At 44.4% G+C, this 68,549-nt stretch overlaps 3 protein-coding genes across 6 annotated transcripts; 1 reads left to right on the top strand and 2 right to left on the bottom strand.

Annotated features, from left to right (window-relative positions):
- Nucleotides 1-1,018: 1,018 nt before the first annotated feature.
- Acyp1 (acylphosphatase 1) lies at nt 1,019-8,668 on the bottom strand. Of its 3 annotated transcripts, none has more exons than XM_052185403.1 (3): nt 8,469-8,668; nt 8,220-8,311; nt 1,019-1,431 (listed from the first exon to the last, which is right to left on the bottom strand). In XM_052185403.1, exons 2-3 carry the CDS (start codon nt 8,301-8,303, stop codon nt 1,216-1,218), a joined length of 300 nt encoding a protein of 99 aa, XP_052041363.1. In that variant the 5' UTR covers nt 8,304-8,311; nt 8,469-8,668; the 3' UTR covers nt 1,019-1,215. The 3 variants fall into 3 exon arrangements, with proteins under 3 accessions (XP_052041363.1, XP_052041365.1, XP_052041362.1); XM_052185405.1 differs by having other exon boundaries at nt 8,477-8,668; XM_052185402.1 differs by having other exon boundaries at nt 8,548-8,666.
- Nucleotides 8,669-15,527: 6,859 nt separating this feature from the next.
- On the top strand, nt 15,528-24,603 carry Zc2hc1c (zinc finger C2HC-type containing 1C). Its single transcript, XM_052185398.1, has 3 exons — nt 15,528-15,653; nt 16,425-17,751; nt 24,079-24,603. Exons 2-3 carry the CDS (start codon nt 16,444-16,446, stop codon nt 24,343-24,345), a joined length of 1,575 nt encoding a protein of 524 aa, XP_052041358.1. The 5' UTR covers nt 15,528-15,653; nt 16,425-16,443; the 3' UTR covers nt 24,346-24,603.
- Nucleotides 24,604-27,177: 2,574 nt separating this feature from the next.
- Nek9 (NIMA related kinase 9) lies at nt 27,178-67,781 on the bottom strand. 2 transcript variants are annotated; one of them, XM_052185396.1, is made up of 22 exons: nt 67,422-67,781; nt 64,741-64,918; nt 62,776-62,831; nt 62,184-62,254; nt 60,894-60,999; nt 58,057-58,188; nt 55,462-55,572; nt 52,864-52,928; nt 49,618-49,668; nt 48,316-48,508; nt 44,014-44,158; nt 43,075-43,275; nt 42,859-42,905; nt 41,591-41,746; nt 40,028-40,136; nt 39,025-39,186; nt 37,384-37,554; nt 36,490-36,549; nt 34,540-34,778; nt 33,580-33,741; nt 31,567-31,776; nt 27,178-29,639 (listed from the first exon to the last, which is right to left on the bottom strand). In XM_052185396.1, exons 1-22 carry the CDS (start codon nt 67,635-67,637, stop codon nt 29,517-29,519), a joined length of 2,964 nt encoding a protein of 987 aa, XP_052041356.1. In that variant the 5' UTR covers nt 67,638-67,781; the 3' UTR covers nt 27,178-29,516. The 2 variants fall into 2 exon arrangements, with proteins under 2 accessions (XP_052041356.1, XP_052041357.1); XM_052185397.1 differs by having other exon boundaries at nt 67,621-67,781.
- Nucleotides 67,782-68,549: the final 768 nt, after the last annotated feature.

Raw genomic sequence — 68,549 nt, 5'->3', positions numbered from 1 at the left:
AGAATTTTTAGGCAATCCTCAGTTTTGTCTTCTGTTTCATTGAAACCTCCTCCCTGAAACTCTTTAAAAAAGATTTATGTATTTTATGTGTATGAGTTTTCGTCTGCACATCGGAAGAGGGCTTCGGATCCCTTGGTCTTAAGAGGCTGTGTAAACCACCCTATGGGTCCTGGGAATTGAACTCAGGATTTCTAGAAAAGCCACCAGTGCTCTTAATTACTGAGCCATCTCCACAGGGTACCCATTCCTCCTCCCTTTAAAGAAACTTATGACAATTTTAAAATATATATTTGTTTAATTACTAACCAAACCAAATCAGACTTGTGGAGCCAATGAAGCAAACTTCTGATTATTGTTAAGTTTGCCAGGGCTCCATGACCAAAGGCCACAGGCTGGGTGGCTTAAGTAGCTGAGGGGTTTTGTTTTGTTTTGTTTGTTTTCTTTCCAGTTCTGGGACAAGTTGAAGATTGAGGCCAGGATTCTTTCTTGGGTGTGGCCGGCTGTCTTCACAAGGCCTTTTTTGCTTACACACTTGTGAGTCAGTTATCCAAAGGGATTGGTCCTCGCTCGCGTTAGGGTTTGGGTATGCAAATGAGGGGAGGTGCAGTCTGGCCCATAACTACTTTATCTGAATTTCTAACCCTTGGAAAAGGAAAGGCATCGTTCAACACAGCATCTAAACAACCGAACCTGCTGGCATTTGCTCTCACTCTACAGGAAGTGTCCCCTGTAACAATGTAAAGAAATGACAAAGTTACTCCTCTTTCAGACCTCTTTAAACTACCTTAAAATCTTCCTTTCACAATAATGAATTCATCTTGTTGCCCAAAAGTTTGCTAATGAAATCCACCTGCCTCTGCCTCCCAAGTGCTGGGATTACAGGCGTGTGCCACCACGCCCGGCTAGATTTCTGAGTTCGAAGCCAGCCTGGTCTACAGAGTGAGTTCCAGGACAGCCAGGACTACACAGAGAAACCCTGTCTTGAAAAGCAAACAAACAAACAAAAACCGTGTAAGCATAAGGTTCTAATGTGTTTTTATTGGTTAGAACTGTATACATTTGTATTTCATCATACATGTAATACATGGTAACTTTTCAAACATGCAACCAAAATAACTTACTAACAAATTCTAATACTGAGCACAGAATAATTCTATTTTTTTTATCGATAAAAAAGGAGTGAGATTATTTTGAAAAAAATTAAAATTTGTGTCATTATTTTACAATTTGGAAGTCTGAATAATCCAAATTTGAGATGACTTTCTCGTTGTTGAAGTTTGCTCTGTCAATGTGTGACTTGGGACTTCCTCTTGTCTCCAGCCACTCCTTCATAAAGCGCACCTTGGAGATGGGGCCTTGCAGTTGCCCTTGCACCGTGCCCCGGTTGGTGTTCTGAACCCAGCCCACCAAACCTAGCTTTTTACCTTCAGCCTAAGGGAAGAAAAGAGAGAGAGAGAGAGAGAGAGAGAGAGAGAGAGAGAGAGAGAGAGAGAGAGGTGCGGTGAGATTGCACAGAACAAAGCAAAGCAGAATCTGTGCCCAGTGTCCTGGCCAGGAGTCAAACCACCAAAACTAATTTGACATTGTCCAGAAAAATCAAAACAGACACCAAAGAGGATCTCATGGCTGATTTTTAGCCACTTGATTCCATTTCCCTTTTTTTATTCTACAAAACTCAGCATTTGAATTCTTTAACATTTTTCAACGCATAGTAATTGCAGTTGAGCCCCCAAAAGATGCCTTCAGGATGATCTCCTAATGCTTAGGGCTTGGCTTGCTCACTTCTTTTCTTTCTTTGAGACAATCTCATTATGCAGCCTTGATCTCCGGCTACCATCCTGCCTCTGCCTTCTGAGTGCTGGGATCACACAGTGTCACACCTTGCCAAGTGAAGGGAGGTGGGAAAGACCCCGAGTTTCAGTTTGGTTTTGCAGTCCTGGGTTTTCACCTAGGGCCCCATACATGTTTCCGAGGCAGGCAACCGATCTAGTTCTAAACTAGACCTGCAACCCTCATTTTCTCTTCTCGTAATCAGCAATCTAGTGAGTGTGTTAAACAGAAAAAGCTTCAAGTTATTTGATCCTCCCCTTTGCCTTTAGCGAGGACCACACCTAAACAAATCCAGATGAAGGGATCCATTGTATCTTTAAAGATCATTACACAGTATTTCACAATTTCCTGGGCAACACAAGCATTGTTTTTACAGTGGAGGAACTCTAACCCAACATGTTTACATTGCACCCGAAGCCCACTTTCTGTCACACTTGGTGGGGAAGGGAAGCAGCTGTGAGGCCTCTGAACACTCAGGAGCTCCACAGCTATCAGGTTTCCCCTTGCCTTTCTGGTTAGATCATGGGCCGTCTGTGGAAGACCCGGGCCGCTCGAGGAGACCAGATTGGCAGCCTGGAGAAATCAGGCCACCTCCCTGCCACAGCTCTTTCAGAACCAAGAGTTAAGAGGCCATGCTGTGTGTGTGTACAGCCTTATAACCCGTAGCCTGTAACCCCTAATATACACGGTCCTAAACAATATCTGGCTCCTCAATGCTCCTTTTCTTGTAGGCTATCCTAAGCTAAATCACTAAAAATAACTTACTGACAAACTCTAATATTGAAAAACATAAAAAGTCAGATATTTCCCTTTGTTTGGGGAATTTCATTGAAGGCTCCATCTCTTGTGGGCATTCCCTCTACCCTTATCATGACTGTAGTAGGTGCCTCTCTTTCCCTTTTCTTTTTTTCTTTTTTTAAGTATTTTTTTTACTATTGTGTTGGTTTGTAAATGCTTGGCCCAAGGGAGTAGCACTATTAGGAGGTGTGGCCTTGTTGGGTGGGTGTGGCCAAGTTGGAGGAAGTATGTCATTGTGGAGGTGGGGCTTTGAGGTAATATGAGCTCAAGCACTGCCCAGTATGAGATACGGTAGTCTCCTACAGTACTCTCAGCTACCTCTCCAGCACCATGTCTGCCTGCATGCTGCCATGCTTCCTGCCATGATGATAATGGACTGACCCTCTGAACCTGTAAGCCAGCCTCAATTAAGTGTTGTTCTTTTTAAGAGTTGCCTTGGTCGTGGTGTCTGTTCACAGCAATGAAACCCTAACTAAGACAACTGTGTATATACAGAGGGGGTGTGCTGTGTGACCATGTGAGTGCTGGTGCCCACAGAGTCCAGAAGAGAGCAATGCCCCCTGTCCTGGAGCTAGAATTAGAGTTGGTTATGAACCATGTGTGTTCTGGGAACTAAACTCGGATCCTTTGGAAAAACAGTATGGCCTGTTGAGCCATCTACCCAGGCCCCTAAGTTAACGTTCTTAATGATGCTCCTCGTTTTTAATTACACTTACACTTATAGGGGTGGGGCGAGCATACCATAGCGGAAAGTATGGTGGTCAGAGGACTGCTTCTTCCTTCTGCCATGAGTGTCCTTGGGATTGACCTCAGTACAGCAGTTGGCGCCACGTGCCTTTACTCACTGAGCCCCACCTCCCCATTCCTCTCCAAGTTTTAAACGAACAACTTTAAGCCCTGCCACGTTGCCTGGTCTGATGTATTAATGCTCTGCTACCTCAAGGCCTGCCCGCAGACCCCATGGTCACAAAGTTCTCCCAATAAAGCTCATCTCTAAAGGAGGATCTCATGCCAGCCACCTTTTCAAACCTTTTCCTAGTGTTTCATTTCTCTCATCTAATAAATAATCGCAGCGCCTTTAAAGCTGAACATGTGAGGGCTGGAGAGATGGCTCAGTGGTTAAGAACACTGGTTATTCTTCCAGAGGTTCTGGATTCAATTTACAGTATCCACATGACAGCTCACAACCATTTGTAATGCCAGTTTCAGGGGATCTGACACCCTCCTACACACATACAGGCAGGCAAAACACCAATAAAAAAAATAAAAAATGAACTAAAAACAATAAAGTTGCACATGCTTATGAAAAGCAACTGCTGTGTGGGGTTTTTTTTTTTCCTTCTCAGCATTCATTATTAAGTTGTAGCAGAAGTAAGCATTTAGGAAAGACTGATGTACTACAGCTAGTTTTATTGCTGCATAAATTATAATTAGGATATTATATCATTGTTGATCAATCATAGAAGCGGTTGGATTACAAAAGAGCATGGGAGCTAACAGGATTGCATGTGCAAATGCCAGCATAAGCCGGCAAGTGTGGGAAATTGCTGGAGTTTGCCAAGGAAAGCATTATGCACGGAAAAAAATAATGTTTTGAGGGGGAACTAGGTGGAGCATCTATCAAAAGAGTTATATTTAAAGCAGACATGCTTGCATAATGAACAAAAATATTTCCATCAAATAATAGTCTCAGGGATGGAATACTAAGGCATGGAGAAAAGCAGGATCTACTACAGCGTGTGTAGAGGAGAATGAGTGCATTCTGAGGAAGGCACCCATCCCACCCAGCCAACTGTGTAACTGTACCCTTGTGCTTCACTTAAGCTGGTGGAGCTGGCAGCGTCCTGCTGTCAAATCACCAAAGATGGTAAGCAGCTATCAGCATGACTGTGCAGTCATGAGCAGGAGGCCCTATCAGTCAAATGAATCTCTTATTTGAAAGGTGATTGACCTGGATTCCTGTGAACAAGACAATCCAAATTCTGACCCATCAGAGGATGGGAATTTTCAACAGGTTTTATTTGTGTGCTAAACTCTACTCTTGTTTTTAAATGATATCATAATACTGCTTCCTGATTCACGTTCAGACCTGAATATCCAAGTGCTGGAGGATTCTGTCCTCTGGGCTTAAAAGCATAGCAGTTGGGATTACTGGTGAAGCCCCTCATATTACACCCAATAGCACTCCATCTTCTGAGGGGGTCACAAAGCAGCTCCTAGGGGCTCTCAGCACAGCTCATTAACTGGCATGAAGGGCAACTACACTCTACCCCTCCCTGACATTATACAGGGCATTAAGGATGGGGGTGGTTAGGAACTGCATGCTGTTGCTGCCTGTAAACTCGCTGGTTTACCAAGCTACCCTTGGGTGGAATCATTTGTTTGGTCTGTTCTTGATACCCCATAGGGTGAACAAACATTATTCATGTCTCCCCAGGAAAAATTAACAGAACAATGAATAAAGTGAAATTCCAATAGGCTTCTTTGAAAGGAAATTCCTATATGCTAATACCATATCACAAACCGGTTTCCATGGCAGGCAAGATGGCACAGCAGGAAGAACTACTTGCCACCAAGCCTGGTGACCTGAGTGTGATCCCCAGGACACACACAGTGGAAGGAGAGAAGTGACCCTACAAGTTGTCCTCTGACATACACATGCATGCACATACATACATACATGAATACATACACACACACACACACATCCAATAAAAACATTTCTGCTTACATATTCCCCCAATATTATATATATATAGTTTTGTTTTTTGTTTTTTGGATTTGGTTCTTTGGAGACAGGGTTTCTCTTTATAGCCCTGGCTGTCCTGGAACCAGGCTGGCCTCGAACTCAGAAATCTGCCTGCCTCTGCCTCCCAGAGTGCTGGGATTACAGGCGTGCATCACCACCGCCAGGCAATATATAATTTTATATATAAATGTCTCCTCTTCATTTTTTCTTTTGAGGTCAGGTCTCACTATTGTACCCAGCCTGGTCTTGAGCTCCTCCGGCCTGCGAGTTTGTGCACCTCCGTGCCAAACCTTCTAAGAAGGATTTAAAGAATCTAATCACCAGTTCTTGTTTTCAACCTAAAAAGAAAGTCTCTCAAATGAACAACTAGAACTGTGCTTTAGTACGCTAGGGAAAGAATTGGCTCACAGGATGGCCTGGCTGGCAGAACCTGCATGGGGCCTGACGGCCTGAGTTCCCAAATCTGTGGAAAGGGAGAACTGAGCATAGAGAAGGTACAGTGAGGGCCGCGTCGCAGGGCTGCTGGGCTGCTAAGGGAGCAAAGCCTGGCGCTGCTCAGGCCTCTGGAGCAGGGGCCACGTGAGCTAAGGAGAGGCGTCTGGCAGGGCCTAGCATGCCTTTTTTTTCTTGTTCCCAAATACTAAACAAACATACTTGCAACCCCTGCACCCCAAAAAACTCCCCAAAGCTTAAGTGATTAAAACATGAAAAACCTTAAGGGAAAAAAACAGGCATGACTCTTCATGACCTTAAATCACTAAAAGTATGAACACTACAAGCTTAGCTCCCACCCTCACCCCCCACCCCCACCCCACTCCCACCCCACCCCCAGGAAAAGCAAAATTAGGAGTTCAAAAGTAAATAAATCCTCCTGCTGGGCATGGTGGCTCATGTCTGTCTGTAAGCCCAGTATTTGGGAGGAATACTATGAGTTTGAAGCCAGCCTGGGCTGTACAGTGAAACTTTTTTAAACAAACAAAATGAAAACCTTTGATGCCTGACGGAACCCTAGCAAGAAAAAGGAACTCTCCAAAATGGAAGAAACGTCGGCATCAGACATTTGCTAAGAGACTAGGATCCAGGCAGAGGTTGGAGAGGCGCTCAGTAGTGAAGAGCACTTGCTCTTGCAGAAGACACGGGTTCATTCTCAGAACCCACATCAAGTGACTCACAACTGCCTGAAACCCCAGCTCCAGGGGACGTTCACCCTCTCCTGGCCTCTGGAGGCACCCACACACACTCTGCCGAATACTCCCACAGTCATACAGATGTATACACACATGCCTTTAAACCCAGCACTCAGGAGAAAGAAGCATGTGGCTAGCTCTTAGGATCCAGGCCAGCCAGGGCTAGAGACCTTACCTCAAACTCAAAAAAAAAAAAAAAAAAAAAAAAAAAAAAAAAAAAAAAGGAGAGGTAAGAGACAAGGTAAGAGGCTTAGTATCTGGATGGAGCAGATAAAGAGGTGTTAATACATATCTAAAAAAAAGAAAAATGACTCACTTTACAGGACAAGGGTTTGAGTAGAAAGTTCTCCAAATATATATATATATATATATATATATCTTTTACATGCCAATAAGTACATAAAGAGAATCATTATTCATAGGCTTTGCAAAGCAAAACCATCCTGAGATTGTACAGTATGTTATTCAGCCTTAAAAAGGAAAGTTCTGCCTCAGGACATGTGGATGAATCCTGAGGACAGGATGCTAGGACGTAAGGCAGTTACAAAAGGACAAATACTTTATGAGTCCTCCCACGAGCTAGCTCGAGTTTATAGAGATCCAGCGAGATGGCCTAGATCCTGCAGCTTAGGGTACCTGCCACCCAGCCTGATGACCTGAGTTTGATCCCTGGAATCTACATGAGAGGAGGCGAGGACTGACTCCCGTAGGTGGTCCTCGGACTTACACTGCATACACGGCCACCAGGGGCTGGTGGAGGGGAAGACAGGAGCTGGTGGCTAGTGGGCAGAGCTTCAGTCTTTTGAGATAAAGAAAAAAGTGTATGTGTGGGCTGTAGGTTCTCCAAATGCTCCTTGATGATAAGAATGTCTGAATGTACTTAAGGTTACTGCATTGTGTGTTTTCAAAGGGTTAAAAGAGTAAGGTTTTCAGTACACATATTCTACCATAATTTTAAGAAAAAACACATTGCTGCAGATAATTTGGAATATTTTCTTCCAAATGGAAGGATGGCTAATGACAATTATCTTTCTGTTTATTTATTTGTACTTTACTTCTACGGAGATTGAAGAGCATTACTTGTAAGACTTGAGTTTTAAATACTTTATCCCTGAACCAAAACAATGAAAATTCCCCAGGAGTTACACTACATCGCATCCATCAGGACGGCAATAATGAGCAGAGAGACAACTCTGCTGAAGGCAGGAGGTAAACTGAGTCTGCCCTTGTGCACTGGAGAGATTAGTGATGGGGAAACAAGAGGCAGAGGCTGCCAAGTTCGTTGTTAGCTGGTAGAGTGTTTGCTGAGCATGAAAATGTCCCTGGGTTTGAGTCCCAAGATAGGAAAAAAAAATTGAGGTGTTGTGAGGAAGTTGAAGGAATACACTTTAGGCATGATGGGCGGTTCCCCAATTTACTCTGTGATCGGTCCACCTAACGTCACCTCTCTATCTTGATTGATGTCAAGTCACTTTTTGTAAAAGTGACTTAGCTTGGCGACAGTACAACAGGGTGCGCTAGCGGTATTTATTTTGCATCAGGAGGTGTCCAGGTGCTCCCTTCCCCCTCTCCCAGCAGCTGCCACTCGTCAGAACCAGGCCGCCTGTCCATCACTTGGTGATGCGCCCCGACACTTAAGCCCATAGGCCACATACCTGAGTGTACTTGCGGAAAAACACCCCTTGAACCTTTCCAAAAATTTCGTAATCCACTGAGACCAAGGTGTCCCCTTCTGCCATGCTCAAACCTGTCAGAGACAGCAAGGTGAGACATCATCCTAAGAAAGGGCTGCACCCATACTCCAGCACCATGGGGGCCTCTCCGGAACCTCAGGGTCCCGCAACTGCAGGGAGTAAGTAGTTGGGTATGTGTAAACTCAAGCCCCTGGGGGGGGGGGGCTTCACCTGCTCACCGCGCTACCCTTGCAGCCCTGAAACCGCCATCCATCCTATCCCCATGCAGCCCGTAATCCCCTCCACTGACACTTGGAAGATGCGAGCGGCGGACACTCGAGTTTCCAGGGCTTCCCCCACTAGCCGCAGAACAGCCCCGAAGTCCTTCAGATCAACCGCCCGCGCCGAGCTAACCGCCGCTTCCGGAAGCTTAGAGCCCGGCTTCTCTAACGCTGCCCTGCACGCCCATCATCGCAATCTAACCAATCAATGGTGGCTCCTCGGCCAAGAGCCCGCCCGAGGGTGGGGCTTCAGGACAAGTGGGTCACGTTTTGGAGAGAGCCTGGGATTGATTTTTTAAGCCAAGAGTCCTCCGGTTTTTACATACAATCACCACTAAGGGTACCTCTCTTGTCATTTCTCCGTGGGTATAGAAAGGCATATACAAAACAATATGTCCACTCATAAACTAAATCCCAACGCCCTCCTGGGTGCCTAGGGCTGTGACTGTATAGTCAGTGACTGTAATAGCAGAATCTGTCCTGCTTTTTTTTTTTTCTTCTTTCAGTTCTCTTCTAATTCTGGGTCATGCATAATTTGGACTTGGTAGCAAGGGACAATAAATGCACACGACATCACAGTGAAGTCATTCTATCTAGGGTTTTGGAAGCTGCTACCCAGAGTCTACCTTACTAAGATTATGCTTAAAATTGATAAATAAGTAATAAAGCATGGGCAAGTCATTCGTGGCTCAGGAATCTCAATAGAATCAATAAAATCTAAGCAAAATAACCACATTGCATGTATTTGCTTTTAGAAAAGGAGAATTACTAAGGGGTTTTTAGGTGAGGATTGCTAAAATAAGATTTGGTTTGTATGCATTGAAATTCAGCTACCCTTAGGATCAAGAATGTGTAGAAAGCAAATTGTGTGTGGCGTTTATTGTTACTTCTTAGATTGCTTGTCTATGTCATATCACCTCATAACTCCGGGCCCCATGTGTTAATATGTCGGGCTGGCAGACTTGGCAAGATGAGAGAGTTTGTGATGGTAGCTATGGAAATCTAGATTACACTAGTTCCCCTGTTGCAAAGTCATAAAGCTCCTTGCTGGGCCGGGCGGGGGCAGGAGCAGGACTAACTGAATGGTGTCCTTGGCAATATTTGAAAACAACACTAAACATTGTGTTTGACTGATGCAATTTCTCTAAAATTCAATTAAAGTAAGTTTCCCTATAGATTCCAAACCCATTGAATGGTGAAATGGATGGAACACCATATGGTGTGCAAGAGGGATGATATGTAATCGTTGCCCTCAAAGAGTTCTTTATCATAGCTGTGCATGCGCAGAGTGGTGATAATGTGCGATGTGAGAGGCAGAGAGATCAAGTCTGACTGGAAGGACTGAGAAAGCTTGTGGAGAAGACAGCATTCTTCCAAAGTTACAGAATCACAACCAGGAAGTGATGGAGCCAGGACTGCGTTTCAGGCAGCCAGTCCAAAGTCCACTCCTAAGAACGCTTTCACTCTCCAGTTTGTGGGCGAGGTAGTACCAACGTAGTACTAATAGGAAAGAAGGCAAAAATAGCTGTGATGAAACTAGGGACTCTTTTTTTTAATTAATTAATTTATTTAATGTATATGAGTACACTGTAACTGTACAGATGGCTCACAGCCATGTGGTTGCTGGGAATTGAATTCAGGACCTCTGCTTGCTCTGGCCCAAAGATTTATTTATATCTAAGTACACTGTAGCTATCTTCAGACACACCAGAAGAGGGCATCAGATCCCATTACAAATGGTTGTGAGCCACCATGTGGTTGCTGGGATTTGAACTCAGGATCTTAGGAAGAGCAGTCAGTGCTCTCAATCACTGAGCCATCTCTCAGGACTGAAACCAGGGACTCTTAAACACCATCTGCACATTAGGACCTTAGGGGAATCTTTTGAATATATGCCCACATTTATTCCCAAGAAACTGCTTCCCACTTACAACTATGGCTGAGAGCTGCTGAGGTTGATCCGATTTATTAAGGGGAGGCAGAACTGTAGAGATATCCTCCATCTAATGTGGGAGATAGAAAATGGTTAAATAACGGATCTCAGTTACGTGAGAAGTCAGTAGGGAAGAGAAGGATTTAGTAGTTAGCTGTTGAAGTTTGATCTGTTGCCATACATTGAAAGGCTTAATACTGGCCCCCAAGGCCTGATTGCCCCCAGGGTTGATGAGATCATCATGTACAAGTGATACTGTGCAACCTCGGTCCTTAATTTAAAACAATTGGTTGATTAAAAATGCCTACAACCTATAGCTGAGCAGAAGAGAGGTGGGCGGAGCTTCAGTTGCTGGGCTTGCAGTCTGAAGGAGGAGAGCAGGAGGAGGAGAGAGGTGAAGAGAGGAGAAGACACCATGGGGTGGATGAATTGTAAGAACGTGGCCATGAGGTTCGGCCAGTCAGAATAAGAGTGGCCCAGGAGGAACAGGACAAGTTGTAACTCAGGGTTATTGACAGGGAAGTAGGCAAAATAACGTTGAGCATTGATATCTGCCCAGCTATAGTGTTTTAAAGGCTAATTATAAATATAAAGGTGTAGGGTTATGGGCCCTACATCTGCTCCACCACAGGACTGGCCGCTGTAGGGAGGCCGCGGAATACCGCTTGGGGATGGGGAAGCACAGTCTGAGGCAGCACTGGCTAGGGGGCTCCCCCGGCCTGCAATGAGGCTGGGCTGTCCTAGGGGCTACCCCCCACCCCCCACCCCCGCCTGCAGTGAGGCGGGGCCGTCTGGTTCTCAGGTTCTTGGCCACCCAGGTGCCTCTAGGAGCCCCAGGAGTGGGGGACCCATGGGCTGGATCTAGCCCAGGGTGGGGGTCAGAGGGAGCTTGGGCTGGTCCCACGGGGGTGTGTGGTAAAGGGGTGATGATGGGGCGGCGTGGGAGCACAGAGAGGCCTTCTATGAGAGATTAGATGGCCTGTAGGCCAAGGCCATCTCCATGGCTCCCCAAGGTAGATCCCAGTGAAAAGAGGCAGTGCATGGCTTTAAGGCAGTTATTGCCATAGTGGAAAGTAGATGAGTGAAACTGTACCCCACTTCTCAGGGTGGGCCTGAGATTAAATACCTTTTGTAGAGAGGAGTGTCTGGGAAGGACAGCTTATTGGCTAAGCCCTTCAGGCCTTTAGGTAGCTCATTAAAATGGAGATTGGTCTTGAGCCATGTCACCGGCATGTCTTCTACAAGTGGAGAGGCTTGGGGTGTTACCTTTACATGCATTGCCCTTATGTGACAAATCTATGGGGGACTGTGGCTAGTGACTGGGGCCTGGGAATCAGGCTAAGTGCCTAAGTGCCTACCATCCCTTCAGAGTCACCAGGGCTTCTAGCCTTAGCTCAACCAGGGACCAGGCTACCCTTCATGGTCCCACATAAAGGTTCTGTGTCTTTTATTTGGGAACTGAATGATCAAAGGTGGGATAGAAAACCCCAATTAATATTAATCACAATAATCATTTTACAATGTATACTTGTATCAAAACATCACACTTTACACTGATGTATATGTGTATGTGTATATATGTATGGGTGTGTGTATATATATGATTTTGTGTATCTTCTTGTGCATGTGTGAATGTGGACACACATGGAGGCCAGAGGACAACCTGGAGTGTCATTCCTCGGGTACAGCCCAGTTTTTCTTTCAGCAGGCTCTCTTGCTGTCCTGGGACAGCTGAGTGGGCTGGGCCGACCGGCCAGGGAGCCCAGGGACTCTCCTGTCCTTCATTATCAGAAGTAGGATTAGAAAGCTGCAAACCCCATCTAGCTGGGCTTTTTAAAATGTGGATTGTGATGACTGATTCAGGTCTTCGTGCTTGCACAACTGAGCTAGTTCCACAGCTCAATATGTACAACTTTAAAAGACAAACTTTGAAAATTTGTGCTTCATTCTTGAGCAGCAGCTATGCTATCAAGCAGAATCTCAGTATCAATTCTGTTCTAGTTTATGTGTTGCCAAAGTTCTATATATACTTTTTTACTTGTGATCTCTCTCTTCCTCATCTGCTTCTCCCCATGTGTATCTGTGTGTGTGTTTGCGTGTAGTGTATGTGTTGTTGTTATTGATTAGTAATGGAATCTAGGCCCTTGTACATTCTAAGTACTACTGATTATTTTTATATATTTGAATACATTGTCACTGTCTTCAGACACACCAGAAGAGGGCAGGGGATCCCATTACAGATACTTGTGAGCCACCATGTGGGTACTGAACTCAGAACCCCTAGAAGAGCAGTCAGTGCTCTTAACCGCTGAGCCATCTCTCCAGAACCCCACTGAGGGTCTACCACTGATTGATAAGCCTAGGTCCTGCTAATATCTCAAGAAAGCCGAGAAAGAAGGTTTAGAATCAACATCTGGACAACAGCAAGAACTGGGAGCAGATGCTGATGCTGAGGAGGGTAAAACCACTCCAACGATGAACACAGGCAGAACAAGGGAGAAATTGTAGGTCATTTGGAAGAGATGGCCAAGGAAGGAGGGAATAGGAGCTTTGAGGCGAGAAGGCATGAACCAGGGAAACAGCAGACAGAATGGCGAGATGATCAATGTCTGTCACACTGAGTTTGGGGCTCCTAAGGAACTGTCATGAGGAGATGCCAGGTGGGTAGGTGGAGAGAGACTATTGCTAAGCAGAGCATATTTTAGGCATGAGCAAACCCCCAAAGATCAGATCTGACACAAGTCATGAGGAAGACTGCCTAGAACTGCATATACATCAAAAATAAGAGTGCTTGGGAGAACATCTGAACTTAGCAGGCCAGCAAGGGGATAAGCATATTCCAGTATACTTACTGTGAAAATGCAGAAACTGTAAATAGACAGAACAAGACAGAAAAAGAAACCAAGAGGCCGCAGGAGTAGTGAGAAGTGAGTCTTAAGGGAGCGAATGATCAATCCTGCAGAGTGAACAGGCTCCAGGAATAGAATCTGGCCCAAGAAGGACACCAGTAGCTGTGTAGTTAGCAAGAGACGGCAAAAGCCAGACCAGAGGGGCCTGGACTAGGGGGAAGGAAAAGGAGAACGGTGTGGAGAGTTTGTTATCGATTGAGGTGTGTGGCATGGTCACATCTCGAATTCCAGCTCTTTGGAGGCAGAGGCAAGTGGATCGCTTTGAGTTCAAGGCTAGTCTGGAACATTTAGCTTGTTCCAGACCAACCAAAGCTACATTTTGAGACCTTGTCTCAAACAATACAAAACAAAACAAAACAAGCCAAGCAAACACACACACACACACACACACACACACAGAGAGAGAGAGAGAGAGAGAGAGAGAGAGAGAGAGAGAGAGAGAGAGATATGGAGAGAGAGAGCTGTTAGCTCTCAATTGCCATGACTTCGGGTCTAGGGGTTCCATTGCCATCTTCTGGCCTTCCCAGGCACTGCACACACAGGGCATATATTCATGTAGATCTCGTGTGTGTGTGTGTGTGTGTGTGTGTGTGTGTGTGTGTGTCTGTCTCTCTCTCTCTGTCTCTGTCTCCCTCACTCTCTCTGTCGCTGTCTCTCTCTGTGTGTCTCTCCCTCTCTCTCTCCCCTTCTCCTTCTCTGTGTGTGTGTCTGTCTGTCTGTCTCTCTCCCCCTTCTATGTATGTGTCTGTCTGTCTTTCTCTGTCTCTGTATCCCCCCTTCTCTCTCTCTCTCTCTCTCTCTCTCTCCTCTCTCTCTCTCTCTGTGTGTGTGTGTGTGTGTGTGTGTGTGTGTGTGGTGTAGGCCTATATCCCAGCCTGGGGAATCTGAGGCAAGAGGATTAAACAGGCAGGAGGACTAACCAGTGCTAACCTTGGGTTAAATACGGAGCCTGTCTCAAAACAAACAGCAAACAAAACAGAAGAGAATCGAATGGGATCCTAACACAGAGGAGACAGATTCGGGGAAGGGAAACTTGTCTTGCACGAGGAAATTTTGTATACTTTAAAATTAGAGATTCAGAAGGAGAGTACTAAAACTAGTTAAAAAGGATGCATAGAGGAAAGCCATCGAAGCTGACTGAGGCAGGGTCCAGGGCTGAGGTTTACCGGTCCAAGCAGTGGGAAACCTGAAATGTGGAGAAGGCAGAAGAGCCGACTGGGAATGAAGAGAACGACTGACTCCCTGCCCTAGGGAGCCCACCGAGGAATTTCTTTGTAGCACATAAAAGCTGACATCTGATCTGTTGTATTAGGGAGACTGCTGTCTACTTTGTTTCCCACGTGCATGAATCTTCTGCTTAGTTACAAGAAAAACTGAGCTGTCTGTTCCAAACAGCTTATCCAGATGAACTGAAGCAAGAAGAAGACAAATAAACTCTCTTCTGTTGTCAAAAAGTTACAAAGGATCATTTAATGTTGAAATCAAGTTATGCTCATTACTGTTGATCTGGTTGTTAACTTTATTATTGTTACATTTGGCTGAGTCATTCCTGGGCCCTAAGTAGTAATGGTCATGTGAGAGTAAAACATTATAATAGCAAAATGATTAGATTGGCCGTAGAAACTACTCTGGGACTATAACACGTAGCGAAATAAAAAAAAAAAAAAAAAGTAACGTTAATAGCAAGCGCCAAAGCATTGCGAGGGAAGACAGCCTGCAGCATGTAGCCTGGACTCCTAGCCCTACCTGGGGCCTGAGCGCAGTAGCCGAGCGCGCCCAGAAGGGTGATCAGCAGGCTCACTCGAGCTAGCCGGACAGACCCCCGAATCCTGGGGCGGGATGACTCCGCAGCCCATCTAGGGGCTTCACCCTTCTCCAGACAAGGGCACACCCTGAGGTCTGGGAGCATCGCTCTCGGAGAAATCCAAGCTCTTCTTTGATGTAGCCCCAGAAAAACCTCTCCAACCCCTCCCCAGGGAATCGCTGAGCTGCGGAGTTGGCTGCACCTGGCGTCTTGTGACCCGCCTGCACCCCCCTCCCTTCCCCTGCCCTCCCCCCTCCGCTCCCCTCCCCCTCAGTCCCGCCCCAGCAGCTTTCGGGCTGCTTGTGAACTGCGCCTGCGCACATCTGGAGCTAAAAGTTCTCAACCAGAGGCGGCGCTCTGGTCTCCAGGCAACGGGATAACAGAGGTGGACAGAGAGCGCCTGCGTGGACGGCGGTTGGGTTTAGTCAGGTGTGGAAAACTAGGTCTTGGGAATTTTCCCCGAGCTGGAGCGGCCCCCGAGCGCCTCAGGTACGCAGAAAGGGGAGACAGCGAGACCTCCCGAGGGGTTGGAGAGTGAGAGTTTATCCCTAGAGGCCGGGTCCCAGCAAGGGCTCCCGTGTGACCCTCTGGGGACAGAAGATGACTTCGGAGTTGCGGATCCACAGCGGGCTGGGCGCTCAGGTGTCGGTCACCACTTCCCGGAACACGCACTCTTTACAGGCCCGGGACGGTTTGAGCCACAGGGCATCTTCTTTGACTGAGGGCTTGACAGCCAGGCACCTGCTTCGGCCCGGGCGGGCGGCCCCGCGCTCTTTGTAGTTGGCTGCAGCGGGAAAGTCCAGGGAGCGCTTTGGGACAGGCCTTGTCGCCAGGCCACTGTTCTCACCCTGTAAAACTGTGGGACTGGACTCAGCGGCCTCTGCAGTTATAAGAACTAGGGCTGGTAAGAACAGGTTGCCTGTTTTCTGTCACAGACGACCTCCGATCTAAAGCTTTTCCCAGCCATTCCATAAATAGCGTATATAGCAGGTCACATACGGGCCTGGAGGAAAGTCCGTGGCAGAACACCCGTGTCACGTTCATTCTTTGGTCCTCGGCGCTTAGCGATGTCTGGTCTGGCACAGAATCATCACTCACTAAACGCTTACTGAGAGAACGTCCTGGCAGATCCAACATCACAGTCCCTAGAAACGTTTAAAGGGAACGTGGGCAGGGCAGACGTACAAACAGTTTACTCTAGCAGCCGGGAGTGAACCTCAGACAAATTCTTCACATGTATCTGGTTTAAATCTCCCCTAGGCTTCGGTCCAGGCCCTGAATGGCTGGTCTCCAGTTGGCTCCACATCTGCCTGTGGGCGTTATGTTCCCACATGATAAAACAGAAGCTCCTGGGCTCCGCTCGGCTAAGCACGACCCTTATGAGCAAAGTGACTCTTCCCAGCGGTCCTCGATGGGACATTTGAGAAACAGTTTGCAGCAGAAGCTTTGGGCCAGCACAGAGCTGGAGCAGGAGGAGATCTCCACCTACCCCAAAAGGAACGTCTGCACAAGAGCCCGGAGGCACTCCTGTCCCCACAGTGCAGGAATCAGCCAGCAAGGCTCAGGAAACAATGCCCAGGGCCAAGGAAAGGGTTTGTTTTACTTGTCTAGCCCGACACCCCGATATCCCAAAGCAAATGACCAGGACTTCATTCCCTTTAGGAAGAAACGAGTCGGAGTGGATCGGGCATACCCCCTGAAACCCATGGTCCACCGGAAGTCACATGGTACAAGTGAGGCAGACACAGGCGGGGACCAGAATGGCTACCCAAGACTCCCTGACTCTAGTGAGTTTTCAGACAGCAGCTTTGGTTTCAGGAGCTGGGTGAATTCATCTCTCCTTGCCTCTGTGCAGGCAGAGAAGGCCATGGCAGAGCGCCACAGGACCGAGTGGACACAGATCCAAAGGCTAGAAGCTGCAGGGGAGAGTTTACAGAAGGAAATCCGAAGAAAGGAGATTCTCCTACGAGAAAAGCTGAAGAAGACAGAGGAGGGTCTTCGAAGGATTCAGAAAGAAAAGAAAGAGGCCATTTTCCAGGAAGATAGGGAGCTACAAAGGATGGTACTACCTAGGAGGAGGGCTCGAGATGGTGACCGGAACACCACACACAGTCCCTGCTTGTCCCCAGAGTTCAGGTCTGAGGTATTCAGTAGAAACAAGGGAGAGGATCAAACTTGTGAAGAGGCTCAGGAAAACTCAAGTCCACTCCGGCTTCCTGACTATGAAATCCAGAAGCTCAAAAGGGAAAGGCTGATGGCGAGTAACAGTAAAATCCGAGACCAAGACTCGGGCCCCTCAGCCGACGCCGGCTTCCAGCCTGCAGAGGAGCTGGGCGATGCACTGCGGGCATCAAGCCTGTCCGGAACACCAGGCTTCTCAGGGTCCAGCTCCTCCACAGAAGAGCCAAAGCTGGCCAAGTGCAGTCACTGTGGACGCTCGTTTCTTTCCCCCAGGCTGCAGAGACACTCCACCGTCTGTGGCAAGATGCAAGGGTCCAAAAGAAAAGTGTTTGACTCCTCCAGGGCCCGAGCGAAGGGCACTGAGCTAGAGCAGTACTTGAACTGGAGGGGGCCAGGCACAGCCAAGGTAATAAAAGCCGCCTAGGGTTGACTCTGTGTGCGTGGGGGGTGGGGTGGTGGTGGAGGGGGAATGGGTGAGGTGGGGAAGGCCTGCTTCTCCTCACCGGTTAGCTTGTGGGAACTGGGGTCGTGTCCGACGGAGGAGAGAATCAGGGTTTCTGTTTGCCAGGCCCTCTAGTCAGGGCTTTCCACAGGAGCTTCACAATTTTGTGAGGATAAGAATCTTATTGTGCCTGTGGGAATGTCATTACATCCATTCAAAAATCAAGGCCTGCTGGGCGGTGGTGGCGCATGCCTGTAATCCCAGCACTTGGGAGGCAGAGGCAGGCAGATTTTTGAGTTTGAGGCCAGCCTGCCAGCCAGGGCTACACAGGGAAACCCTATCTCAAAAAAACAAACAAACAAAAAAAAACAAAAAACAAACAAACAAACAAAACCCCCAAAACAAACAAAAAAACCAAAAACAAAAATCAAGGCCTATGCTTCCCCTAAACTGACACATGTCTGCATGCACACACTGAACAGTTTAAACTGACACATGTCTCATGCACACACTGAACAGTTTAAACTGACACATGTCTCATGCACACACTGAACAGTTTAAACTGACACATGTCTGCACGCACACACATGTGCACACTGAACAGTTTAAACTGACACATGTCTGCACGCACACACATGTGCACACTGAACAGTTTAAACTGACACATGTCTGCATGCGCACACTGAACAGTTTAAGTAGATTTTTATCTTTCAGTGATGTCCTCAGACACCTGTAGGTTGTAGATCTACAGTCCATTGCTAATCAATAGCCCTGGCTCTTGAGTTAGCTACTATCTTAACACCTTTATGAGGTGGGGCCAATAGATAAATCTTACTTGAATTGACTCCAAAATCTAGACTTCAAAATATATGTTCTTTTGATTATTATAAAATGAATTCGTGTTTGCTGCAGGAAAAAAATACATTTAAAAACAACTATAAAATGCGTATTTTCTTGATTTCTTGGGGAATCCCTAGCTTTTCTGTCTGTACCATTCTCAGTAGTCTCCTTCACTCTGATGTACTTTCTTAGTAAATTCAAGAAACACATGTAAGTTTGGATCTCCCCCCCCCCCACTAGTTAGAGTATTAGTACCGTAGGCATGAAGTACTTCTTTTTCTATATCTCAAAAACATCCCTCATTTAAAAAAAAAAAAACCCCAAGTGGATACCAAAAGGCCTTCATGACACCCAGCTGAAACCGCTCAAGCTAAATTAGCCCTGCTAATTAGTTATGGGCCTTCAAGGGTATGTTTACTTGTTTTTTGTTTGTTTGTTTTGTTTGTTTGTTTGTTTTCAAGACAGGGTTTCTCTGTATAGCTCTGGCTGTCCTGGAACTCACTCTGTAGACCAGGCTGGCCTTGAATTTAGAAATCTACCTGCCACTGCCTCCCAAGTGCTGGGATTAAAGGATTAAAGGCTTGTACCACCACTGCCTAGCATCACTTGGCTTGTAAAATAAGTTTCTCAACATTATTTTAGAATGTATTAGAAAAACATATTTAAGCCTGTAATTTCTGTGGGCTCATGAATTTAAAGAAAAATATTAAAGACTAAGAAGGTCAGAACTGGGAATAACTCAAGTTAGTCAATCTCAAAGGCCCGATGTAACTCTAATAAGAGTCTGGGAAAAAATAGAATCTATTTCTGTTTTCATTTCTTCACAAAAGAAATCCTCATGGGCTTCCTCTCCCTACCACTTCTCTCTCTTTCCCTCCCTTCTCTTTCCTCTCTTCCTCTCCTCCATGGCTAGCCTGGAACTTACTATGTAGACCAGGCCGGCCTCAAACTCACAGAGGTCTGTCTCTGCTTTCCAAGTGCTGGGATTAGAAGCATCGGTCACCACACCCATTTCCCAATTTTCTCTTATCAGAACATTACAATTTAAATGTACTCTTGCTAGAGTCCTTTTAAAAAAAGCACATTGGTGTGATGGATATTCGAGGGTAGCTTATAATTACAGTGTTTTCTCTCAGTACAATTTGAGAGATCACTACAAGAATGTCTCTCCCACATTCAGAGATGATCTCCCTAGAACCTAAATTCCAACAAGAAGTTGGCATGTTGCTCTCACATAATGATAGGCTGGCCAGTTACTATTCTTTCCACTTTGGTCAACCCAGTAATTCACTGGGGATTCCCTCTGGCATATCATAATCATTTACTTGGGGCCATAATCGAAACTATTTGGTGCTTCTTACGTTCCTAAATAGAGTAGCAGTGAAGCCGCAGCATGCCCCAGCTCTAAGCAGACCCATTTGAGGTCCTGGGCTGCCCTGGGGACACAAGACAGGAAGGATTTGGGTTGAGCTGCACTCCGTTCTGGTAGTGTCTCAAGTCTCTCTCCAGAGTTCTGTGCCTTTGAGGGCTAAGTGGCTGCAGGCCCTTGTCCTTCTCCCTGTATACTCTGAGGACCTTTAAGTCAGTTAGTTTCCATATACCGTCCAGCAGACATACTGTCACGATGTGAGGCAGGAGCCCACATGGGTCTTTAGGCTTACTGTAGTAGGGCATATTTCAGTTCGATACAGAACGGAAACAGCTACCGTACAGCTGAAGATCCTTCCGGTTGACTTCCTTTAAGGTTCCTGGCTACCATCTCTAACACTAGTTCTTTTGTCTTAGGTTTCAGTGAGATATGCCTGGTCAAGCCTGCTCTTCCCTTTGATAGCATTTCTCATTCTTACCTTTTACCAATAGGGTTTTTAAAAATTCTCATTTTTAAAGATTTATGTTTATGAGTGCTCTATCTTCATGTACACCTTTGTGCCAGAAGAGGCATCTGATCTCATTATAGACGGTTGTGAGCCACAATGGAGTGAACTCAGGACCTCTGGAAGAGCAGACAGTGCTCTTAACCACTGAGCCAATTCTCCAGGCCCCCTTTAACGTCTCTTAAAGATCAATATTTATTTAATTTGTGTGTGTCAGTGTGTACACGCACTTTGAGATCAGAGGACCACCCGTGAGAGCTGGTTCTCCTATTTATCCTGCCTTATGGCTCTCTGATAAACTTGGGTCACCGGGAATGAGGTGACAGGCACGCTCAGCCCACAGAGCCACCTTGCTGGCTCTAATTTTATTTTAGTTTGTTAACACACATTTAAAAACCCAGGTAGCTCTAAATGATCTACAGTGAGTCTTACTTCATCCTTCTCAGGTCCTCACTTGAGTCCGCAGCTGTGTGAGATGTCTTCTGGCATGCATTTCTGTTTCTAATAATACACTCATTTCCTTGATCTGCCAACCTTCTGATGTCTGCTGCAGAACCTCGTCCCCTTGCATTCTTCATTATTATTTTCCTTCCACTCTGGCTGACCACAGTTCTGATTTAAAACAGTGGGGGTTTACAGGACAGAAGTTCTACATTTTTTTTTTTAAAGTCTGTCTCCCAGGAAGCTGGAATGGTCTTTATTTTTTATTTATGTGTATGAGTACACTGTAGCTGTCTTCAGACACACCAGAACAGTGTGTCAGATCCCATTACAGATGATTGTGAGCCACCATGTGGTTGCTGGGAATTGAACTCAGGACCTTTGGAAGAACAGCCAGTGCTTTTAACTGATGAACCATCTCTCCAGCCCGAAGTTGTACATCTTCACTAATGAGCAAATTCTGCTCCTGCCTACATATCCTTGGAGTAAATTACTGGCTTAGTTTTCATCTCATTCATTTTCCATGAACTATACTTAAAAATTTCCCTAACCAACTAGATGTTAGGCATTTGTTAATTTTTTTGTAAGTGTCCAGATACTTTAAAAAAAAAGATATATTTATTTTATATATGTGAGTACACTGTTGCTGTCTTTAGACACACCAGAATAATGCACTGGATCCCATTTCAGATAGCTGTGAGCCACCATGTGGTTGCTGGGAATTGAACTCAGGACCTTTGGAAGAACAGTCAGTAACTGCTTCAACTACTAAGCCATCTCTCCAGCCCCTAGATACCTTTTAATAGTTTGAGACTCCCCCCCCTCCAAATTCTGGAACCTTCTCTTTCTCATCTTGCTCTGTCTGGAGTCCCTTGGCTTTGGAACTTATATTTGCTTCTCTTCTGTGTTGGATCCTGTCTTTTTTGTTTGTTTGTTTGTTTCCCTGTTTGTTTTGCTGGAAGCTTACCAAGAGATATACACATGGAATTAAAGAAATTATCTATATAAAGGCTTCCTATTTGAAGACTTGGCTGGGTATAGAAATCTCAGCAGGAAATGGTTTTTTTAGAACTTTGTTTTCAAGACATTGCCTCATTATGTAGCCAAGGCTAGCCTGTAACTCAAAGAGATCAGCCTGCCTCTGCCTCCATGCCTGGCTCTTTCTAAGATCGCCTTTTTTAAAATCGTCAAAGAACAAATTTAATAAAAGTTATAAAAAGAAGAAATATTTCATGTTTTCTCACTTGATTAGAACTTTAAAACATTCTTTCAGCATCTACTGTTCACTGCTGAGAAATTGCATGTTGTTTTGACTCCTGCTTCACTTTATGAAACCATTTTGTTTCATTTCCAAAGGCTAACAGGGTTCTTTTTACTCTGAAGTTTTAAGGTTTTACAGGTATCATTTTGAAGTTTTGGTAAGCCACTTCAAGTTTCCAAGACTTGTGGTCTTTAATTCTACAAATGTTAATTATATTATTTCCTTAATAACTTCTTGGGCTTTCTGCCCTTTTTGGAACAAGTTTGCTCACATGCTAAACTTTCCAGACTCATTTTCTGATCATTTCTCCTTTCCATCTGGTCTTGTTTGTTTGGCTTTTTGCTTCTTTCTGAGTTTTTTTTTTTTTAAGATTTATTTATTCATTATATGTAAGTACACTGTAGCTGTCTTCAGACACTCCAGAAGAGGGTATCAGATCTTGTTACAGATGGTTGCGAGCCACCATGTGGTTGCTAGGAGTTGAACTCAGGACCTTTGGAAGAGCAGTCAGTGCTCTTAACTGCTGAGCCATCTCTCCAGCCCCCCTTTTGAGTTTTGACTATCAGGCTTTTAATTTATAGTTTTGTTTCTCTGGTTGTTCAATTTGCATAATATATTCCCTTTATGGACAAAATCTTTTAAAGAACAATTTATTTTTACATATACTGGTGTTTTGCCTGCATGTGAGGCAGCATGGGGTCCCCTGGGACTGGAGTTCCAGACGATCGTGAGCCACCACATGGGTGCTGGGAATCAAAGTTGGGTCCTCTACCAGAGCAGCCAGTGCTCTTAAATGCCGAGCCCTTTCTATACTCTGGACACCATATCTGATATTATATTTTTCTTGTTTCCAGCTTTCTGAGTTTCAGCTCTTGCACTCTGGGACCTCTGTCTGTGAATAGGCTCTCTCTCATCAAGGATCTGGCAATCCCTGTCTGTTTGCTTGTTTTCTTTGTTTTTGTTCTTGATTTGAGACAGGGTCTCACTCGTTAGTCCCTGCTGGCTTCGAACTCAAAGATCCTCCTGTGTCTGTCTCCTGAGTGCTGGGATCAAAGGTGTGTACCAGCACACCGTGCTGTTCATTTGTAGTTAAGTGTTAGTGGGTTTATTCAGGAAAGGACTTCATACTGAAGTCATGAAGTAGTGAGCTCTGGAACTCTGGTCCTCCGAAGTCAGTGTTGGAAGGCTCATTTCTGGTTCAGTGGGTGAATCCAAAGAACCGTGGACCTCCCACGATCCACTTTTTACTAGTCACTTGGATTCTGGGAGCTCATCTTAGACAGGAGTCTGACATTTCCATGGTTGCTAGGAAGCTCAGGCTTCCCCACCACCAGCACTATGATGAACTCTGTTCCTTATCCTGTCTGGATTTTCTGAACTAAACCCATCTAGGGGGTAGATAGCCATCTCAGTGGTTAAGAGGACTTGCTGCTTTTTCAGAGGACCTGAGTTCAGGTTGCATACAACCACCTGTAATTCCAAAAGACACCGTCTCCAGGCCTCCACTCATGGGCATTACTCACACAGGACATACAGACACACACACACACCCCTGAAGCTAAAAAATATCTCTAAAAAATTACCTAGTTCAATTTATTTAGAGAGAAGCCTCTCTTCTCATGGGAGGGTACTGGGGTGCTGGGCACCTGGATATACAGGGTAGGAGAGGAGCCCTAAGTTTGTCATGTTTTCATCCCCACTTAGGGTTCTCTTGCTTCCAGGTAGGCTCTCTGCTTGCAGGCTCTTTGCTCATCACACTCACACCTTTGTTGTTGTGGTTGTTTGGTCTTGAGGCCCTTTGCACATGCTCTCATGGAGCCCCAGAAAGGGGAGAGGCCAGGCGACTGTAGGTTCAATGCCCCCTTTACTTTACAGGCTGAGCCTCCTCCTCGGAAGAGCACCTGGAGACAGAAGCACGAATCCTTTATCCGTACCCTCCGGCATGCTCGGCAGGTCCAGCAGGTGATCGCCAGAGGTGGCGATCCTTCAGACTTGCCTTCCATCCTGCCTGCAGAAAACCCAGACTATGTGCAGTGTCCACACTGCAGCCGCCACTTTGCTCCCAAGGTGGCTGAACGCCACATACCCAAGTGTAAGACCATCAAGAACCGTCCTCCCCCTCCAAGGAGGCATGACAGCTGAGCAGTCGACGGCAGAAACTGCCTCACTCAGGCTGTGCTTCCCTTCAGCAGTAAACCGGAGAGTGAGTGATGGAGAGCAGGGAGAAAAACCTTTCCAGAACTCAGGATCTGCCTGCAGGGCAAAATGACCCATGAAGAGTCACTGCTGCGTGGCAGGAGGCAAATGGAAGGCCCAGCTTCTCACTGCATCAGAACCTCCCTTGGCTGAGTGTTCACATTCTTGCCTGAAGTATTGGTAGGTGAGGACGCTGGGTATTGAGGCTGCATTAAAGCTCTCTTTCCTGAGCCTGACCACAGTTTGTGCTGGTGAAGTGCCAGTATTCAGCGTCCCCAGCCACAGCACGCGTCCAGAGTTTCTGTTAGCCCTTCTTGCTCTTAAATGTTGGGATATAAAGATGAGTGAGCCAGGGTCAGAGCATCACTGTCACGAAGATGGTAATTGATAAAAGCCATAAGATTGTGCTGTGAAGCATTACTGATGCCTGTTCTTGGTCTCCATGGCCCATGGTCCTGGCTGAAAGCCAAAAGTATGTACTGCTAGGGGACCAGCATATCCTAACCTTCCCTGTGGTATACTGTATAATGAAATATCTGTATGCACTTTACAGGGTAGGGATGGGTAGAAAACAACTTTACTTCTCTGTACTTGCTCTCTTTAAATGTGTTTCAGATGTTGAAGGAAGAAGCTGCTGGTACACTTTCAACTATGGCTGAGTGGCTGCCTTGAGGCACAGAGCCTCTCTAAGCAAGCGTGGACAATGCTCACTGTTTCATGGCCCTGAGATCACGACATAGTCATGCTTCTATTTTAAACTCTGAAAGGGATCAGGTCTTCTTAACCGTGGGAACAGTGCCCACTTCAAGTTAGGCCTTCAACTAATGGGTTTGGGAAGCTTGAGAAGGATGACTGCTTAAGCTCCTAGAACCACTGGGTATTTAACCCGACATGCCCTCTCCTCCAGGCAAGTTTACTAAGGAGTACACAGTGTTCTTTATGTCACGTAACAAATAAGCCATGGCTAAAGTCACAAGGTCGCATCCCTACAGATGTTCAAGATTTTAAAAGATTTACGAGTGTTTTGACTGCATGTATGCATGTGCACCATGTGCACGCCTGGTGCCTGCAGAAGTCAGAAGGGTGTTAGATCTCCTGAAACTCAACTGCAGATGGTTGGCAGCCACCATGTGTGTGCTGAGAACCCAAGTCATCTACAAGAGCAACACAAGTGGTCTTACCCTCAGAGCCATCTCTCCCGCTCCCACCCCATTCATAACATTCATAGATGTTATGAAGTATTTAAAAATATGTTCTGGTCCAGGGGTAGGAGCATGTCTTGACAGGCTGGAGGTTGTGGGAACACTGGGCAGTAACCTATACAGGATGCACCGGAAGGAGTTCAAAGTCTGTTGCTCTGCTCCTTCAGGAGGGGATGATGGTAGACAGACCCAGACTCCCTTGCCTCACCTGCTGGGTCTCCTAGGCATGTGGATTTGGGATCCCATGATGATGTTATCAGAGTCATAGGTTAGAGCTCTCAAGAGGGAACAACTGTGTGTAAGGCTTTCTACAGACACGGCAGGTGTTCATTTGTAAGGTACCAAAGAGAAAACAAGAACCTCTGTCTTTGTTTGCCTGTGACCTTGATTTTGTCAGCCTTCTGAATTTAGCTAGCTTTGACTCTGAGGAGGGAAGGGCCAAGTTACAACCTCAAATAGAGATCACGTAGACACTGCGTGTAAATGTCTGTGTTACTTTAAGCGCATGTCGTAAACATTAGACATTTTACAGTTCAAAAGTTCTGGGAAATTCGCCCGGTGAGACTCCCAAGGTAGCTCTTTTCATTTAGAAATGTGTGCAGATGTGGGGTTAGACTTCCTAGTTCACACAGCACAGTGCCTCCTGTTAACATTTGCTCTCAGTCAGTTGATCATTCTCCACAACTACACAGATGGCAAGCAGAGCTGGGATGTCGATTTTCCTCCTCACAGCCCGTGACCCGTGAGGGTTAATGATCAGCACATTTATGTTGGCAATTAATCACTGAGGCAATAAATGACTTCTGGCTTTGCAGGCCATCTCATAGTCCTGACTGGAGTCCTGACCCCACCTCCTGCTATCATGACTGGAACTTCCTTTGAGGCCTGGAGATCTCATATAAGTGACTTTCTCTAAAATACATATTTTCTTCCCATCATAAATGTTTCTGAATAGATAACAAACCAAATGAAATTTGAGCATTAGGAGCCTTCAGCATTAAACTTTAGTGTGATGCTTGGCCAAGAAAAGTCACAGCTGTTGTACCGAGAAGACCAAGTCCAGCCCCGCTTTCTTGAAGTTTATAGACAAACTGGCATGATCACTTGGCAAAGTCTTCCCATCAGGACGAAGGCAGTGTGTAGAACTGTTTCTTCTCAGTACTATGTACGCACATGGTGTGTGTGAGTGCAGGTTTGTACGCGCCAGCGTGCGAGGCCACAGACAGCTTTGTGGACTCTGTAGGTGGACTGTGGTCACTAGGTCGCCTAGCAAGCCACTCTGGCCTGCCGAGGAGCCTTCCTTTAATAGCTTTTCCCCTTTTGCACTTCCTACATTTTTACAAACTTCTGGGGAAAAAATTGTTTGTTTTTTTTTTTTCTGGCAAGAATGAGATTGGAAAACAGAAGAGGTTATTTCCGTATAATGTCTCTTATGTCATTTCTGTTAAGAGAACACTTTTAGTTATTTATTTATAGAAGACTCACAGAATTAGAGATTTCCCAAGGCCTAGAACTGTGGGTGTTCCGTCTCTGGTGACTGAGGTGGAGGACAGGCTTACTGAAGCACAGTACTCACTGAGAGGTTAAACGTTTATTTAGAACAGGAAGGCCACACCACTCCATCATCATCCTTTCCGGCATCAGGCTAAGAAGCTGGCTCTTCAGCCAAGCGTTGGCACGAAGGATAAACACAGGCTACACTGTAACTCAAAGCAACATGACTGGCAAGCTCCAAACACCTAGCACTGCACAGAGGATAAGAAGACAATTTACTAAGCTTTAGCTATAGAAAACCATTTGAATACATTTCTGCTGTCCTGACTTTTACTCAACCCAGTGTATGGTTGTGACTTTTGAACTGGTTTTTGTTTGCATAGCTGTTTGGTAGGGAAAAATATCTTATGGCTGTCCTAGGCACAATTCTGGAAAGTGCAAATTTTCTCTAAGGCACAGAACTTAGACTCTCGGCTAGATTAACAGCAAACCTAGGATTCCCAAAGGAACACACTAGAAGAACAGCCACCATGCTCTACTGTAGCACGGCCCTCCAGGACTCCTGCCTGCCTCAGCAAACACTGTCACCCCACAGTCAGCAACATGCCCACACCCCTCAGCTCCAGAGCAGAAGCAGTGCTCATACTGAACGCCTTAGGCCCTGCCTCTCAGGCCTGCTGAGATGGAAGCCTACGGATCCAGGACCTCGAAAGGCCAATCAGTCCTGACGGAAACCAAAGCTGCACTAACCAAATCAAACCAAAACTCTCCCGCAGGATTTACTGCCAGACCCTTAGAACTCGTAACCTTACATCAGGATTGGGTTTCCCCTTATTCTGGGAACAAGCTTCAGTGCTGAGATCAGTACTACTGTACTGTGCTTCTCAGAACTGAGAAGACAAGGGACACTAACAGTCCCATTGGACAGAGCTGCACATCCTCAGAGACGGACGGGGCTTCCTCCCAGCACTAGCCTTTATACCACTTATAGCTTAAGGAAATGGCAACATTTCTCCTGCATAGGTAGATCCTCCTGCAATATTAAGAGACAGCAAACCTTTTTTGGCAGGGGGTTGGTTAAATTAAACAGTATTAATTTAGCTGTGTGTAGCACAGAGGATGTGGCACTTATCAAAGGAGCTGCTGTGGCCTCACACAAGCCACCACTGGACTTGGTGGAAGCACAAGGCTCACGTGGAAGGGAAACTATCAAATGCCTGCCTAGAAGGTTGCCTCTTCTAGGGCATACATTGTCTTTGGAAAAGGTAGCTTGCCCCTTTCAACAAGAACACAGAAGCGAGCTTGCAGCCAATTCCCTCTCACTTGGCAGGTTCTACCTGTCAAGCTTTTGTGACCCCAAGGATTTGGTGCTGGCTTTGGGCTACTCAAGTACAAAAGATGATACTGATTTACTGGTTATGACATGGCTCCAAAACACACCAAAGGGAAAAAATACTGACTAGACATAGAAAGGGAGTGTCCAGGGTGGCTCATCCCAATCAGACCCCTAAGGCCATGACACTAGAGGTACAGAGAAGCCATCACAGGGGCAGAAGACCTCAGTGTCACTGAGGTGCTCCCCGATACCAAGGCACGGCACTGAAGGGAGTGTTACCTCCCCCTTGGGTTCCTCCCATAGCTCTACATACTACCGGATGATGGTGTAATTTTCTTAGACACCTTCTGTCTTGGAGGAATACCCAGAGCTGGGAACCCCACCAGGTACTAACTGTAGCCTCAAAGTTCGGCTATTGTGATGGGGGAGGGAGGGACCCGCCCTTTCTCTGCTCTTCAAAGATGTTTCAAACAATGTCCAGTGAAAACAATCCCAGCTTCCCTCCTGAAGCACTCAGCTGCATGAAGTAACTGACCTTCCTGAAGATGAGCTCTAGACTGACTCTACCAGTGAGATTCCTTGGGCCCCAGGCTTCTGAGAAGGCATGAATACTTTACCAGTCTCTGGAGGACCCTGGGCAGCCCACTGCATTTTTATATTTTCCTTCATCCATCCAGATGTGCAATGCCTGGTGCTTAAATCCCAAGGCAGCTTCCAATTAATGATGAAAATGATAAACAGAAAATGAGCTGCTACCAGTGCAATTAAGGTGAGTACTGTGTCTCCTCTTCAAAGGTGGGCTCAAAGGACGAGGTACAGAGCTGCTGTTGCTATGGCGGTCACTGATGACAAAGCCAGGGCCACGGGACCCTTCCATTCTCCCAAACAATAAAATCACTCCTAGCTCCTATCTAACAGGCAACGCCACTCTCCGAATGCACAAGGGAAGTGCGTTAGAGCCTCCCTCTGCCCTGCCTCTGTGGCTGCAAGTGAGCAAAGCCAGGAAAGCTGCTCTCTGCACGTAGTCAGTGTGCGGTGAGGTTCTCTGGGTCCCAGTTTCCTGAGAGCTATGTGGGCTCAGGAGACTAGAGGCTGGGTCGACAAGAGTCTGTTCCAAGGAGGCACCAGGAATCCGAATCTAAGTCAGGCCTTGGATCCATTTCCACTTCTTCCTTTGCCGTCTGGGTTCCTCTGGAGTGCATCCCCGCCTGCCCAGACAAAGCAGTTCCAATCAGCAACAGTGCCAGTGGCCATGGCATCAAGACTGTTTTCACTATAGTCAAGTCTCTCAGGACTTTCTGCCAGTCTGACGGAGGGCTCAGGGGCACAGCCCTGGACACAGCCTCACCTTTACACTCAGGCAGTAGAATAACTACTGTTCTGGTTTGCCCAGGTCTCCAGCGTGTGGGGATTAGTATGAAAAGTGAAATGGCTCGGGTGTGTGTGTGTGTGTCTTAGTGCACATCTTCAATTCCAGCATGCAGGAGGCAGAGGCAGGAGGATTGTCTCCATGAGTGTGAAGCCACCCTGGTCTACATAGTAAGTTCTAGACAAGCCAGGGCTACCAAGTGAGATCCTGTCTCAAAAACAAAAATAAAAACCAACCAACCAACCAACCAACCAACCAACCCACCTGCCCACCCCACCCCACCATTCCTGGATAAAATCTTGAGCTGGTGAGATGGCTCAGTGGGTATGAGCACTTACTGTTCTTCTTCTTCCTTTTTTTGTTTTTTTTTTTTTGTTTTTTCAAGACAGGGTTTCTCTGTGTAGCCCTGGCTGTCCTGGTACTCACTCTGTAGACCAGGCTGGCCTTGAACTCAGAAATACACCTGCCTCTCCCTCCCAAGTGCTGGGATTAAAGGCATGCACACCACTGTCCTGCTGACTGCTCTTCTGAAGGTCTTGAGTTCAAAACCCAGCATCCACATGGTGGCTCACAACCATCCGTAATGAGCTCTGACGTCCTCTTCTGGTGTGCCTAAAGACAGCTGCAGTGTACTTACATATAATAATAAATCTTTAAGAAACAAACAAAAAACCCAAAATGATCTAGGTGCCTGCTACAGCTGCCAATATAACCTTCTGAAGTGTTTTACAGGCATTGTTTCTGTATTCACAAAATAAGAAGTCCAAACTGACATTAGGGGAAATGGCAAAGCCAAGGAGTGACTCCTCCCTCACTTCTAGCTGAGTCGGCATGAAGGGATACCAAGAACCATCATATGCTAAATGTTTGCCAAGCTACTTAAGCTGAGCCCAGTAAGGCCGTAATTCTAACTTCCAGTTTTCCATGTGTGTACTCCCGCCACTGAGGGCAGGCAGAAGGACTGTCTGCTGGGAGGTGATGCTTTCCCGCCACCGTGGGCTCTGGGGATTGAACTCAGACTATCAGGTGTATGCGGCAAGTGCTTTTCTTAGCTGAGCCATAAGCTGAGCCTCTAAGCTGAGCCCCAACTTTAAACCATTTTTCAGAATCTATTTTAAAATGGTTCATCAAGGGTTAGGGAGGAAGCTCAGTATCAAGTACTTGCCTACCACCTATAAGAGATTGGATTCAATCCCCACTATTGCACAAATACACAAATAAAATGGTTAGAATAAGAATGTACTCAGGCAGTAGTGGTGCATGCCTTTAATCCCAGCACTCAGGAGGCAGAGGCAGGAGGATATCCCAAGTTCAAGTCCAGCCTGGTCTACTCAGAGAGTTCCAGGAAAGTCAGGAAACACAGAAAACCCTTTCACAAAACAAAACAAAACAAAACAAAACAAAACAAAACAAACTAACCAAAAAAAAGAGAATAAAAGAATGTATGTATACCTACCAAACAGAGAAACGTGTTGTTACTGAGTCTATATGACAGGCGTAGGGTGTTCATTATGTTTAAACATTTTCACAATAAAAATGGAAAAGCCAAAGAATTAGTAAAGGAAAAAAACAAAGAAAAACCAATGGAAGTTAGGTGATAAAATGAACTAGGTAGGTAGGCACAAAGCTTCTGGAATCAAGTACAAAGGAGTCACAAAGATAGGGAGTCACAAAGGCCTCAGCCTACTTAGTACCTCGCAGATTGTTTCTGTGAACTTTCAAAGCAGATTTAGAATTCAATTACTCTTTTTAATGAATGCTCTTACCTGCTGGCCTCCTTCCAATTTCTTGTTGAGCTTTTGCAGTTGGGTAAAAATTTGGAGGTTTTCTTGCTGGAGCTTCTGCTGTTCATCCAGACACTTTAACACCAGACCCTGGAGCCTGTCAACCTCCACCTGTAGGGCACTGCACGCACAAGCAGGAGACATCACGGCTTTCCCAACACATGGCGGCACTGCAGGACTCAGCCGGGGAGGCTAGGGACAGAAGGAGAGAATGCAGAGGATCCACCACCCACGGCTCCCCAGTACCCAGCAAGGTAATACAAAAATATGAGGAACTGGGTGCGAGTGAAGGAGAACCGCCTGGCTTCCAGCAGCACTTGGTGCTGACAGGAAAGGGGCCTCCCAGGGCTTAGGGCTCATTAGGTTGCAGAATCATCCATTTGGGAAGAGTTTGCAGAACTCTTATTTTTATATGTTCTACTTTAAAGTGCTGAAGCGAAGTTCTGATCACAGTGAGTGAGGTTCATAAAATGCAGTTGGCCAAACTGTGTCAGAGATTGGAGAAGAGTTTGTGAAAAAAATTGACAATACAATTTAAGAAAGCCAACACAGGAAGGGAAATGCTTACTCTCAAGTTTTAAAAGTGTTGTTAGCCGGGCGTTGGTGGCGCACGCCTGTAATCCCACTCTGGGAGGCAGAGGCAGGTGGATTTCTGAGTTGAGGCCAGCCTGGTCTACAGAGTGAGTTCCAGGACAGCCAGGGCTACACAGAGAAACCCTGTCTCGAAAAAACCAAATCCAAAAAAAAAAAAAAAAAAAAAAAAAGTGTTGTTACCACTCTCCTGGGAAGGCTTTCAATTATTCTAGTTGGGAATTTTCTCCCGTATACACTTTTAAAAATAGCAGGTCAGAGCCAGGTGTGGTGCTGCATACTTTCATTCCAACATTTGAGAGGCTGAGGTCGTCGGATCTCTGTGAGTTTGAGGCCAGCCTGCTGTACAAAGTGAGTTCCAGGGCAGCCAGAGCCACACAGAGAAACCCTGCCTCTTAAAAAATAATAATAAAATAAATAAAAATAAATATCAGGTCAGCAAATAATAGCAGGACACCTACCCATTACATAGTACAGATTGGACATCCCTAACTTGAAATCCTAAATGCTCCTAAATCCAAAACTGTTTGAACACTGACATGACACCACGAGTGGAAATGTTACACCTAAGCTCATGACATGGCCTGCAGTTCAGAATGGATATACTAAAATATGACACAAAATAACCTCCAATCACAGAATGGCCTCCAAGCTATGTTTACAGAGCATTATGTATATGCATTTATTCCAAAATCCACCAAAATGTGAGATTTAAAACACTTCTGGGTCCCAATCATTTGGATAAGAGATACTCAATCTGTATCTGTGACTGCTTTTGTGCTATGATATCAGAGTTGTAGTTGCAAAGGATTATACAACTCACAAAGTCACGTAATAATGTTGTGGCTTCTCTAGAAGTGTGGCGTCTCTGGTTTAGTACTGAGTTACAGTTTCATTCTACCTAGGTTGACTGTTTATGGCCGCTCTTTCAGTAGACTGCAAGCATTGCTGCACAACACAGCTCAGCTAACACATGTGGTGCCGTGTGGTTCTGGAGGCCAGGAACGTGGCTATCTGTGAAGAGTTTGCTTAGAATGTACAGAACCCTGGGCTGGACCCCACATTGCATAACTGGTGTGTGGAACACGCCTTTATCATCATCTGGGAGATGGAGGCAGGAGTAACAGAGAGGTTAAAGGTCATCCTCCATCCTTGGCTGGGAACCTGTTTCACAAAGGAACAAATCTTCGCAACAAAAAGACCATTTGGAAATTTACGTTCAGTTTTGTACTCCTGAGGAAGAGGAAGAAATGATCCTCTGGTGCTGGAAGGCAGAGCAGCCTTCAGAACTACTGAGACACTGTAGCACTGGCCCGGAAAGCGAGAGGACATGGTGAAGCCAGGAGAACCTAAGAAGTCGTAGCCACTGTCTACCGAGCTGAGGCTAACGAGGCACTCAGTTACCCAGGCTCCTCCTGCCGGCTGCTGTTCCAGAGGAACTTCAGATGCGACTTTGAGTCCCTGCAGCTCTTCATAGGGCAGAGTGTCCTTCTCAGATTGTGAAAAGGCTGCACTCAGGGGAGTTGGGCTGTCAGGCATGGGGATGAACTCTGCATTTTCCAGCTCCTAGGCATACAAGAAAGAATCATCAATTTGGCTGCAGCAAGCACCTTTCTCCCACAGACTTTGTGGCTTTCACTTTTACTCTGCTGTGACAGCAGCGCCCTCTAGTGGGGAATGCAAGCTCAAGTTCAGCAACAGTTTTATCTGGATCATTTCCCCAACACAATTCTACACCCACTATATGCTGGTCAGGAGGCTTGAGGGCACAGCACCGAGGGCCCTGCAAGGCTGCTGGAGGCTGAGGCTGGAGGGTGCCGCTTCCTCTGTCCCTCTGTATATAGTGATTAACAGAGACTCGCACAACTGGTAATGCTGCAGAGAATTTTCTCAGCTCTAAAGAGGACATGTATATCTTATCCTCTCCTCCCAAGGCTCAGGAATCACTGGAAGAGGAGACAGAAAGACTACAGGAGCCAGAGGTTCTAGATGACTATAAGAGCATGTGTCCCTATAAGGACAGTCGCATATTTAAACTCACAGCAACTGTGACTGCATGCCTAAGACCTGTGCAAGCTCAAGCCAGACCAAGTCCCAGTCCCAGCATGAAGAGTGGAAGTGGGAATGAAACCCTACTCCAGCTAAAGGCTTATTGGCAACTGCTAGCTGCTAGGGGAGGAAGAGTCAGTCTTCTTAAACTGAGACCCTGTTTTAAAACAAAATACAGACATCTTCTTACATGTAGGAATGTGAAACTTTGACTCCTGTCTAAATTAGTAGAGCACTAGAAACTGAGACCTTGGCAGCCCTTACTTACTAGCTCCTGTTACAGGCTTATCTGAATTATCTGTTCGAGGGAATTACCTTCCGAAGCCAGCCAGGACAGGAGCTGCTAGCCCCACAACTGTCTGCTGTGGCCTCTGTGGGACTGAGCAACCCTCCCATTCCACGGTCTGCTTCCATTGTTCCTCGGAAGCCTCCACTTGGATCCGGAGTTTCAGATTCCTGTTGACTATCTTCCTCTTCACCGCCTCCACCGCCACCGCCACCAATGCCGCCACCAATGCCGCCACCTCCACCTCCTGGGCTGTAGCTCTGAACCACTGGTAGATGTGTAGCACAGGAAAGAAAGAACTTTGTTAGGCCACAAAGTGATGTACCATCTGACACCTCATTCATTCCCACAGAAGTTCTTAGAATTGCACACAGTGGAATGTTCAGTCAAATATTTGAGACTAAATTGTTAGTTTTTACATAGCGTTTAAATTTGTAAGAATTATTCTAAAAGGATTTTTTTTTTCAATTTTCTGTGTATGGGTGGTTTCAGCTGCATGTATGTCTGGGTACCATGTACATGCATTGCTCTTGGAGGCCAGAAGAAGGTGTCAGATCATCTGCAACTGGAGTTACAGATGGGTGTCAGCAGTCATTTGAGTGCTAGGAACCACACTCCAGTTCTCTGTAAAAGCAACAGGTGCTCTTACCTGCTGAACTGTCCTCCCAGCTCCACAGCGTTTTTAAACGTTCTCACATTGATTTATTATGTGTATGCATGTGGGCATGTGTGTGCACACTGCACTTGTAGATGTCAGAAGACAACCTGTGGAGGTCAATTCTCTTTTTCTGTCATGTGAGTCCCAGGACTGAACTCAGGTTGTCATGATGGGAGTATAAGCCTTTCATCCATGAGCCACCTCATAGGCCTACATTTTTACTTCTCTCCTCTTCTCTCCTTTCCTCTCCCCTCCCCTCTCTTCTCTTCTCCCCCTCCTCTCTCTCTTTATATATATATATGTATGTATGTATATATATAATTTTGGTTTTTGAGACAAGGTTTGTGTAGCCCTAGCTGTCCTGGAACTCACTCTGTAGACCAGGCTGGCCTTCTGAACTCAGAAATCCACCTGCCTCTACCTCCCAAGTTCTGGGATTAAAGATGTGTTCCACCACACCCAGCTTACAAATTTTAATTCTTGAGACAGGATCCTTATGTCATCCAAGCTGGCCTTGAACTTCTGACCTTACTACTGCACTTACTTCTACTTACTTCCTAGTGCTAGGATTATAAGCATGTGCCACCATGCCAGGCTTACATAAAGGTAAGCCTGGGTATGGTGTTATCACCATAACTCACGTCCATTTTCTAAATCTTAGTGCATCTCTGGCAGGTAAATACACTCAAGTGTCCTCCATTAGCATTTGTCTTTTGTAAAAAATTGTTCAGCAGTGAGCCAAGCACCTCTTAAGTTTCCCCAAAATAAGAAGATGAATTCTGAAATATTGGTACATACATGATTTCTCACAGGTGGAAAGCAGGAATAGTTTTAGTTTCCTGGCAACCCAAGTAACAGAGAATCATGAAGAAAATTATAGTTGAGAAGCTCTCAGAGGGTTCAGACTGATTTTCCTAAGTTGAAAGCTAGTAAGTGACTTTTCCTCTGGAGGGCCTATTTTGAAGGTAAATTTTGTTTGGTTTTTGGAGACAGGATCTTACTATTTAGCTCTGGCTGGCCTGGAACTTACTATATACACTACCTGACCTCAAACTCACAGAAATCCACTTGCTTCTGTCTCCCAAGTGCTATAGGAAGACTGGACTGTCTGGAATACCACAGAAGTAAAGGCTTATGGGATGGTAAGGAATACCAATGTCCCATTCCAATGTGGAGCAAGTCTCTCAACTGCTTCCACATGGGATGCAGGCAAAGACGATGAAGTCACCCTGATAAAACACTCACCAAAATACAACCTTCCCTCTTAACCATAATTCCTCAACCCAAAGACCACACTGGTACCTGGGGCACCACTGCTTACCAGTTCCAATGGAGAGGCCACTGCTATTAGAACGGATGGTCTTGGAATTCAACACTTTCTCTGAGGAAAAATATGCAGTAGGTAAGCACTTTGTACAGACACTGGAAGAGTGAAGGGAGACAGGACAGGGAAGAAACTGTCACTGCCAAACCTGACTCAGTAACCCAGAACTTAGGATTTAGAAGTAAGTCTCATAAGTGAAACACTTAGTGAGCTACTGTACTCAGTGTCTGTACTGGGAATTTTCTATCTTTGTGTTCACTAGAAGCACCATGGAAGCTTTACAAAGTAACAATACCTATACCCAACCCCAGAGATCCTGATTAAACTAGTCAAGGGTAGTCAGGACTGAGATTTATAAAAGCCAAGCTTTATTTTATTTTATTTCAAAGTACTCTGTATGCAAAAAGCATTTGGAAATTTTCTTTTAAAAGAATTACTAAATGTTTCTCAAGAAAACACAAATGTAGACAACACATTATTAAATGGAAGTAATACATTCTATGATGCAGAGGTATGCTGGGGGAAGAGCTTAAACTTGTTCCATTTAAAAAGGTCCAAACTGATGGTGGTGGAACCGGCCTGCAATCCCTGCGCTCAGGAGGTGGAGGAAGGTTAGGAACTCAAGGCTGTTCTTGGTTAGTAAGTACTGAGTTTGAGGCTAGCCTGAGTTACAAGCCCCTGACACAAAACAGTCCAACAGAGACGAAACAGTGGATGACTAACTTGGGGAATGACAATGCTCTGTTCCTGCTGCTCTGCATCTTTATCCAGCACAAGACTTGAGGAAGCAGACTCTGCCTCAGGGCATATCCAATAATGTCACCACTAGTACCTTAGGTGTGAGTCAATGTGGTCTAAGCCACTCCAACTCCACACAGATGAAGCCCTTACCAACAATAAGAATGGTGTGCCAGCCACGGCAAGAAAGGTCTGGGACATGATGCAGAGATCCAAAAATAGGCCGAGGCCATGAGGTACAGATATCAGAGCCATGTGGTCTCTCTGTGGGAGTCATGGCCAGGCGGCCATTACCACCATTACCCCAGGCAAAGATGTGATTGTCTAGAAGAGAAAGAACAGATTAATGGGACACTATTTTCCCAATTCTGTGGGTATCCCACTGTTATACCCTGGAACTAGAAAGAAGTCCTACAAAGTGAGGGGAAAAGCTAATTATTTCTATATATAGGCATATATATATACACACACACACAGACACACATAAGTATACACACACACACACACACACACACACACACACACGCACAGACATACACACATCACACACATATATGTTCCTATGTCTGCCTTCAAACAAGTATGAGAATCTACTTCATGGCAAGTGTTTCTTACGGGGTCTGAGGCAGGACATGAAGCCAAGTCCTTGCTCTAGTGCAGTCAGTGGGGAGAATGACAACACACAAACAAATGGCTAACTCCCATTTCAGACAAGGCAAGTGCTATGAAGGAAGGGATGGAGTAACAGCAGGATGGCATTTCCCATTTCAGAGAAAGCAGTCAGAGAAGTACTCTGACTCTGGAGATCTCGTCTAGCTGACCTGAGGGAGTTTCTGGCAGACATAAGAGCAGGCGTGAGGGCACACAGGTGTAGCTTTGCACAACAGGGAACGAGGTCCCTAGGAGAAAAGTGAGAGAGAGGGGCAGTGGGAGGAGAGGGCCTGGTCACAGGGGGCCATGCAGGCCTGCCTGCTGGACCAAACCAAGAGAGGGCCTGGGCAGGAGGCATGTGAGAGGACTCCGAGGCCGTGATGAGGACCAAGCGCAAACGAGCAAAGGCGGAAGCAGAATGCAGTTCAAGTCCTGACAGCAGGCTGGGGGGAGGGGGGTATGCTGGAGAGAGTCAATGGGACCTGCTGAGGGAGGATGAAGAGAGAGAGAGTGTGTGTGAGTGTGTGTGTGTGTGTGTGTGTGTGTGTCGCGCACACACGCATGCATGCATATACAGAACGAAGCTGGCCAAGGTAAGAAGTCTGCAAAGTCTGGGCAGAGACAACACTAGAAATTTGGTTCTTCTTCAGTTTAGGCTCCCTCCCCCCTCATGAAAGGGCATGTGACGGATGACCATCTGCACAGCAGGCAGGACTCAGGACTCATCTGGAGTCCATGGGCTATATGGCCGCTCTAGCCTTTGTCATCCACGCTGAGGGGCTGTGAGTCAGTGTCTGAAGGTCAGAGATGGTGGCACAGCTGCAAGGTGCAGAGGGGACCTGAAAGGAACGCGCCCTGCTGGAGAGGAGGACTGAGTCCAGGGAAGAGGGTGGCCGTTTCTCTCCCCGCTTTTTCTCACACCCAGCCAGTGCTAATCAGAATGTGGATCAACAGTGGTGCTGAACAAGACAGACACAGTGCTCAATGGCTGTGGGGATATTTTACCAAAAATGATAAATGACAGTGAAATTAGGTGAACTTAGAAATCTAGCCTTTAATAAATGTACTATATTGGACATAAAAACATATGCCAGTTATACAAAAACCGCTTTTCCCAATCCAGATAGAAACATAGGCACTTACCATCAGTGGCAGCGATGGTGAACTCATCACCACAGGAGACCCTGATCACTTGCTTTCCACCAAGGGGTCCCCCCAACAGGTTGATGCCCAGGCGCTTCTTATAATTGCCGACACCCAGCTGCCCACACTTATTACAGCCAAATGTCAGCAGCCGGCCTCGTTCTGAGAGAGAAGTAGAATACAGAGCAGTCATGAAACACAGAGGGCGTAGCAGCACACATCCCATGCACTAGAATGCACACATATGAAGTTACCCATGTGACCTAGGCAAGGAGAACTAAGAGGTGTGAAAACTCAGAACCACAATTTAGAATACTTATAGTAGGTGCCAATTAGAGACCATAGAATCCAGATGTTTTATATATATATATATATATATATATATATATATATATAGAGAGAGAGAGAGAGAGAGAGAGAGAGAATCTATGGCTGGGCATAGTGGTGCACACCTTTAATCCCAGCATTCAGGAGGCAGAAGCAGGCAGATCTCTGTGAGTTCAAGGCCAGCCTGCTCTACAAAGAGAGTTCCAGGACAAATGTTCAGTCAAACATTTGAGACACAGAGAAACTCTGGCTTGAAAAACAAAACAAAGATAATTTATTCACTGACTTTACGTGTATATGTCTCTCTGTGTGCATGCCACATATTTGGGTGCCCTCAGAGGTCAGAAGAGGGCATCAGATACCCTGAAGCTAGAGTTACAGTCAGTTATGAATAGCCAGAAGGATGCTGGCAAAGGGACTTGGGTCCTCTGGAAGACCAGCAAAGACTGTACCATCTTTCCAGTCCAAAGAGTGGTGTACTTATTAAAGTGCACATTTATTTTATATTTATAAAGATCATTTTTTAAAAAAATCTGTGCTTGAATGCCTGATTTGTTAATGAGTTAATATTGAGTACTAGGGAAAAGTCAAAAGGCTGATATATCAAGAAAGCTAATACTTTACAGCACAAAGCACCTGAGCTCTGAAGGCATGCAACCCAGCTGGGCCAACTTACCATCAATAGCAGCCGTGTGAGTCTTGCCTGGGGCGATGGTACGGATTTTGTAAAAGGACAACTGTTTGGCCAAAGTAAAGGAGGTTGTGTAGGGAACTTCATGGTATGCCTGAGACAAGTAAAACAGAGCAGCAGACTCATGAAGCCAGTGGTGGTGTCAGGGACAGGCTAAGGATGGAAACGCATTTTCAAACAAATTCTGCTAAGAGAGCATGCCACACACCTTCCTATCTTCAGCAGGACATAAGAAACAAGCTCAGCACAGAATCAGGTAATTTGTTTCAAGAAGCAGGGATTTCTGATTACAAAAATCTACCTTTGGTGGCACACGCCTGTAATCCTAGCACTCTGGGAGGCAGAGGCAGGCGGATTTCTGAGTTCAAGGCCAGCAGAGTTCCAGGACAGCCAGGGCTATACAGAGAAACCCTGTCTCGAAAAAAACCAAATCCAAAATACCAAAAAAAAAAAAAAAAAAAAAAGCCCCAAAAAAACTACCTTTGTGTTGCTTACATACTCTGCCTATCTAACAAGGGCAGAGTAAAATCTTTCCAACTTACAAAGAAATCAGTTACTGTAATCTAATCTCACTTTTACTACACATATTTCTATGAAATGGTATAAAAGCCCCAAGTAAAGCTCTCCATAAACCTACATCTTAACAAACCACAAGTGGTCATTTTGAAGATGCCTTTCAAACTACCCACTCTCCAGCTGTTACCTTGAGTCTGTGCTCTCCTGAGAATAGACACTACATACAAATGAACTCATCATGGGGCTGGAGAGATGGTTAGGAGCACTGTTTTCTCAAAGGACCTGAGTTCGATTCCCAGCACCCACATGACAACTTATTATTGTCTGTAACTATAGTCCCATGGGATCCAGGACCTTCTTCTGGTATGCAAATGTACATGTAGACAAAATACCCATATACATAAATAAATCAATCATTAAAAAAACAAATTAACTCATCCTTCATTGAGTTACAAAACTAAATTTGCTTGACTTTTCTCTTTCTCTTTTGCAGTCAACTGTTGGGCTGTAACTATAAGACCTACTGCACAGCTTGACCCATGTTTGCACATATACATTTGTGGGATTTTTGCTTTTGTGTTTTGGCCTCAAACTAAAGATCCTCCTGCCTCAGCTTCCTGAGTGCTAAAATTAAAGGTAAGCACCATCACTCTTAGCCTCTATGCGAACACATTTATAAAACCACCACCCTGATCAAGACAGAGGCCAGTCCCTTAGGTGATTCACCTATTTTTGATTAAGATTCATGTTCCCAACAAAGAAAAAGACATACATACAATAATAACCCCCCACAGAGATCTGTACTTCCGACAATTGCCTGCATGCTCATTTTACCTGTCCCTGAATTGCACATAACACAATCACATGTTGTGAACTCTTCAGTGGCTGGCTGCAGCTAGCTGCTTTTGCTGAACATAATGTCTGTGAGATCACTTTATTCTTAAGTTAAATTCTGTGGTCACTAACTTATAATACAGAGAAATCCCAACCCAGCATTCTGGCAACGTGGTTAAAATCTCAAGGGTCACTCACTTCATGGTTGATGATTCCAGACATGCACTGATTCAGCCCCAGTTTGTTGAACTCATTGAGTCCACAGGCTAGCACTTTGCCTGACTGAGTGAGCAGAAAGGTCCCATCACAGCCACATTGAACTGCAACAATGATTAAGGCCTTTGGAACATCCACCTGCAAGGAAAAATTCTTTTGGAAAAAAATCCCAAGTACATGATTCATATTAGAAAATAAGCATCCAGTCCCTTCACCATGCTGCCCAGCAGAGGAGGTCTCACTTCCTATCAAGGCTCAAGTTCTATAACACACCAGGCTGCAGTCGAATGAACAGACGCTCTATTAGTCTGTTCTATGAATGGCTCCTACTTCTTTGGAGAAGGCTTCTGTAGAGGAAAGACTATGTAGACAAGCTGGAAAGGGGGCAGCTCTGATCTCTAGCTGGCTTTGTCTTCTGAGATGAAGGGCTCCTTGACAGTTTTAAGAGAAAGATAGCAGCCTGGAGGATCTCAATCTTTTAGAACATGTACAGAGGTAGCAGCTAGGACTTCCATATCCGTCTACAGCTTTCAGGACAGGATTGTAGAATGAAGGATGTCAGGTGGGCCATGGATATGAATAAAACCTTGAGCCTTAGTTTCTTTCTACAAGTAGAATGGTTGACTCTAAAGACAATCTTTATATGCACCATTTAACCTTAGAATAGAAATACAACTTGGCAAGTGCCAGTGGTATGGTGCTGCAGTTAGTGGTAGTTAACCTTCCAGAAGAGGTAAGCCTGGGCCCTCAGGCATGTAACAGAGGTGTGGCTGTACTTCTTCCTCAGCTGACTCAGGTCTTGGGAACTTCTTACGATGCCAGCCCTGCCAGTCCTGCCAGTAATCAGATATGATGTCTCCTACTGCACAACCTCTAAGCAAAAACAATTTCAAGTGGCGTTCAACTGAAGTAATGGAAGGCTGGTGTAATATATATCATTTCCCACCATCCTTTCTTAGGGAGATTTAGCTGTCTGTGACACTTTCTGTTTTATGTGCTGATTTTAACTTCATCTCTCAATAAGATGTGACTCCAGTGTCCATAATAGCTGTATCCATTTTCTCAATTTTCTGTGATTTAGTCAGATGACAAGACCACATAGTGCTAAATCAGGAATCCTAGATTGTTAGTCTCCTAGACAGGAAAGAGGTCAGAAATAAACACTCTGCTATGAGCAGTCAGAGAGAGAGGATGTCTTTTTGGAGTCTATGTTTTGGACAGGCTGTAGGAAGAAGCTGCTTCTCAGTTACCCTCTGTGGTGTATAGTAATCCTCTTCTGAATCCAAACCGAGCCGTCCTGAAACACACAAGAATGGCAGTCATTACCCCAAGGGCGTTCCCCCAGGAGGATGGTCTGTAACTCTGAATTTACATTCCTGAACAGAGGCTACTTGATATGTTTAGTGCTCAAAGATTGACACCATGGTAAGTGCCTGGGGAGAGTGGGGGGAACAGGCTTCACCTACCATATTCACCACAGCCCCAAGAGTAGACTTCCTTGTTTCGTGTCAGAACTACCACATGATTATCCCCACAGGAGACCTGCTCCACTGGATTGCTGAGGAAGAAGTTCAGCTGCATGGGTTCTAGCACTTCAGGGCCAGAAACCTTGTCCACTCCCATGCAGCCATAATAATCTGATCCAAAGGCATAGAGCTGCCCCTCATCTGCAAGGGAAAGAGCAGCATCACAGAAAGGGATTACTAAGGGGACCGAATGCAAGAAGAGTATTGTAATGAACAGTCTAAACAGTTATAAGATTATTATGCTTAATGACCTTCACATTTTCCTGGAGCCTTCCCTGTTTTATAGACAGAAATACCAACAGTGGGACTGGAGAGACAGCTGGCGATTAAGAATATGGACTGCTGCTCCTAACTGTAAACACAGTTTCAGGGAAATCTGAGCACCTGTCCTGGCCTCCATAATTAGTATAACACTCACGTGTACAAACCCACACTCAGATACACACATATCCATAAAATTAAAAAAATAATTCCAAGGAATTATAAAGTAATGATAAAATCAAAACGAGGAGTGACTCTCGATCAGCTTTTGTGACATACAAAGCCTGCAGAGGTAGTGCGATGGTTTTCTCCCCAACGCAGGACGCGCAGTGGCCTCCCTGCCTCAGGTCTGCTGTTAGTCGCCGTTTCTCCTTGCTCATCACACTTTCCACACAGTAGGAAACTGGGAAGGTTCTTTTGATTGTCTTAGTTCTGGGAATTAAACTTACGGTCTTACTTGCTCTAGTGTGCTATCACTGAGCTGTTCTCCCCAAGTCCGGGAAGATTGTTATTAATGAGCATATTTTTTTTTGGTAGTTGTTTGCTATAAAATATTAACTGACATTGCATTATGTCCCAAATTAAATGTACTCAAGACACTTTTTATTAGTGGCTTACCTGTCACACAAACAGTGAAATCATCACCACATGACACTTGGTGGATAGCTTTTCCTTGTAACTTTTCCACGTGCTTTGGCTGTCGATAGGAAGCTTTGTCTCCATGTCCTAGCTGACCATGAAGTTTAGTGCCCCCTTGCATGTTCTGTTAAAAAAGAGATCTTGTGAAGTTTAACGTTTCATACTAAAAGCTAACCTTTAATATTCTACTTCTGAAGAAAAACAGTAAGAAAAAAATAGCAATTTAAAGACAAAAGTGGGTAAAGACTAAACTTTAAAAAATTTTTTTTTGAGAATAAGGTCTCACTACACACTGCTAGCTGTTCTGAAACTCTCTGTAGAGAAAGGCTGGGTGATCTGCCTGTCTCTGCCTTTCGAGGGCTGGGACAGCACTATGTCTCACTAAGGGAAAGCATTTGAATGATTAATATAAACCCCCACCTATATGTAAAGAAGATTTTCAAGCACATCCAGATTCGCATCCATCAGGCCTCAGGTCACATGCCAAATTTTGTCTTATCTTACGTGAGGTGAACTGTGGGTGATGATGAACAGCTCGTTAAAGTATAATCTGGTTGCTTTCTGCTCTAATTTGGTTTCTGTTGCTGTGATAAATACCATGACTACAAACACCTTGGAGAGGAAAGAGCTTATGGTTTACAGTCTATCGGCAGAGGACTCCAAAGCAGGAGTTCAAGTCAGGAACTCAAGCAGAAGCCACCAGTGCTTACTGGGTGCTCCTTAGGGATTGCTCAGCTTGCTTTCTTGTAGCACCCAAGACCACTGCCCAGAGGTGGCACCAGCCACAGTGAGCTGCGCCCCCATCATTCATCAACCAAGAAAATGCCCCACAATGTGCCAATCTGATGGAGGCGGTTCCTTAACTGAGAGGTTCCCTATGTGCTGTGTCAAGTAAGTTGACAAACACTAGCAGAACATTTTCTAAATAAGTATAATCTCTTAAAAACGACATGTACTATAAGTTTTATAAATTTTGGTCAGCTTCCTTAAAACACAGAACAGCTATAAGGAATATAGCTATATCAAAAAGAAAACAAAACTGGGGGGAGGGGCAGCAATAAAAGAGAGAATTTGGTTCCATCAAGGAAGCAAGCCCCGGCTGTTCTGTTTTCTTGGTTGGTCTCTCTTGAAGGTAAGCATCTTGAAGGGAGAGTGTTGGTGGGGGTGGAAAGGACTGGACTACATTTAAGGTTGCTGTTTACCTGTCTGAAGTCTAAGTCACTTTGCTGCAGTAGCTGACCTGCCTGTCTGAGTTCCTCTGAGGCCAGAATCTGCATCTCTGGCAGTTATCACCTCAGCATGAAACAGCAGGGATTAAGTAAAGGATTAACTGCTAGGGCCTTTCCCCTCTAGTCCAGATGCCTTGTCAGGGGGCAGGGGGAGGGCTGGAGCAATAAACTTCTATTGAATCAGGAGAAGAGTCTTGCTTGCAAAAGGAAAAACTTTTACATGAGCAAATATGGATAAACTCACACAAATTCATGTGTAAATTCATGCTTACACATTCATATGTATCCATTCAATCCAGTTGGGTCCAGCTACTTATCTCACAATTACACACTTACACCCACACACATCCACACTTACACATGCATACGGAGCAAAGGACCAAGGGCAGTGCAGAAAGAACTCACTTATTCTGGATGAAAAATGAGCTTCAATCTTTACCTCACAGAGAAAGAAAAAGCTTCTATCCTTTTATTGCTAAATGAATTAAACTTAAGTCTATAAGAAGAAAGCTTTGTCCTCTTTAGTAAGACTAAACCTGTCTTACTATTAAGAAAAGACTTATTTTGTCCCGTGGTAAGGATAAGTCTGCCCGCCCCTTCTTTGCCTCTGCATTCTGCACATTGCTCTTTTCTTTCTTAAGTTGTCTTATAATTCCTAAGTTATTCCACTTTGCATTCTCCTAATCTTGCTCTCTCCTCTGCTCTGATGTAACAAACCTTGCTCCCAATGCTATGTATGCCTTCCAATACAATGTTTCCTAGTCTTTGGTACCTTTCTAGAATAGATCACATGGTTTATCCAAGCATTCCCCCCCCCCCACTCTTTTTTTTTGTTTTGTTTTACAAAAATTCACTAGATGTTTGAACATAAATTTAAATCATAAGTTGAGTAAGAAGTTTACAACACAGAGTGTTTACATGTATATCTATTAAAAATAATTATCTGGTTAAACATTCATTACCTGTCACTAACTCAACAGGTTCATTGAAAATGAAAAGCCATAATTTTTGTGGCTAAGTTATTAGTGAAGTTTTGTATAGATAAACCCAGTCAGTATTTTCTCTTCTGTCCTTGCACCTATAGGAAATCCTTAGTTCCCTTTTGTATGACCTTTTGTTAATTGTTTTACAACTTCTTGAAATGTGCTCCAAGCTGTAGATGCCAGCTTGCTATCTCAGAAGCATTTGCACTTGATTGCTGTAAACACAAATAGACTAGCAGAGTTCTCATTGCAGTTTTGACATCAGAAAGGACTTAATGGCAATCCTATTATAAAAGAGCTTAATAATTACTGTTATAATGTTAGGAATTCTTTTCTTTTTTTAAAGATTTATTTATGTATGTGAGTACACTGTAACTATCTTCAGACACATCAGAAGAAGGCATCAGATCCCATTACAGATGGTTGTGAGCTGCCATGTGGTTGCTGGGAGTTGAACTCAGGACCTCTGGAAGAGCTCTTAACTGCTGAGCCATCTCTCCTGCCCAATTTTAGGAATTCTTTTTTTTTGTTTTTTTTTTGTTTTTTTTTTTTTTGTTTTTCGAGACAGGGTTTCTCTGTGTAGCCCTGGCTATCCTGGAACTCACTCTGTAGACTAGGCTGGCCTCGAACTCAGAAATCTGCCTACCTCTGCCTCCCAAATGCTGAGATTAAAGGCGTGCGCCACCACCGCCCAGCAGAATTTTAGGAAATCTTATAGGATCATCATTAAGAATTAAAAAATCATCAATTTGTCTTTATAGCATCACTATAAAACAGTACATTTTTGTTGTTCTGCAGAGGTCTGCTCAGAAGGGTGGGCTAATTCCTAGTGATTGTTATATATATTTAATAATAACAGGAAAAGCATATTATTAGCAGGAATCTTTCCTAAAATGAGATCTTCTCAGCCTTGCCTAGAGAGGCAAAGCTGTCATTAACTTTGACAGTCTATGGTGGAACCGCCTCAGGAAGATCACCTCCTAGTTTTCAGCTTCTCCTTGCTGGCTCCAGGCAGAAGTGCTAAGAACAGTCCTCATAGCTTTGTAACCGTTTCTTAGTGATAGCAATTCTTTCCATGTACTCACTCAAATATAAGCCCTTTAATAAACAGTTGTAAGGCATTACTTTCATTCTATTTCTGATAGCTTCCTTCAGAATAATTCTTTAGGGAATAAGGTTTTAGGAAATAACTGCAGGTCATCATTGTGACAGAGGCCAAATCACCTTTAAAAAAAAGATCCACAATTACTCATTGTCTATTCTCATATAATGAGGTAAAGTAGGGGATAAGACAAATACTTGCACCTATGAAAAAAGCTGAAGCCACTGAAATAGAAGAGCTTCCTCAGACGGTAGAGTGAGGCTGGTAGCCTGAAATGCACCTACAGAGGCACAGCAATCAAACTGGAAGCCAAGTGACAACAGAACTTAAAGGGAACAGTCAATTAATGATGCTAGCTAGGTAGTTGAGCGGTCAACCAGGACTGCAAGAGGTGTTTGTTTATTTTATCAGTTTATAGGTCACTGGTTGAAGAGCCATGCTAGCTGAGTGGCAAGGACGGACTGTACTGTAGGAGAGTGAGGAGAGCTGCAGATCTGGAAAAGGCAGAAAGCACGTTGGTGGTGCACACCTATAACCCCAGCCCTTCAGAAGACAACAGCAGCAAAGTCTTAGCACTTTGTTTACAGATGAGGGCTTAGCATTTCCTGACATGGCATGTGTCTCACTCACTGACAAAGCTTCACAGACACTAGCTGCTCTCATCTCATGGAAACAGAGCACAAGTACCTGGCACATCTGAAATCATCTACTTGTCCACGACAGCTAGCCCAGTCTTCTGAACCCAGACCCAAAATTCTCACATTTTCTTTCCCTTTCCCATTCTTTCATCCAAAACCATTCCCAGGTGTCTGCCATGTCTGGAATGGAGCTGCAGGAGTGACCTACAAAGTCCACAGGTGCTTTCCCAGGAACATGTTCTATCACCTCATGCCACACAAGGACAGCTAACAGGATGCCCACACAGCAGGACCCAGAAACAGCAGGGCCTGGAGCCCACTCTACTCACCACCCAGGTGTATAGTTCCTTCTCCACGGTGACCACAGCAAAGTGGGTGTTCCCCGCACACACCTGTCGAGCACTACAGCCACTCTTGATGACGTCCAATTTCTGAGGTGTGGATTTTCCACCACCCCAAACATAGACTTCACTGGTTCGTGATGTTACCACAGCAATGGGTGCTTCAGTCACAGTGCTTGACCTGCCAGCATCCCCAAACAAAGGTACATTTAACATAAAGATGGTTTCAAAGAAGACTGGGAATGGAGCTAAGTGCTTGCCTAGTGCATCAGAAGCCTTGGGCTTGATCCCTGAGGCCACATAACAAAAGCAGGATGGGCTAAGTAAATCCCCGCCTCTACTCTCAGAAAAACTGCCAGTGTGGGCATAGAAAGTATGTTCTTTCGATCCTCTCTTAAAACAGGCTTACCCAAGCCCACTTGAGATAGTTAATCACAGCTCAGCCAGACCAGATTCCAGCCAGTTCCTAACAGCTCCACTTTTCAACAATCATGGTAGTAACATCCACTTTATTGTTTAGAGGAAATGATGGCTTTCTTTTTTTCTTCAGAAAAGACTATCTGGGGGCTAGAAAGATGGCTTAGAGACCGAAAGAACTGATTGCTTTTCCAGAGGACCCAGGTTTGAGTCTCAGCACCTAGCAGCAGCTCAAACTCCAGTTCTAGGGAATTCTTCTGGCCTCCATGGAGACCAGACCCACACATATACAGACACACATGCTGGTGAAACAGTCATACACTTAAAAAAAAAATAACAAAGCAACAAAAATACTCGGTAGGGGCTGGAGATGGCTCAGCAGTGCAGAGTGTGCATTTGCGGTAGACGCCTCCCAGTAACCCTGCCAGGTGGTCCACAAGTGTTTGCAAATGCAGCTCTAGAGGGTCCAAGGTACCTGCATGCACACAAGGCACAAACGAGCCTTAAAAATAATAAAGAAACCGGGCAGTGGTGGCACACGCCTCTAATCCCAGCACTCTGGGAGGCAGAGGCAGGTGGATTTCTGAGTTCGAGGCCAGCCTGGTCTCTGTTACAGAGTGAGTTCCAGGACAGCCAGGGCTATACAGAGAAATCCTGTCTCAAAAACAAAAAACAAAAAAACAAAAAAACAAAAACAAAATCCAAAAACAAACAAACAAACAAAAGGACTGACTATCTGGCATTTAAGCTGATGTGGGCTCCTAGACTGGCACCACAGACTGAGATCAAATCACACACATGCACAGACTCAAGTAAGCCTCCCAGACTGGAAACTGAAGATACACAGTATTTCCACAGTCTCTTGAGCATTACCTTGGTCTCTTTGTAGGTGCATTGAGCAGAGTGACTTTTTCTTCCATCTCTCTACCAAAAGAAAAATAAAGTTACATGAGTAAAATACCAGGTACATTGCAACCATGCCCCTTTAATCCATTTTATAAACTAAATTCTTATAAACATGACAATTGTATAGGAAAGCAACTCAAAAAACTGAGTTGCACAGGCCTGACATTGTATGGCTTGTTAAACACAGGGGCATGGGGCTTTGCTTTGTACGTATGAGAAATGACCTGGATTGGAACAGGGAGCCTTGAGAGTCTCTGCCGCACATGATAGACGTCTCCATCTGACCTGGCCACTGACTGACAAACGCAGTATCTCCTATCCTGGGCTTTCTGCCAAGCCAGCTTTTCTTTCTGATGTCCCTATTTGTGTAACTGACAATACTCCTTCATTCTTTCCCAATCAACTTCAGTCATCTCTGACTTTCTTCTCTCCCTTTCACTGTGATATTTTTAAAGAGTCCTCATAGACAGTATCTTTATAAAATTTTTTCTCTCTCTTCCCTCCCTCTGTATGTGTCTGTGTAAGTGTCTCGGCCCAGCTTTGAACTTGTGGTCGCCTGCCTTTGCCTTCCAGGTTCAGGGATTATAGTCATACACCATTACACTCAATCACCGTGCTTATTCTGCTACTTCTCCTGCCCAATCTTATCGCCTCGGTTCTGCACAGCTTCGCTTCCCGTCTGCCTCATAAACACAGTAGTGTCTTCCCACCAGCCTTGCTTCCAAACATCCCAATCAGTCCTCCCGTCCTAGGCCAGCCTGAGGACCATACAAGTTCTACTGTGTAAATTCTACGGGCAGCCCTCTCATCACATAAACTGTCCTCTACATACAAATAGTCCTGGTGTACTCTTTTTCTTAAGATATATCTTAGTGTGTGTGTGTATGCACATGAGCACAGGTGCTAGCAGAGGCCAGGGGTCAGATTCCCAGAGCTAGGTGCCTGTGAGTGGCCTGGAGTGAGTGCTGAAACTGAACCTAGATCCTGTGAAGGCACTGAGTGCTTCTCTCTCTAGCCCGTGAACTCTCTTTTGAATTAAGCTTGGCATTCAAGCATCCTGATCCTTCTTTCTTTTCTTTATAACCCATATTCTAGCCAGGCTCATCATTCTGAATAAATCTATGAATTACTACAGTATCTTACAGGCATCAATAATTTTTGAAAGCTCTTAAGGCAGTTTGGCCAGGTCTAGAACCACTAAAGTTGTGTTTCCAGAGTATTGTACACAACTCTCTGTATCTATGCTTTTCATTCTATTATTCTTCTCTGTCTAGAGTATGGCATCTTATATTTTACAATCAAAGTACAAAGTGCAAAATAAAAAATTCAATTAAAAATTAATTGAAAAATTTCAGTTAGAGATTAAAGCCACGGTTATATTGTTGAGAAATAAGATAGATAAAAAAATTAAATATGCTTAATGAGTCCCAAATGAGAATAGTGCCTGAATATGCATAGAACAAAAATAGAAGCTCTCAGGCTGTATCTGGGCATGACACGTAATTCTAGATATTAAAACACTGGTTATGAAGCAACAAGGCCTGGGGCACACTGCGGGGAGAGCTGGTCTCAGAGGATGTAGGAGCTGCTGGATGGTGGGGAAGAGAGCTGAGCAGGGCTGCCCTCTGGACATGGCGTGGCTGCTGCTCTGTCATAAATTCCCCAAGGTTACAGCTTCCTGTGCAAGAGCAAGTCAACAGGATCAGTTAGCATCCCACAGGCAGTATCAATTAAGACTCAATGGGTTATAAAAAGGTGAGCCAACATGCCGGTGGGAGGGGAAATGGTCAGGGCTTGTGGGGATGGGAGAGGAGGAGTGTGGGGTGAATATGATCAGGATATTTTAGAAATATAATAAAACAGAGGGGGATGGAGGGGCGGCTTGGTGGTTAAGAGCACTGGGCTCTTACAGGAGCCAGGGCTTCGGTTCCTGCGTCCATAGGGCAGCTCACAACCACTGCTAACTCCCGTCAGAGGGCAGTAGTTGCCCTCTTCTGGTCTCTTTGGGCACCAGGTATGTATGTGGTACATACATACATACATTCAAGCAAGACGTACATATAAAATAAAATTAAAAAATTAATTTTAAGAAAATAAACAAGTAGAAACCAAACAAAAATAGTTATGGAACAGAAATTTCAATATACCCCAAAGTATGGAACAATTAGAAGAAAATATGGAAAAAAAGCTTTAGGATTGAACTAGACATGTCAGAACAAAGAACAGGCACTGAGAGCAAAGTTAAAACATGGGAGACATCACAGGACAAAGCTTCTGTGCAGCCTGGGGAACAATACTGTGAAGAAGCAGCAGAGAATATGGACAGGAGCCAATTTCCCGAACACAGGAAGAACCTGAATGCCTCGATTAAAAGAAAATAAACCTAACTTTGTTTTTTTTTGTTTTTTTTTTGATTTGGTTTTTTCCAGACAGGGTTTCTCTGTATAGCCCTGGCTGTCCTGGAGCTCACTCTGTAGACCAGGCTGGCCTCGAACTCAGAAATCTGCCTGCCTCTGCCTCCCAGAGTGCCGGGATTAGAGGCATGTGCCACTACTGCCTGGCCTAACTTTGTTTTAAAATGGTGATTTGAACAGACTCTGCTCAAAGATAAAACAAACAAACAAACAAACAAACAAAAAACCAGGCAAGTATATAGCAAATGTTCAACATCACCATCAGCTGGGAAAGCACATCAAAGCCAGGAGGCTCTTCTTGCCCCAATTACAAGGCTATCACTAAGAAGGCTAAAAAGGAACACTTACTGGCAAGGATGTGGAGAGACAGGAACTTATACACATTGGTGGTGATATAAAATAGCATGTCATGGAGGTTCCTCAAAAAACTAATTATAGGCTGATTTATGCCTATAATCTCAGTGCTAGAGAAGCTAAGGCAGGAGGATGGCAAGTTTGATGTCAGCCTGGGTTATAGAGAAAGGTCTTGTCTCAAACAAAACAAAACAACATAACATAACACACCCCAAGTTCCTAAATGCAAATCTAAGTATAATGCCTAAACTGTAGAACTAAAACCTGCATAGATGTGAAGGAACAGAGAGCTCTTGGGTCCTATCAGGACAAACCCAGAATAGTTAAGAGGTGACAGCAACGAGGTACCCTTAAGCAATGAGAGCAGAGCGCTGGGGAGAGAGACAGTGCCCTTCCTTGGGTACTCTCAACCATCTATGGATGAAGTGATTTCTTTGTGGATTACCTCCTACGTTTCCTGAGAAGGGGGAGATCCAGAAGTTCATCTGCAGTGGGTCTCTGCTCAGGATCCTAAACAGCAAAAAAGATTAGTTTTCTTTTAAAGTGAATGGGCAAAAAAAAAAAAAAAGTGAATGGGCAATATGGGAACCAATTTAAAAATAAATTCTTTTTATTTTAATTATATTTATAATTATATATATTTATAATTATACATTAATTATTATTATAAAGTATAATATAAATATAAATGTATAATTATAAAAATACATTTATATTTATAATTAAAATTATAATTTCTAAGAATGAGAAGTCAGAATGCTTATATGTCCTATTCCCTAGACATGACAGGGGAATGCACCATGAACTCTCTATACTATGGCTGCTGAACAAGCCCAGCATAACGACCTCACCAGTTGCCATGCCAGTGGGGACTGGAAATTATGCATGGCCCCAGCCCTAGATGAAGAGCTACAAGCAGTCAATGGCTGCTGAAGAAGGAAGAACCCATTTCCTCCACGAACGACCTCCCACATGTTGTTCAGACCCCAGCAGTCATCCCTAGACACACATACATACAAGAAAAGACTGTTGGTTTTTCACGAACAGGAGTAACATACAGTTGCGAGCCACCATGTGGGTGCCGGGACTGAACCTGGGTCCTCTGGAAAAGCACGTGGTGCTCCTAACTGCTGAGCCAGCCCTCAAGCCCCAATACTATCTTTTTTTTTTGATTCTGGTTTTTTGAAGACAGGGTTTCTCTGTGTAGCCCTGGCTGTCCTGGAACTCACTCTTGTAGACCAGGCTGGCCTCGAACTCAGAAATCCACCAGTCTCTGCCTCCCAGAGTGCTGGGATTAAAGGCGTGCGCCACCACCACCCGGCTTTTTTTTTTCTCTCCCAATACTATCTTTACATAATGAGGAGCAATACAGTCTTCCTTTTCTTCTAGAGCCTGGACTCTGTAGGTTATATGTGAAAATATATATGAGTATATTTATAGGTGTATATAGATGTAACAATAATAATTAAAAAAGAAATCAAGAATTGGGGAAGAGGGATGTGGGAGGAGTTTGAGGGGGAAGAAAGAGAGACAGGAGTAATGTAGTTGGTATCCCTGTATAAAATTCTCAAAAAGAAAAAAAAACTTCAATAAAAATATTAATTCCTTGCCAGTATGGTGGAACACTTTTAACCTCAGTGTTCCTGAGGCAGAGGCAGATGAGTCTTTGTGATTCAAGGCCAACCTGATCCGCACAGCAAGTTCCTGGCCAGTTAAGGGTACATAATAAGATTTTGTCTCACAAAACATATTTTTTCTTACATTGCATTTCATCTTTAATGTTTCATCGTTAATGTTTTATCCTTAATGTTTATTGTGATGTCCCTTGCTATTACAGACACTGCACATGAATGAAGGTTTGTACAGTATGTCTTCCACATCAGTTCAGTCAAGGCATCAACTCTCAAAGCCTAACACATAAGCGCCTAGTCACCTGGGGCCCTCGTAGAGAGGTCTCTGGGTTTTCCAGGAGACCCTGCAGTAGGAGTAGCCCAGAAACCATCCTTTTCCTCTTGAGGTCCCTGGCAAATCTGATGCCAGAGGCATTGTGCCCATACCATCAGAAACACTAGAGCGGAACACAAGGTTAAGAAACTGGTTGCTCGGGCTGGAGAGACGGCTCAGCGGTTAAGAGCACTGACTGCTCTTCCGGTCCTGAGGTCCTGAGTTCCTGAGTTCAAATCCCAGCAACCACATGGTGGCTCACAACCATCCTTAACGAGATCTGATGCCCTCTTCTGGTGTGTCTGAAGACAGCTACAGTGTACTTACATATAATAATAAATAAATCTTTAAAAAAAAAAGAAAAGAACAGAAACTGGTTGCTCTTCTAGAGGTTCGTCCCTGGCACCCACGTGGCAGGCAGCTCATAACTGTCTGTGACTCCTGATCCAGGGGATTCAACACCCTCATGCATACATACATGCAGTCAAATCATCAATGTATATAAAAGTAGTTAAAAAAAGAAACTTTGATAGAACTATATATTTTTTATGTTAAGAATTTATTATACCTGACTATAGTTTTATAAAACCAGTTATCCTCCTACAAGATGTGACGGTCTGTATCTATAGTCTCAGCACTCAGGAAGCTCATGGCAAGTTCAAGGCCAAGCCTGAGCTGTGACAAACCTTGTAAAAAGACAAAAGCCCAAAACTTGACCATAAAAAAAACAAACAAACAAACAAAAAACCAAAAAGGAACACAGTGGTTAAGAGCACAGGCTGTTCTTCCAGAGGACCTGGACTCAATTCCCAGCACCTACATGGCGGCTCACAACTGTCTATAACTTCAGTTCCAGGGGATCTGATTCCCTCACACAGGCATACATGCAGGCAAAATACCAATGCACATAATAAATAAATATTTTTAAAATGATGAAAAATAGAATAAGAGTTTGCTTGCTAAAGCACACAAGTATCATAAATTACCAATGTTTATCCTGAAACAAGCTTGAGGAGATAGACATGGTTTTGTGTGCTTCATATCTATGTCATACCCCAAACTCTGAGGCTAGACAGATGAATAAATACATCAGGCCTACCTGGTCGAGGCATGAGTGTACCAACTGGATCAGTTCCAAAGAATACTGACTAGAGTCAACTTCCATGGCCCGGATTCCCTGCACGATCTTCACACATAGGTTGAGTGGGTTCTAGAAGAAAAGGAGGACTACATTGTTCCTGGTTATACGAAGATAGCATTATTGGGCTGGAGGAGTGGCTCAGTAGTTAAAGAACATCAAGGGCTTTTCTAGAGAACCCAGGTTCAATCCCCAGCACCTACAGGGTGATTCACAATTATATGTTACTCCTATTCTGGAGGATCCAACACTGTCTTCTGACTTCTGCAGACACCAGGCACTCGTGTGGCACACAGTCAAACATGCAGGCAAAATACCCTTATAAATAAAGTAATTAACAATTAAAACAAAAAGACAGCATTATCTCTACCAAGCAGGGGCCTGAGGTATCTGTGACTATTCAGAGAAGTGGCTGTGTCAGCTGATTCCAAAGAAGGACCATCAGTGTGTGTCAGGAAGGGGGGTGCTACTGTTAGATGGGATGAAGGGAACCCCAAGACAGAGATCACAACTAGGACAGTGTAGCCAACCATGGGGCTCCTGGAATACATTATAATCTCACATTTCAGCTGAATCTCAAGAAAAATAAAAGCATAGCCAGGTATAAAAGTCTAGGGAAGCAGAGGCGTGATGATCAGGAGTTGAAGTTCATCCCTGGGTAAACGGTGAATAGGCCAGCATGCTTTACATGAGACCCTGCCCATCTCTCACAAAAAGAAGCATGATTAAGCATGCTTGGTTCCCCCAATTCTCTTGCTAACTAATTTGCTTCCAGCAAAAAAAATTCACAAAGTATCTTAAAATGAGAGGTAGTTAACAGCAGTGTAACATAAGCACCACCATCTTATTAAGGAACTACTGTAAACTAGACAGGCATATTACATGTATCTTATCTTTATAAACATAATATAATGAAGTTATTAGCATCCTTAATTTGTACACAAGAAAAATGGGGCTCAGAAATACAAAACAACTTGCTCTAAATCACAGGTAGTAAAAACAAGACAACAACAAAAAACAAGGCATCAGTTGGGTGGTGGTGGCACAGGTCTTTAATCCCAGCACTGGAGAGGCAGACAGGTCTAAGTTTGAGGTCAGCCTGATCTATAGAGTGAGTTCTAGGGCAGTCAGAGCTACATAGAGAAACCCTATCTCAAAAACCAAAACCAAACTAAACCAAAACAACAACAAAACACCTCCCCAACACCCCCAAATGCAAGGTATCACAGCATCTAAAGCCTGTCTTCTCCACAAGCTGTTTTTCTTACTCCACTATTTAGGAGAATTAGAGGCATACCAATTCGGAAAAGAAACGGCTCAAAACAGACGGGTGAGTCCCCATTACCCTACATTCCCTTTCCCTACATGCAGCATCAGAAAACCTCCACAGGGAGTCAGGCGTCATTCTCAGGTGAGAGTGAGGAAACGGGATCCCAGAAATGATGTGTCTACATTCTTACACCTGGCCACGGGAATCTGCTCCAAAGTGTAGCCAATGGAATGTAGCCAAGGGCAGCATCTAGGAGCTTGTTAGAAACACAGAGCATGGCCCATCCATCCCACCTGACCTGATCCAACAAAATCTGCATTTTAACAAGATGCCCAAGTAATTCTGAATGCAAATTAAACTTTCAGAAACAGCTTTATGTTTTTTTACTTTAGGCTTTAAAGAAGAGAAAAGAAAGATTTAAAGATCTGCTGTCCATAAAAACAAAGGGGCTAGCAAGATGGCTCAGAGGTGAAGAGCACTGACTGCTCTTCTGAAGGTCCTGAGTTCAAATCCCAGCAACCACATGGTGGCTCACAACTATCTGTAATGATATCTGACGCCTTCTTCTGGAGTGTCTGAAGACAGCTACAGTGTACTTACACATAATAAAATAAATAAATATTTAAAAAAAACCCAACAAAACCAAACCAAAACCAAAGACAGTTTTTACTTAGGAAGTATGTGATGTTTCAAAATACGTTGATAGGTGTGACACATAATAGCCTCAGCTTAAAAACAAAACAAAACAGATGCAACTAAACTATAAGAAATGAAACAGCTTCTAAGCTGAAGCATCCCAGGGATGACTCTACTGCAGTCCTTCCTAATGCTGCGACCCTTTAATACAGTGCCTCATGCAGGGTGACCCACTTCATAACTGCAATTTGACTACTGTTATGAATTGTAGTGTAAATACTTGCTATGTAGGATATCTGATATTTGACCCCTGTGAAAAGGTCATTAGATGACCAAAAGAGTCTCAACCCACAGGTTGAGAGCTATTGCTCTGGAGACTTTTAAAATTATAGTCAACAAATTCAAGCACAGTGCTCCAACTGCTTGCTTATGTTCATTTCAACAGAGGAATTCAAGTTGCAGAAAAATCTGGTCTATGGCATTTTAATAACATTCAATAACCCAGGGTCTTTTCTACAGGCCATTCATTCATTCATTCATTCATTTTTACTACAGGGAATTTCTGTTCAGGAAATCAGAATTTCAGGAACAACTGAAGTTGATTCACTTCAACACATACCGCATTGCAAAGGGGACAATACACAACTTACTGTAGCATCAAATGTTCTTTTCAGAGTAAGCAGTTCAAAAATGACACAGCCAACTGCCCAGATATCAGACTTGAAGTTGTACTTTACTCCCTGGCAGAGCTCTGGAGACATATAATATGGAGTGCCCACAAGCTAAACGACAGAAACAACAAAAAATACAGAATTAATTTCTTTTCTCAGGTAACTATATAACCATTTCAACAGGTAAATTAAGAGTTAAAGGAATTAGTGCTAACAATCACAAAACACTCACTAGCAGGTTGCAAAAGTGAGATGATGCTAACTCAAGGTCTCAAGTGGAACTGAGGGTTCAGCTCTGTGGGTAGAGGTGCCAGTCCTGCACAGCAGGACAAACAGTATTCTTAGCAAATCTCCTGGGCCACTTACTAAAGGGCAACTTTCAGGAAAGCACTATGGATAACTTGGAAGACTAAAGCTCATTTGTTCAGGCCTCATACAGACTTTATACAATCAAAGTCTACACTAGACTTCAAACAGGTAAGAGACTGTGACAGTTAATCTTGCTGGACAACTTCATCACATTTGGAATCACCTAAAACCCAAGCAGCAGGGCACACCTGTGAGGAATGTTTCTTGATTGGGTCATCTGACACGGAAGCACCCACCCTACATCCAGATCATTTCAGATCCAAAGACCCACCCAAAGTGTGAGCCACACTGTCTAGTGGCAGCCCACAATAAAGGGAAGTTTTACTTTTTGCCTGTTTGCCCTCATCTTGCAGGCAAGTTCATTTATCTTACTCCGGAAGTATGATACTCACTTCATTGGTATTGGAATCTACCTTTTCAGGACTCCAACACAGACCAGAGACCAACTGAGACATCCAGTCTTGAGGCCTTTCATTTAGGAGATAGTCACCACTGAGCTGGCTGAACCACAGCCTGGACATCACTCTAACAAGTCTCCTTTTAATATAGAGCCACCTATTAGCTCTGACCTGACAGAGCACCTTGGCTAATACAGAGACACACTTAAACGTTTACTGATTTGGGGTGAGGAGGACTCAATGCTCAGTCAAGTCCTTTATCAGAGAGGACTGGAGTTTGGAAACCAGCACCCACATCAGGCAGCTCACAAATGCCTGCACCTCAAGTTCAAGGGATCCAATGGCTACTTGTGGCTTATACAGGTATACAGTTGCGCGCGCGCGCGCACACACACACACACACACACACACACACAATAAATCTTAAAAAAAAAAGTTTACCAGTGGGTAAAAGCTAAATATAGGTAGTGAGATATGGCAACTGAATAAAGGAGTTAAAGGGAAATAATGAAACTGATATTCATGAAACCAATATATTAAGAATGGGCCTGGAGAGATGGCTCAGTGGTTAAGAGCACTAACCACTCTTCTAGAGGACCTGGGTTCAATTCCCAGCACGTGTATGACAAAAATAACGATTGTTTATAACTCCAGTCTCTGTGGATCTGACACCATCTGGGGTGACACCTGCTTCTGGCAAAACACCCATATACATGAACAACAAAATCCAATGCAGCAAAAATGGGCTCGGAGCTAGGCACAGTGGTACACACCTGTAAACCCAGCACTTGGGAGATGGGAGCAGGTCAATGGCTAGATCAAGATCAAGATCTTGGCTACATAGAGGGTGTGAGGCCCTGCTTCAAAAAAACCTACAAGAATGGTCTTTAAAAGTTGGACATAGTGGCACACACTGTAATCCTACCACTGAGGCAGGAGGATGCCTGGTCAAGGCTTACCTGGGCCACACAGATGTCACTACCTCAAAAAAGAACACAAAGGTATGAAAATAAAAATGTTTTGTATATTAACTATACCACTTCCAAGAGAACACAGATATCTTCAGTTAGCAAAGCACAAATGTCAAAGGCTTAAATGGCATTTAAACATTTTTTGTTTCTTTTTTTTATTGCATTTAACTAGCTAAAAGTTAACAGTCAAATCTTGGTTTTACCAGAAAAAAATCCATAAGGAATTGGTCATTACTATACAAACACCGAGTTCCTGAAACAGATACTCTCAAGTCTGGATGGCTACACTGTTTGCAGGCATGTCTGGATATCAGAAAACATTAGGACAAAGTTAATTGTATTAATTTACATTTCCATGTTCTTTTAAGGGCAGAGCACTATAAAATTAGAGATGAAATTCTTAGGTTTTAATGCTAAGGATAAGATCACTGTCCTAGGGGCTGGAGAGATGGCTCAGAGGTTAAGAGCACTGACTGCTCTTCCAGAGGTCCTGAGTTCAATTCCCAGCAACCACATGGTGGCTCACAGCCATCTGTAATGAGATCTGATGCCCTCTTCTGGTGTGTCTGAAGACAGCAACAGTGTACTCATACATAAAAATAAATAAATCTTAAAAAAAAAAAAAAAAAAAAAAGATCACTGTCCTAAAGGCCATCTTAGGTCTGCTTTTCAATTAATGATCTTTTTAAAATCAGGTAGGATGCTCAGCTGCTAACGGCACTTGCTGCCAAGCCTGAGAACCTAAGCTTGATCCCGGGATCCACTTGGCAGAAAGTGTCGTGACTCCCACAAGTCTTCCTATAACCTCCATGTGCACCATGTGTACTCATACAAAACAAACCCATTAGGGAGCTGCAGAGATGGCTCTGTGGCTTAGAGTCCTTATAGCTCATGCAGAGGACCCAGGTGTGGTTCCTAGCACCCATATTAGTTCACAAACTGCCTATAACCCCAATATCCTCTTCTAATCTCTGTGGGCACCTCCACTCATATGGTGCATATACGCGTATGCAGGTACATGTATGAACATATATTTTAAAAAACTTCAAAAAAAGTTAAAGATAAAGACTGTACTCACTGTCTCAGCCATAGAGTACTCAGAATTAAGTTTCTTTGCTAGGCCATAGTCTCCAAGCTTTATCAGATTTGCCTTGGTCAGAAAAATATTTAATGTCTTTATATCTCTGAAAAAGAAAATATAATATAGTAAGCCCCTGTAACAATGAACTAACCGCCCCACCTCCTGGGATCTGAACAGAATAAAAATAAAGTGCTTAGCACCTCTTGGTTTCTGTCACAGGGTTGTAAATGCCCCGCAAACAGTGCTCACCACCAGTTTAATGCTAGAGAAGGGGCTTAGAAAGGAAGGGCAGAGAACTATCTTCACTCTCTTTAGGGCTTCCCAGCAAAGGAGGTCACTGGGGAGGAGTCAGAGGATAGGATGGTGCTCCAGAGAGCCATTTCCTAGAAGGTTCGCTGCTTTTCAGTTACCAGGTAGACCCTGAATTACATACCTTAACACAGAGTTTACGTCATAGTTTCAAATGATCTGTTATGACACAAGAGACTGCATGGCTCAGAAACAACATATAAGGCTGTTTCAATTATCTAAATAAAGCTGTTGGCCCCTTTCCTAAAGATGAATTGATCATATATAACACAATCTCCGTCTGGCTCACACTGTGGCTTCTTTTATTACAAAATGTAAAGAAACCAGAAGAGAATATTTCTTTACTTTTAAAAAGGAAGTAGCAGCCATGCAATATAGGCAGACACTCAGTAGCTTTAAAGAAATACAGTCTGTACTGTCTAACTAGACAGACAAATGACTAAAAGAAACTCTGATATAGTATAACCAGCTGCCAGCAATGGTCACTTGCTTAGGAAGAGTGTAAGGTGAAAGGGTTCGTAGAATGGTTTTCTTCTATTGCAAGACATGAATGGTAACCTTTCTCCCCCAAATTTTTATCAAATAAAGACTTGGAAAAATCATATAAAATGAATAGATTTGTATTTAAATAAAAATAAAATTTCAATACTAACAATTGCCAATACTTTCCCTCAGAGAAAACATTTACTGTTTCTCCCTTCACAGCACCTTCTGGACTTCATTGATAATCAATGAAAGCAACTCTAAGGTACGTCTAAAAGACATAACTAAGAACTTAGTCACCTAGACACTGAGGAGCTTCTTCCTAGATCACAAACCTAGGTTAAGCTCAGAGATCACAGAGACCATCCTTTCCTCACTCCTTCTGCCTCACTATCAACGAGGAAACCCTGACATGAAGATGCTAACGGAGGTCCTTAGGTTAGAACTGCATTGGATGTGAAGACTCCAATCCACAAGTTTCTTTTCAGACATTACCTATGGAGGATCCCAGCTTTATGAATACAGCTCACTGCTGAAACAATCTGAAAAAGGTACCACACCACCATCTGTAGATTCAAAATGTTATATTTGGATTAGAAACAAAAACCCCATTTAAATAAACACACACACACATACACACCAAAGAAGCTGCAACCAGAGGTTGCAACTCAGCATAACTTGATAGCCCTTGCTTGTAGGTTGAGTAGGCAAAGAAAAGTATTAAGGGTAAAAAGAAAACACGGGTCATCTAAAAGAGTTCCAAGATCATTACATACAGTATGGTAAAGCAGACTTGTGAAAAGGACCCCAGGAAAAATGCAAAGGTACAGAAAACTGGGCATACCAGTATGCAGTAATAGAACCAGGAAAGAAAGCCCATAGAGAATCATGGAGTGGAGGTAAAACGGTTAGGAAGCAGCTATAGACCGCCTCCTTGTTAGAGGTTTCCTTTCTCATGAATATCGCTCAGAGCCTGGAAGGAGTCTGAACAAAAGGAAAAAAACACTCTTCATTGTTGGAAGAGTAAAGACAGAACCAGAATGCAGAATTAAACATAATCTAGCTTCCTGCCACACATAACAATTACCTCTTCTTCGAACAACTTGTCCTTCTGACGAAGGATTTTGTCATAGAGGTTCCCTCCTACAATTGAACAAAACACAGGTTGAGTTGCTCAATGGAGACAAACGCTTGGGTGCTGTATTAATAGGGTTCTAACAGTTGACATCAGGAAATGAAGGGTTCTGCTTCCTTTCCAAAGGAAATCATTTCTTCCCTCTTGTGTTTTTTATATAGACAAAATTCTTATCATCTTCCTGTCAGAAATATCTGTCACAAGTCCCCTCCCATTCAAGATACTCAGTACAGACATTCAATAGCCTGAGGGCGAGATCCCTCACGTGTCTTTAGGGAGGCAGCTTCAAAGCCAGAGTGAGCTCTTCTCTAGACTCAGTATTTTCTTAGCAATTTTGTCAATGTGACTACTAGAACCTGGAGATTACACCTATGATGCACTGGTTTAAAAATACAGTGTTTATAAATAACTTTTCCTTTGTACTAAAAAGGCTTCCTAAAATCTAGGGTCTACTCCTAGATGATTTTAAGTTATTATTACTTTTACTCATTTCTTCCTGTAAAATAAGTATAAATTTCATCTTATTTCCTACCTACTAATCCAATTTATAAATACATTTTTACAATTCTCCTCCCCTGCAATTCAATAATGAAGTGTGAAAAAAATGTATCATTTGTTCTAGTACCTCTTAACCCAAAAGGAAGTGAATTATGTAAGGCCCCTGCTACTTTAAAAATTACTTGTGGGGCTAGAGAGATGGCTCAGCTGTTAAGAACACTGGCTGTTCTTCCAGAGGATCTGGGTTCAATTCCCAGCACCCAGCAGCTCACAACTGTCTGTGACTTCAGTTCCAGGGGATCCGACACCCTCACACAGATATACATGCAGTCAAAACACCAATGCACATAAAAAATAATAATAAATCTTTTAAAAAGTTGTATATTTAGGGTTGTTCAGAACCAGAGCTAACCATGAAGCAACAGTGCATATGAATAAGCCAGGACCTCCTCAATGTGCGGCTGAGAACAGGATGAGGAGCTTATTCCATGTTTAATAAGGCTGGCAGATAATAAGCCTGTTATCAAACACTTGCTTCATATAAAGAACTCACTTAATAAAACCTTAGAATCAATAAATTCATTTAAGATGAGGCAAGTAAGGCACAAGGCTGTTTCCCCGCAAGGTTAGAGGGCAACTGATCCCAGGATGTGAGGTCAGTTAGAATTTAGTTTTTTTCAACAAGGCAGAACTGCTATCTATCTATCTATCTATCTATCTATCTATCTATCTATCTATCTATCTATATCTATATCTATATCTATATCTATATCTATATCTATATCTATCTATCTATATCTAAAATAAATGTGTCTAAGCAATCAGAAACCAGAAAAATAAGGTCACACTATACGGCTTTTCTCATTTACTTATGATCTTTAGAGCATTTATAAGTAGAATAGCATTAGCTAAAGTTAATGCAAATAAGTATCCCATATAAGATTTCATTAAACATCACACCATGTAGCACTGTGCTATTATGTCTAAAATAGTGAGCTGTCATTCCATGAGGAAAACCCTGAAAAACATATACAAAACACAACTGAAGAAATGATTTGCAGAGCCAGGAGTGGTGGCTGACACCTGTAATCTCAGCCCTAGAGAGACAGAAGCAGGACTGCTATCAGTTTAAGGCTAATCTGGGTTATGCAAGCCTGAGATGTATCGAGACTCACAAAAACCAAGTAACAGAAACCAGAAAGAACCTATCCCCCACCATAAAACTCAGTAACTTGGAGATGGTTGGAACTCTACCTATAAGAAAGAATGATGGAGGAAACTCTCCCCATACTCTGAACATCATCACACAACTGTCTAAGATCTCAGCCATTTCTCCAGAAATCCATTCTTATCATTCCAGGTCCTTCTTATACTCCTCTCCCTCGCAGTGAGAACGCCACGCCGTGGAGTCCTGCTTACCATTACAGTACTCCAGCTCGATCAGCAGGGTCGTGTTGTCCATGAAGTGATTGTAGTAGGCAATGATGTTGTCGTGCTGCAGCAGTGCCAGGATGACAATCTCATTCAGGGCATCACGACGCTCCTTCTCAGAAAGCCGGGTCAAGTCAACTTCCTTCCACACCACCAGTGAGTCATCCTACAACACAGGAGCAGGAGCAGTGTGTTTCCCTCTCGCCTGGCAGTACATGGATCCAAACCCAACCTGTGAGCCTAGAAAGAAAACCTCCTACAGGGGCAAAGGATGACTCTTTACCCCTTTTACCATACTTTTTTGCACAGTTGCTATGATTTGCTAAACCCAGGGGAGACACGCTCGAAGGTGGTATTTCCGGCTTGGAAAGACGGTTAAGCGTTTAAGAGAGTATGCTGCCTTTGCAGAGGACCAGAGTTTGATCACCAGTGTCCACTTTCGGCAGCTCACAATGCCTATGGCTTTAGCTCTGGGAGGCCCTGGGTGGGATCCAATGCTCCTGACCTCTGAAAGGACCACCACTCACTTACACATACCCACATAAAGACAGTGAATTAAAAATGAAACTAAATCTTTTAAAAATATATAGTGTTATTTGATGGCTACTAATATGGATTAGTGGGTAAAGGTGCGTACTGTCAAACCTGAGAACTTGAGTTTGAGCCCCAAGAACCTGTACAGTGAAAGAACTGACTTCCACACACATGCACAGAATAAAACATACAGAAAAAAATCAAAACATTACTTTGTTGCTACCCTTAATTTGTACTCTATCAGTTCCAGGTACTAATATTAGATGAGACCTGATCTCAGGGATTCTATTAAGGGGTGCTAGGGTCCCTAGTCAGAATGGGGCGTGGGGCAGAGCTGGCATTTGAGAAAGAGAAGTGCACAGTAGCGTCTCCAGCTAACATCAGGGCCTGATAAAATGCAAGTATTAAACCTGCCTTATTTCATAAACTTCATGATTTCATTTACTCTTTGTGAATAAGACTCCCCCCGCCTGCACATACACACACACCCTGCTTCTCCTAACCCCCCGCATGCACACACACACACACCCTGCTTCTCCTAACCCCCCGCATGAACACACACACACCCTGCTTCTCCTAACCCACCCCCCCACCCCCCCACCCCCGCATGCACACACACACCCACACACCCTGCTTCTCCTAACCCGCATCAGCTGCAGTCCCTTCCATGCAGACCGACCTAACCTTTACCCCACTTTGGGATACTTCTCGTTCTTTAGCTACTGCTTTGTAGCCCACCAGCACCCACAGTAACATTCCTTTAGAATACCTCAGCAAGGCCTTTCAAACGTTCTTTTGGAAAACTTGAATCTTTTTTACCATACATGTAAATGTGACTCGGACTTCGGAAGCTAGTAATCAAGTTTAACATGACATATAAGACAGAGATAGGGAACTGGTGCTCCTGGTTAAACCTTGGGTGAGTGAGCCACCTAACTATATTGACTTAAATGCCAGAAAATAATAGTGATGCTCTCCTCTGGGCACAAATAAGAACACATACTACTATAAATGACAATGTCCACTAATGGGTTGCTGGAATAGAAACGAACACAGAGATATTTCCTTGCAACTATTTTTCTTCCGTTTTTCATAGATATATGCTGGGGGCTGGAGGTATGGCTCAGCGGTAGATCGCCTTCTGAGCACTGGCAAAGCCTGTTTTATCCCCAGCACAAAGTGCCGGCTGGGAGCAGGCGCCAGAATTGCAGGTGCATGAATCACCTTCTGCAGCCTCAGTAAGTTCTCATTAAATGTTTACCCTAAAGCTAGAACTTTAAGGCTGTGGCAATTAAACCCAAGTTATGGTTCATTTTTGGAGGTAGAATCATTACTACAGGGTTTTAAATCAGAATATATTCTTAATTTTGGAGTCAGTAATTCATGGGTCTCTCTCCATTGTGACCTTATGCAAGAAGGTGGGAAAAATGACTTAGCTTCCTTGGGTTCTCAAAGAAAGGCGTCCTTGTTTCCCCAGAACCAACTACACCAATAACATATTTGTCTTATTACAATCACTGAAGGAAAAAGAAGAAGAAAACAAAGAAACAAACAAACGAACAAAAAACAAGACACAGAGATCTTTCTGGTGACCAAAGAAATCCTCCGAGTGATCACTTATGGGGGGAAAAAAACCAAAAAAACAAAACCTACAGAGCTAGCAGTGTGTTGTAACTGCCAGTGTGGCTATTTGGATGTACACACCGATTTCCCCATCCCGCTGCTGAGTTGAACAGCTATAGGGAAGGAAGTAAGCTTTTATAGACTGTTCTCAAAGTGCAAGAAAGCCTTTATAGACTGTTTCCAATGTGCAAAGCACCTTCGTTTGGACCTCAAAAAACCTTTAAAAAAAGGAAAGGTTTTTTTTTTGTTTGTTTGTTTGTTTGTTTGTTTTGCGGGGGCGGGGGTAAGTTATCGCTAAACTAAATTTCAAAAGACCGCTCAGTTCGCCCAGTGACAGCGGCGATGAAACCAATTTCCTAGAGCAGGTGAAGCGAAAGCACGGTGGGGCCCCTGAGACCTAATCCCCGGCGTACGGCTGAACATAGAGGGCTGGGGGCAAGCAGGACTGGAAAGCGGGGCCGGGAAGGAGGGCGCAGGGAGGCCCGGCGGCGGCCGGAGCCGGGGGCCGCTACCTCGGTGCGGCGGTACAGCGTGGCCTCCCCAAAGGCACCGCGGCCCAGGACGCGGATGGGGATGTAGTGCAGCTCCTCCTGCTCCGCCGCACCGCCGGCTCGCGGCCCCGGGCTAGCGCTGGGCCCCGGGCCCGAGTCCCCGCCACCCCCGGACTCGCTTCCGAAGTCCGAGTTGATGGAATCGCAGTGTCGCTCGTACTCGCCCAGCACCGACATGGCGGAGGTCGCAGCTCGGCTGGAGCCGCCTGCGTATCCACGACGAGCAGCCCCGGCCGCTTAGCGCCTCACTAGCCTCAGACGCCAGTCAGCGGCTTACGCGGCCCCGCGGCCCAGTGAGCTTCCATGGTGGCGCCTGCCCCCTGACCCGGAAGCAGTTCCTGGTGTTTCCGGCTCGCTGAGGTTTTTCCTCCGCCTTCGTGTGCCCACTTGTTGCAGATGCGTCCCGCACACCTTGGCGCGTTGCTGGCTTTCGCATCCGAAGCTGGAAAGCGACCACACAGTGGGTCTGCAGACCGCTTCCCTACATCTTCTACCAGCTCTCTAGACTGCGTCAGACTTTGGAGGTGGTCCAGGCTGATCTTGGCGACAAGTTTGTCCCAACAGCTTGTGACTGTGTCAGCAGTCACTTGGCTTGTTGGGCAGGGCTCTTGTTTGTAGAACTGTTGTAGTAAAGATAATGGAGCAAGCTAAAACATTTGACTTCTGACATCTGAGCGAGCAGGTTAGGGTCTTTCTCCTAGGACCACCATAGGTCCCCTCTTCACAACTTGTAAAATACCTTAGCTCTACTTAGTACCTACCATTCTCTCTTCCCTTCTCACCTTCCAGATTCAACATGAAGCATTCCTGAGACATCAGGTGCTCACTGTATTTGAGAGCTTCCTTCAAGACACCAAGGGGATTGCAATATCAATACAGTTTCATTATTATGTTACCTTAAACAACTTCATAACTACTGTGAACGTTAAAATTTTTTTTCTTCAGATCTATAAAGTTACAGGACTATTACCACCACAGGGTTGCCTAAGTGGGGACTATGCTAAAGGGTTTTTTGTTGTTATTTTAAATGGTATTATGGCCCCAGATCTTCACAGTACCGAGAAAACAAGGTTTATGTGTCTGTTGGGG

The sequence above is a fragment of the Apodemus sylvaticus genome, chromosome 6, assembly GCF_947179515.1.
Source record: "Apodemus sylvaticus chromosome 6, mApoSyl1.1, whole genome shotgun sequence".
NCBI lineage: Eukaryota > Metazoa > Chordata > Mammalia > Rodentia > Muridae > Apodemus > Apodemus sylvaticus.
Note: the sequence above shows the minus strand (reverse complement) of the source record. Positions and strands in the feature narration are given on the sequence as shown.

Excerpts from the sequence above, each read along its gene's own strand:
- Acyp1 (XM_052185403.1), bottom strand. The coding sequence starts at position 8,303 with ATGGCAGAAGGGGACACCTTGGTCTCAGTGGATTACGAAATTTTTGGA. Across the intron at positions 1,432-8,219 it reads TTTTCCGCAAGTACACTCAG|GCTGAAGGTAAAAAGCTAGG; the intron begins GTATGTGGCCTA and ends TTCTTCCCTTAG.
- Zc2hc1c (XM_052185398.1), top strand. The coding sequence starts at position 16,444 with ATGGCTGGTCTCCAGTTGGCTCCACATCTGCCTGTGGGCGTTATGTTC. Across the intron at positions 17,752-24,078 it reads GGGGGCCAGGCACAGCCAAG|GCTGAGCCTCCTCCTCGGAA; the intron begins GTAATAAAAGCC and ends TTTACTTTACAG.
- Nek9 (XM_052185396.1), bottom strand. The coding sequence starts at position 67,637 with ATGTCGGTGCTGGGCGAGTACGAGCGACACTGCGATTCCATCAACTCG. Across the intron at positions 44,159-48,315 it reads AGGAACTATACACCTGGGTG|AACATGCAAGGGGGCACTAA; the intron begins GTGAGTAGAGTG and ends CTTTTTTAACAG. Across the intron at positions 41,747-42,858 it reads ATTACTATACACCACAGAGG|GTGGATGTTCCAAAGGCCTT; the intron begins GTAACTGAGAAG and ends TTTTCCTTGCAG.